The sequence below is a fragment of the Rana temporaria genome, chromosome 8, assembly GCF_905171775.1.
Source record: "Rana temporaria chromosome 8, aRanTem1.1, whole genome shotgun sequence".
Lineage (NCBI taxonomy): Eukaryota > Metazoa > Chordata > Amphibia > Anura > Ranidae > Rana > Rana temporaria.
Window position 1 is genome coordinate 16236323 of NC_053496.1, and position 72089 is coordinate 16308411.

The window sequence follows — 72089 nt, forward strand, 5'->3', positions numbered from 1 at the left end:
TATAGCGTTTACAAAATAGGGGATCGTTTTATTATTTTTTTATTTTTTTACTACTAATGGCGGCGATCAGCGTTTTTTTTTCGTGACTGCGACATTATGGCGGACACTTCGGACAATTTTGACACATTTTTGGGACCATTGTCATTTTCACAGCAAAAAATGCATTTAAATTGCATTGTTTACTGTGAAAATGACAGTTGCAGTTTGGGAGTTAACCACAGGGGGCGCTGTAGGAGTTAGGGTTCACCTAGTGTGTGTTTACAACTGTAGGGGGGTGTGGCTGTAGGTCTGACGTCATCGATTGTGTCTCCCTATAAAAGGGATCACACGATCGATGCAGCCGCCACAGTGAAGCACGTTGAAGCCGTGTTTACATACGGCTCTCCCCGTTCTTCAGCTCCGGGGAGCGATCGCAAGGGGGCGGCTAGAAACGAATAGCCGCGCCCTCATCCCGGATCGCTCCCCGCGGGTTACCGACCGCCGCATGTACCGGGGGGGTCCCGATCGGACCCCCGACCCACGTCTAGGCAGGGACGTACAGGTACGCCAATGTGCCTGTCCGTGCCATTCTGCCGACGTATATGTACATGCGGCGGTCCGGAAGTGGTTAAAGGCTAAATTCACCTTTTGTAAAAATAGTGAATGAAATGCTGGTATAAAAAATGTGCATTTATTATTTTTTACAATGGAGCCAGAAAAGCATTTCATCCGCAATCAGTATGTGAGCAGGGGCTTCATCACATTCTCCATGTTTCCCTCGTTGGGTGCCAAGCAAGGGTCACATGAGAGGCCTATCCTGGGGTGGGTTCTTCCAGGCTTTGCTAGGCACTAGGGACGGGTGAACGGTTTGGCCCGAGCATAAGTTTGGGACGAACATTTGCCTGTACAGTCATTCGCCAAACACCCGAATTTGCAGGGTGTTTCAACCCGAGGAACACCCTGCAATACGCTGAGCGCTACACAGTGCATTCTGCGCCCTGATTGGGCAAAACTTTGCCCAATCAGGGTGCAGTGTAAGCTGGTTGTTAAGGAGCGGGGCCAGGTAGCTGGCCACAGCGTCCTTAGCAACCAATGACTCATCGACTGTGAGGTTTCCCTGTAACAGGCGCCGTCGCGCCGTTTCTTGCCTGTAATAACAGGCGCTTTCAGCACCGTAGTGCGTTCCATGCTGGAACGCATACGGCGCTGATGCGATGACGTCATCGCCCGGCGCCGCGTGCGTAACCGGGGTGTAGCAAGATGTCCGCATTCCTCCTTCTCAGAGTATCCTTACTATGGAGGAGTGCGGGGTGTAGCAAGATGTCCGCTTTACTCCTTCTCAGAGTATTCTTACTATGGAGGAGTGCGGGGTGTAGTAAGATGTCCGCTTTCCTCCTTCTCAGAGTATCCTTACTATGGAGGAGTGCGGGGCTTTACTCCTTCTCAGAGAATCCTTACTATGGAGGAGTGCGGGGTGTAGTAAGATGTCCGCTTCACTCCTTCTCAGAGTATTCTTACTATGGAGGAGTGCGGGGTGTAGCAAGATGTCCGCTTTCCTCCTTCTCAGAGAATCCTTACTATGGAGGAGTGCGGGGTGTAGCAAGATGTCCGCTTTCCTCCTTCTCAGAGTATCCTTACTATGGAGGAGTGCGGGGTGTAGCAAGATGTCCGCTTTCCTCCTTCTCAGAGAAACCTTACTATGGAGGAGTGCGGGGTGTAGCAAGATGTCCGCTTTACTCCTTCTCAGAGAATCCTTACTATGGAGGAGTGCGGGTGTAGTAAGATGTCCGCTTCACTCCTTCTCAGAGTATTCTTACTATGGAGGAGTGCGGGGTGTAGCAAGATGTCCGCTTTCCTCCTTCTCAGAGAATCCTTACTATGGAGGAGTGCGGGGTGTAGCAAGATGTCCGCTTTCCTCCTTCTCAGAGTATCCTTACTATGGAGGAGTGCGGGGTGTAGCAAATGTCCGCTTTCCTCCATCTCAGAGAATCCTTACTATGGAGGAGTGCGGGGTGTAGCAAGATGTCCGCTTTACTCCTTCTCAGAGAATCCTTACTATGGAGGAGTGCGGGGTGTAGCAAGATGTCCACTTTCCTCCTTCTCAGAGAATCCTTACTATGGAGGAGTGCGGGGTGTAGCAAGATGTCCGCTTTCCTCCTTCTCAGAGAATCCTTACTATGGAGGAGTGCGGGGTGTAGCAAGATGTCCGCTTTCCTCCTTCTCAGAGAATCCTTACTATGGAGGAGTGCAGGGTGTAGCAAGATGTCCGCTTTACTCCTTCTCAGAGTATTCTTACTATGGAGGAGTGCGGGGTGTAGTAAGATGTCCGCTTTCCTCCTTCTCAGAGAATCCTTACTATGGAGGAGTGCGGGGTGTAGCAAGATGTCCGCTTTACTCCTTCTCAGAGTATCCTTACTATGGAGGAGTGCAGGGTGTAGCAAGATGTCCGCTTTACTCCTTCTCAGAGTATCCTTACTATGGAGGAGTGCAGGGTGTAGCAAGATGTCCGCTTTACTCCTTCTCAGAGTATCCTTACTATGGAGTAGTGCAGGGTGTAGCAAGATGGCAGTGACGGAACTTCAATCCCATTACCATAGCTGACGGGTCGCCAAATCTGACGAAACACCTGAAAAAAATTTGGCAGTGCCCCTCTCGAGACTAGACTCTGGATCCGCCCCTTCAGCTATAGCACGGTCGACAGGTGGCTAAAGATTTACTGCTGCTCAAGACCTCTGGGCTACAGCAAAATGGCGGTCTCCAGCAAGAAAAAAAGGGACAATGCTGGAGGCATTTTACAGCACAGACTCAAGTACAGAACATTTTATTTATCAAGTTTATGTGGGTAAAGTTTTTTATTGTGGGTTTGAAAAGTAGGAAGCTGACAGAAGATGATCAGTTTCTGGAAATTGTGTGTGTAGAAACATTTCCACAATCACAGCCTGAACATTACTTTTCCCTCCTGTGACAAACACACAGCGCCATCCACAACATGGCCGCCTCCTAGCTCTTCCCTGTACGCAACGCCAACCAACCAGCTGCGCAGCCACACTTCCGGCCTGTTAGATCCGCCTTTTCCTGGCTGAAGCCGCTCGGCCACCAATAGGGGAGAAGATAACTTTTCAAACTGTCCTGTCAGGAAGCCGCTTGTTGGAAGGTTCCCGGCTGCGGCGAATGGTGGCGGTTTGAAGTTGGAGGAAAGGGAGAGAGATATAAGCGGCATGGTGAGTGAGGTGCGGGGTGGAGGAGGAGGAGAACGGGGGTATTGTCCTGGACGAGCGCTCCGCAATGACCTGGCTTGATTCCATGGCTGCCTATAGGCACACTGTACGTTCACATATCTATGGTAGGAGGTGAGAGGTGACCCTTCTAGTCTGAGGCCTCTATGGTCACCTGCCTGCCTCTTTATTCAGGTGTGATCAGTGAGCCCTCCTCTATGGTGTGTTCTATGATGAGGAGACCTGTCCATCACTGGATCCTTCATACAGCACACCCCTTATATTCATAACAATGGACTATTCCTCCATGGTAACGTGTTAGCGCACTATTAGGGTCAGATCACACCATGAATTGCATGGGGGAGCGCGCTGTGTATTCCTCTGCGATTCACATGCAACCTGGGTACAGTGCGATTTCAGCCCATTCATCGCTTATGGTTCACGTTAGAATGCGGTCTGCGTGTCTCCTGCACTTTGTTCAAATCGCACAGCGCTTGTGACCTGTGGGGGGGGGGGGGCGTTCACTGCAACATTAACATCTTCAGCCCCGGAAGGATTACCTCCCCCCCCTAATGACCAGGCCATTTTTTTGTGATATGGCACTGCGTCGCTTTAATCGACAATTGCGCGGTCGTGCGACACTGTACACAAACACAATTTATGTCCATTTTTTTCCCACAAGTAGAGCTTTCTTTTGGTGGTATTTGATCAAATCTGCGGTATTTATTTTTTGCGCTATAAACAAAAAAAGTGGAGGGGCAGGTGTACGTTCTTCACCTTCTCTCTCTCCTTTTTATTTATTTATATATATATATATATATATATATATATATATATATATATATATATATATATATATATATATATATAAAAAATATATATATATAAAAAATATAATGCTTCCTTGGCATTTGCGAGTTCCCAGGATGCATGTTTCTAGAACTTGCAAAAAAAAAATAAAAAATGCATGCTGTGCTTGCAGAGCCATTATTGAAGAGAAGTCTGGCCAAAAGCTACTTCTCTTCTGGGTCACAGGAGTGTTCCAGGTTTGCCCTCCTGTGACACTGAATCAGAGCCATTGCCAGACTCCAGGAGGATCCCGTCCATATTGTCAGGATACACTCAGCTGCCTGATTGACAGCTGGTTTCAGCATGTGGCTGAAAGCTGAAGCTAGCTGCACCAGCCCCGTTTCCAGGAGAGGACGAACGAGAGGGAGGGCGGGCGAGAGGACGAACGAGAGGGAGGGAGGGCGGGCGAGAGGACGAACAAGAGGGAGGGAGGGCGGGCGAGAGGACGAACAAGAGGGAGGGAGGGCGGGCGAGAGGACGAACAAGAGGGAGGGCGGGCGAGAGGACGAACAAGAGGGAGGGCGAGAGGACGAACAAGAGGGAGGGCGGGCGAGAGGACGGGAGGGAGGGAGGGTGGGCGAGAGGACGGACAAGCGGGAGGGCGGGCGAGAGGACGGACAAGAGGGAGGGCGAGAGGACGAACGGGAGGGAGGGAGGGTGGGCGAGAGGACGGACAAGCGGGAGGGCGGGCGAGAGGACGGACAAGCGAGAGGGAGGGAGGACCGGCGGGAGGAAGAAAGGGAGGGAGGACGGACGAAAAGAAACTCACATAGTGTGATACATTATGAGGAGTAGTATTTATTATGGAAAAACTCACATTTACGATGGTCATCATAAGCTTATCGTAAAGCGCAGGTACATGAGCGATGTATATAGATGGGTCTCACTGACGCGTTTCAACTAAAAAGTTGTGATCTGGGACACCCCAGATGATGACTTAAGTTGAAGCGCATCGTTGGACCCATCTATATACATCGCTCATGTACCTGCGCTTTACGATAAGCTTATGATGACCATCGTAAATGTGAGTTTTTCCATAATAAATACTACTCCTCATAATGTATCACACTATGTGAGTTTCTTTTCATTACATGCATGGCAAGTCGATACCGAGCCTCTGCCCCCAATAAAGGGTCACTAAAGGAATTTTTTTTTTTTAGCTAAATAGCTTCCTTTACCTTACTGCAGTCCTGGTTTCATGTCCTTATTGTTCGTTTTTGCTTTGAAGTAGCTGTAATTCTGCTCTGATCTCCACACTTTCTGGTTGTCTGTTTCCTTATAACCACAGTACTGGGAGCTTTTCACGATGGTCTAAGCTGTCATTACTGTGTGTCTAAAACTTAACAGAACCAATCAGATTCATTTTAAAAACAAAACACTGCCCTGGATTTGTTTTGTTTTTTTTTGTTCTGTGTGTCTCTCTAGTTCACAGGAACATGAAACCAGTTTAAAAGTGAAACTAACCTGCAGGCACATTATATGATTGATTTTTATCCATTTGTAATCATTTTTAAAAGGAATCAGTTAACTTGTCTCTATACCCTGTAAACAGTCATTTCAGCAAAAAAAAATGTTTTCCTTTAGTGACCCTTTAAGAATATACATTGTATACCTTCTACTATATATTGACGTTTGGATTGCTGGCGTCGAGTTGCTGATTGGATTCAGAACCAACTGTACCCACTGAGGTGTCCGACCACATAAGCCTTTGTGACTTGGGTGGCATATGCCTTTCCAAGTCATCGCTATCTGGTAAGCCTTCTTCTTCTATCGGTGGTGGTGCTCCTGAAGTTCGTCTCTTTCCTCTAGAGCAGGGGTCTCCATACTTTTTAAGCAAAGGGCCAGTTTACGGTCTTTCAGACTGCAGGGGGGCCAGATTCTGACCAGTTGGGGTAGAAAATGCCCCAGGGCCGAGCATCAGTGAGAATAAACATGGCCCCAGTGTTGGTGGGCAGTAGGGAGGAGGAATAGTGCTCCATCATTGCCATTTGTCTAAGAAATAGTGCCCCATTGTTGGTGTCATTGGGAGGAATAGTGCCTCATATCATTGGGAGCAATACTGCCCCAAGGGCCGGATGAAGGCTAGCAAAGGGCCACATCCGGCCCTCGGGCCGCAGTTTTGGAGTCCCCCTGCTCTAGAGGTCGGCACCTGGGTTGGAGTTTCCATCTGTCAGATTACTTCCTCATAATTGGACTTTTGTCACTTCTTACCACTTATGTTCACAATATTGGAATCAACCGCTTTCTATTTGTAAAGAGAAGGGATCACCGCTCCAGGTGGGTCACTATGTAGAGATGGACTGACTCAGGATACCGTGGGTGCTGGCGATGCACTGACCATGCATAAGATACGAAGAAAGAGGATGGATAGCCGCACTCCAATGACCAAACGGTTGTCTTTTATTCAATAAAACACAGCAAGTACATCACTTCACAGGTGTAACAAAGGAACAGGTAGATAGCCGACGCGTTTCGCACTGAGCTAGTGCTTAATCATGTTTACACGTGACAGGTCCCAGGCGATCGCCTTTCCAATCAGACAGCGCCGCTCGCGCATGCGCAGTGAGTGCCCGGCCGTGAAGCCGAAAGCTGTCACGGCCAGGTGCCCACAGTAGCAATGAGCTCCTCTCCGGCCGGCGCTTCGCTGGAACGTGGAGCAGGTGAGTGTATGTTTATTCAAAGCCAGCAGCTACACTTTTTGTAGCTGCTGACTTTTAATAAACATGAAAAATGCCTGGAGCTTCCCTTTTAAGCACCCTGTCCCCGTTGGCTCGCGCACACAAGCAAACACATAGGTAAGTCGTGCCAATGCATGTAAACGACATTCAAATCGCACATGTGAGGTATCGCCGCATACGTTGGAGCAAGAGCAGCGATTCTAGACCTCTGTTACTCTAAACTGGTAACCTGTAAAAAAAAAAAAAAAAAATGAAATCGTTGCCTACGGTGATTTTTTTTTTTTTTTTTAAAAGTACCAAAGTTTGGCACCATTCCACGAGTGTGCGCCTTTTTAAAGCGTGACATGTTGGGTACTCGGCATAATATATTTCACATTATACAAGAAATTGGGCTAACTTTACTGTTTTTTTTTTTTTATTGTTATTCATGAAACTTTTTTTTCTCTCGAAAAAACACGTTTGAAAAATTCCTGCGCAAATTCTGTGTAGGGCTGGGAAAAAAATGGATTCAGATTTTAAATCGAGTTTTTAAAGGGCAAATCGATCTAGATTTCGACCGAATCCTGCTCGCCGCGATCCTGGGAAAAGGCCTAGGCCAAAGTCGCGGCCTTTCCTGCGGGCAGGATTTTTTAGGCGCGGTGTCCTTCAGGGGAAAAAAAAAAAAAAAACTATTCGAATCGTGAATTGATTTTTTATTTTTTTTGCCCAAAATCGCCCAGCCCTAAGACCCCTTTCACACTGAGGAGTTTTTCAGGCGGTACAGCGCTAAAAATAGCGCTGCTATACTGCCTTAAAAACTCCTGCCCAGCAACCTCAATATGAAAGCCGGAGGGCTTTCACACTGAGGCGATGCGCTGGCAGGAGAGAAAAAAATCTCCTGCCAGCAGCATCTTTGGAGCGGTGAGAGGAGCGGCGTGTATACCGCTCCTTCCCTTTTAAAACAATGGGAAACCGCGGCAATACCGCCCGCAATGCGCCTCTGCAGAGGCGCACTGCGGTCGGTATTAACTAGGGTTATCCCGATACCGATACTAGTATCAGTATTGGTACCAATACTGATACATTTGCCTGAGTACTTGTACTCAGGCAAATGCTCCCGATACTTGTACTGTCGGCGGGGATCAGTGGTGGGGAAGTTACAAGCACCGATCACCGCTGTATAGATCTAAAAGTAAATCTGGCTCCTTACTGCTCCGAATGGACAGGGTCGGTGATCACTGACTCTGTCCATTCACATAACTGAAACATCGTAAACTGTGATTACAATGTTTCAGTTTATGAATGAAGAGAAGCCGCTGTCTTCTCTCCTTTCATTTTCAGCGCTGCTGAGAAAGGGACTGGGGAATCTGTGTCCCTTTCCCTGTCTCAAAGGGGAGATGTCGGAGGTATGTTAAAACCCCCGGATATCTCACCAAAGCCCCCCCAACAGGGCTGAAAAAATAAATAATAAAAAAAACAAAACAATTTAAAAAAAATGATTGTAGAAAATAAAAGAAAAAACAAACTGACACACCCCCCCCCTTAAAAAAAATAAAAGAAAGCATTATAAATAAATAAAAATATTGTAAAAAAAAATTAACAAATTGTTAAAGATAAAAAAACAAAAACAAACAACTACTGACACATGTGCCGCTGTCACATGAGATTAAAAAAAAGTATCGGTATTCGGTATCAGTGAGTACTTGGGGGGGGGGGGGGGGGGGGAAGTATCGGTACTTGTACTCGGTCTTAGGCTCCATTCACACCTAGGCGTACAGGCGATTTTTACCGACGTTTTTGTCGCGCGTATGCGCGCAGTGGCGTTCGACGTTTTTGTACTTTGTCTTTTTCCATATTAGCCAATAAGAAAAATGATCATCCCTGACATCACTTGTTGCTCTCCTAGGAATTTTTTATTCCTCTTCCTGTGATTTCAGCAACACAGGCGTCAAAACGCTTGTACAAGCGCGTGTTTACGTGCAATACGCGCGTATCAGGCGTTTTACATTGACTTCAATGTAAAAAAAAACGCTCAAATACGCGCATATCGCGCGCTAGGAGCGACAAAAAAGGGTCCGGAACTTTTTTGAGCTACAGGCGTTCAGATGTGAACCATCCCCATTGCCTTTCATTACTTTTCGTCCCTCTGGCGTTTGTGCGCGTCGCGCTACAGGCGTAAAAACGCCTAGGTGTGAATGGAGCCTAAAAGTGGTATCTGGACAACTCTAGTATTAACCCTTTATCGGCCGCTAGCGGGGGTTAATACCGCACCGCTAGTGGGCAAATCCGGCGGTATAGCGCCGCTATTTTTTGCGGCGCTATTCAGCCACCGCGCGGCTCCCGCCCCAGTGTGAAAGGGGCCTTAAATATAACCTAACTGTGACATCAAAATCTGCAATGATTGCCATTTTATTTCCTAGAGTTTCTGCTAAAAAATGTTTGGGGGTTTCTGAGTAATTTTCTAGCAAACAAAGGATTTTTACATGTAGGAGAGAAGGCCTGGTATGGAAGGGGTCAATTAAAGAGAGAACCAAAAAAAAATTACATTTTATAAAAAAAAAGGGGGGGGGGGGATTTACTGACATGTTGACTCCATAGAAAAGAATAAAGTCGCTCCTTGTGTGGTGGGGTGGTTGTCAGTAACGGGTCCATTGTTCCACCAATAATCTATAAATAGTGGAATTTGCTGACAAGATGCTCCTGTGTATTTATGGTAACTGCCCCCCCAACCCTTTGATATAATGAGGCCGGGGGGCTGCTGTACAATTAGCAGCAGATCTCTGGAACCGGGCGGGGTTAATTGACATGGGCCTGTTTATCCAGGCTGTTTTCTAGAAGAGAATCTGTGAAATTAAATTTGCTTGAAGCCACTGGCATATTTTTATTTAAACGTCTGTAGTATATAATTACTTTATTGATCTGAGAGGAAATGAGCTGCTGCTGCGTTAGTGGGCCTTTTTTTATTTCATTAGTGGCTTCATAGAGGCCTGAGCTTATTAAAGACATATGTCTTGTTTAAACCAATCTTAGTTTCTCGTAATTTAGGAGGTTAAAATACTTAGTAATTAGTGACAGATCTTGTTACAGGGAAGACATTCCTTGCTCATTTATTAATATAGTTGCCACCAGAACAGGCCTCATTATGAAGATTCACTACGATAGCTTACATCTTTCAGGAAAAAAGAAACCCGCCGATCCCGGAGCCGATCATTTGTCTGTCTTTAGGCCTCATTCACACCGACACTCCTCCGTTTAGCTTTTCTAAATGCTGGAAGAGTGATTAGCGAACTTTTAACCACTTCAGCCCCCGGACCATTTTGTTGCTAAATGACCTGGCCACTTTTTGCGTTTCGGCACTGCGTCGCTTTAACCACTTAACCCCCGAGCCATATTGCTGGTCAGACCAGAGCACTTTTTGCGATTCTGCACTGCGTCGATTTAACTGACAATTGCGCGGTCGTGCGACGTGGCTCCCAAACAAAATTGACGTCTCTCTCCCCCCCCCCCCCAACAAATAGAGCTTTCTTTTGGTGGTATTTGCTCTGCTCTGCGGTTTTTATTTTTTGTGCTATAAACAAAAATAGAGCGACAATTTTGAAAAAAATTCAATATTTTTTACTTTTTGCTATAATATCCCCCAAAAAGATGTAAAAACATTTTTTTCCTCTGTTTTTAGGCCGATACGTATTCTTCTACCTATTTTTGGTAAAAAAAAAATCGCAATATCCGTTTATTGATCGGTTTGCGCAAAAGTTATAGCCTCTACAAAATAGGGGATAGTTTTATAGCATTTTTATTAATATTTTTTTTTTACTAGTAAATGCGCCGATCTGCTTTTTTTTTTTTTTTTTTGGTACTGCGACATTATGGCGGACACTTGACACATTTTTGGGACCATTGTCATTTTTTACAGCGATCAGTGCTATAAAATAAAAATGCACTGATTACTGCGAAAATTACGCTGGCAGTGAAGGGGTTAACCTCTAGGTGGCGCTGTAGGGGGTTATGTGTGACCCAAGGCGTGATTCTTGCTGTAGGGGGGCGTGGCTTGCTGTGACACGTCACTGATCGTGTTTTCCGATGACAGGGAACAGACGATCGGTGACAGTGTCAACTAGGCAGAACGGGGAGATGTTGTGTTTACACTAACATCTCTCCGTTCTATCCCTCTGTGAGACGATCGCGGGTATGCCCGCGGCGATCGAGTCCGCGGGCGTGCTCATGGAGATCTCGGCGGGTGTGTGCCTGCAACCACCGCTTCTTAAAGGGGACGTACAGGTACGTCCTTCTGCCTGCCCGTGCCATGCTGCAGACGTATATCTGCGGGCGGAAAGCGGTAAACAACTTGTTTGCCTTTTTTTTTTAAGATGTTCCTGCATTAGAAGCAATTGCTGTATTTATTGGCGTATAACACTCACTTTTTCACCCTGCAAATCGGTTGCAAATGGTGTGTTCCCTGCTGTGTTCTGTTATACGCCGATACTTCAGTTTGGGCTGCCTCGGAGAGAACGGGGAGGGGGGCGGGACAGATTGCATACAGCGAGAATCTCCCATTTACTCAGCAGTCTCTATAATGGGAAATCCCGTCTCCTGGGCCGGTGTCTTGTCGAGCTAGTTCCCCTATCAATATGGTGTCGTCCCCCCCCCCCTCCCTGGTTCCACAGGTTAGGAAATCTCCGAACCTGATCAGCTGTTCTTCAGGTGTACACGGCGCATGCTCGGCGGCGTTCAGGCTCATTCCTTACTATCCCCTTGGACTTGGAGGATGTTGGAAAAAAAAAGAGCCGTGAGGCCGACTGGCCACTTACAGCGAGGTCCACGTCACCCTGGACCTGTTGCATTAACAACTGAGGGGCGGGTATACCTGAGAACGGCTGATCAGGTTCAGTGATTTCCATCGGCTCGGATTGTGCCTGCGCAGTCTAGGGGGGAACCATATCGATAGGAGGAACCATATCGGCAGGTCACCGATGTTCTGTCATAGAAGCCGGTCCAGGAGGCGGGACTTTGTATTAAAGAGGCTGCTGAGGAAACGGGGGGATTCCCGCTGTATGTAATCTGACAACGCTCATCCCACCCCTCTCCCTGAGATGGACATTGATCAGGCTGAAGCTACAGGTGAGCGTTGCTCAGGCTGCTTTGATGGGCAATGGTGAGGCTGCAGATGGGCATTGATCAGGCTGCTTTGGTGGGCACTGACCCTTATTTTAGTTCTAAGTTCTTTATTTAAAATGTACATTTTTCTTTTTTTTTTTTCCTGAAACTTCCCTCTTAAAATTAAGGTGGGTGTTTAATATGCCGATGGATACGGTGCATTTAGACATATTTGGCATGTCTGATTGGATCTTGGATGCACAGAAACTTCTAAAATGACTACCTAAACGCGGGGAAACGCAGTATTGGTGGTACCTTTTTAAAAATCCAATGCATGCATTTAGAAATTTCCTCTAAAGTCATGAAAGCGCAGGTCTTAATGCAGAGTTCTGCCGGGATAAAGTCAGCAGCTACAAATACTGCAGCTGCTGACTTTTTAATATATGGACACTTACCTGTCCAGGGCGCCTGTGATGTCTGGTCCCGAAGCCAACTTGTCCCTCGGCTCTCGGGTGCTGCCGCCGCCATCTTCGATAAGGGAATCGGGAAGTGAAGCCTTGTGGCTTCACTTCCTTGTTTTCCTACTGCGCATGCGCGATCCCACTGATCCCTGCTGTCTTCTGGGACCTGTGTGTCACACAGGGGGGACGGAGTAGGTGCCGGACATAGCGTAGTTTGCCGCGGTGATCTATGCCCGGAAGTGTGAGCAAATGCCTGGATTACACAGGTATTTGCTCCCTCCTCCCCCTGAAAGGTACCAAATGGGGCACCGGAGGGGGGGGGGGTTACAAAAAGGAAGTTCCATTTTTTTGGGTGGAACTCCACTTTAAGCCGGATACAACTTTTTGTTTTGATTTGCTTTAGATTTACCCAGGGTGGATTTGATTTATATCGCTAGTAAAGACTTGATTTAAATCATAATTTTTAAACAACTGTCATCTCTGTCCCGCTGTGGCTCCTCCTCTGTCCCGCTGTGGCTCCTCCTCTGTCCCGCTGTGGCTCCTCCTCTGTCCCGCTGTGGCTCCTCCTCTGTCCCGCTGGAGTAGGATTAGAACCCACGACGGGCTTTTATTTCTCTCTGCCCTCAGTGGCGAGGCTCATTGTCTCTATTTGTCGCCATGTTTAGGGTCCAATCCCTCAATAACTCGCATGTGGTGGAAGCCTTGTTTACATATACAGCTGTGGCCTGTCTGTGTGAGCGTTCGCAACGGGGCGGGGGCGCTTTATTTATTGTTTTACACTGTACCCCCCTTTTTTTTTTTAACACTCTTTGCAATAGGAATAAGGCATGACTGGTCCTCTTTTTGGAGACATCTGGGGTCAATTAGACCCCAGATGTCTCCTTTACCGTCATTCGTTCAGGAAGTGGTTAAAGAGATAATTTTTTTTTTTTATTCTTCCAAAAGCAATCGCTGGGTTGGCAGGATCTTAATTGTAGATTTTTATTCATTTTCTATTGATCCGCTTTGTCTGGAGACACAAGTCCCTCTGTCTTTGCTCAGGGAGCAGATTAGCATTGAACGTTGTAATTCATGTGTCCCAAGTTTAATGCTAAACTCCAGGCAAGCAGCATAAAGCGCAACTGAAATGCGTATCTAAGTGCGATCTTACCTGCAAAAGGATTTGTATATCTGTCCATCCAGTCTTGAGATTTGCACAGCTCTGCTGCACAGCTCAGCCCAATCTAGCAAGGCGTAAAACCTGATTTCTCTCTTCTGCAGTTTAACCGCTTTCCCACCGAGGACGTTGTGTGACGTCCTCGGCTTTGTGCAGTGATATCTGAATGATGGGGGTGGCTACAGGCATCATTCAGATATCACTGTCTTATGCCAGGGATTCTGCGCACAATAATAACGACTGCTTGATCGTTCTTATAGGCAGCGCCTCCTGCCGCCAATTGGTGCGTCTCCAGGCTCTCCCGTTCCATCGGGGGCCCGGAGAACAAACCGCCCGGCGCCGGCTCACTATGATAGGGTTTCCCATTGAAGAATATGGCTAGGACTCGGAGCTAGGAATTGGAACAGGGACTTCCCCCAAAGGGTGGGTTCCCAGAGGTCAAAGGTCACAGGGCGTGGCTGACCCACCCCCACCAAAGTGTACCGCCTACCACAACTAAGTTCGGGAATTAACAAGTCGGGGAAAGCGTTGACGTCACGCCCAGGTACCCGGAAGTAAACAAAGCCGCAATCGCAGCTGTCGGCATGACATTTTGTTCACGTTCTTATGATTTCCAGCCTGGAGGAGAGATGTGGGGTCTGTTGACCTCGCGTCTCTCCATAAAGAGGACCTGTCACAATAGATTCCTATTACAAGGGATGTTTACATTCCTTGTAATGGGAATAAAAGTGATAAAAAATTAAAATAAGTGTAAAAAGAAAAAAATTAAGTAAAATAATAAAATGAAGATTTTTTTTTTTAAAAAGCCCCTGTCCCCGGTAGCTTGCGCTCAGAAGCGAACACGCATGCAAGTCCCGCCCACATATGTAAACGCCGTTCAACCCCCACATGTGAGGTATCGTCGCGTGCGTTAGAGCGTGTGCAAAAATTCTAGCACTAGACCTACTCTGTAACTCGAAAATGGTAACCGGTAAAATTGGCTCAGCAGTATGTAGGCACCATCAAACAGCCACAGCTCAAGGAACCCCGAACCACCTCTGGAGGAACCCTGGTTGAGAATGGCTGCCCTAGGGTGTCTGCTAAAAAATATATATATATATATTAGGGCTGCGCATCTTCACCGGTCTCACGATTCGATGCGATTACGATTATCAAGTCCACGATTCGATTCGATTCCGCGATGCATCACGATGCATCAAGATTACTGCGCACGGTTTTCTTCTGTTCTTAAATAAAAATCTCTGCATGTAGAAAACTGTATACATAGCAGCCAACTTAAAGAGGAGCTCCAGACTGACCCCAAAATACTACAAGAGATGGACAGAGACGGCAGACATGATACTAGAAAGGATCAGAGACTGCAGACATGATACTAGAAAGGATCAGAGACTGCAGACATGATACTAGAAAGGATCAGAGACTGCAGACATGATATTAGAGAGGATCAGAGACTGCGGACAATGATACTAGAGAGGATCAGAGACTGCGGACATTGTCCCCATAACGACAATGTATTGCCAAACGACAATGTATGCCATGTCATAAATTATGGTTTATGTATGTCTTATTGTCTTAGTGATTGATTCACATCAAAACTTCATTGATACCTTTTTTTTGTATGATTTTTGCTTTTGCTCATTACTGCCACACACGTGCAATGCATGGCTGCATGTGTGTGGCAGTGATGAGCAAAAGCAAAAATCATACGAAAAAAAAGGGTATCAATTTCAAATCAATGAAGTTGTGATGTTAATCAATCACTAAGACAATAAGACATACATAAACCAGTGTGCCATCAATTGCTGCCAGTGTGCCAATGCCATCAATTGCTTCCAGTATGCCACCAATTGCTGCCAGTGTGCCCAAATTGCCCATCAGTGTTCCACCAATTGCCGCCAGTGTGCCACCAATTGCCGCCAATCAGTGTGCCACCAATTGCTGCCAATCAGTGTGCCATCAATTGCTGCCAATCAGTGTGCCACCAATTGCTGCCAATCAGTGTGCCACCAATTGCTGCCAATCAGTGTGCCATCAATTGCTGCCAATCAGTGTGCCACCAATTGCTGCCAATCAGTGTGCCACCAATTGCTGCCAATCAGTGTGCCACCAATTGCTGCCAATCAGTGTCCCATCAATTGCTGCCAATCAGTGTGCCATCAATTGTCGCCAATCAGTGTGCCACCAATTGCTGCCAATCAGTGTGCCATCAATTGCTGCGAATCAGTGTGCCATCAATTGCTGCGAATCAGTGTGCCACCAATTGCTGCCAATCAGTGTGCCATCAATTGCTGCCAATCAGTGTGCCCATAAATTGCCGCCAGTGTGCATCCCCCCAAGTACCTGATGATGATGGTCTCCGACTCCTGTCACTGTTCTGCTGCCTGAAGTACTCGGCCGTGTCGGGTCTCCCACAGCAGCCTGTGCAGTGTGCACAGCGTGAGGTGAGCCAAGGAGGAAGGCTCCGGGGGTCGGGACCGGAACCGGGACCGGGGACACTCGCTCCACGTGTCTCTCGCATGCCGTCAGCGGGGGGCGGGAAAGGAGGCGCGGCGTCTTCGGCTGCATCAGCAGGGGGGCGGGAAAAGAGGCGCAGCTTAAGCCCACGGCTCCCTTAGCTGCATTGGCGGGGGCGGGAAAAGAGGCGCGGCTTAAGCCCACAGCTCCCTTAGCTGCATTGGCGGGGGCGGGAATAGAGGCGCGGCTAACGCCCGCAGCTGACGCCCACGGCTTCCCTCGGCTTCTGCTTTGAGACTCGAAAGGCCTTTAAAGCGGCGCGCAGGTGACGTCATCAAACATCGATTAATGCAAGTCGTAGCATCGATGCAGCATCGTGGGTGGTCGAATCTCGATGCATCGATGCTACGATTATTTTCAACACCCCTAATATATATATATATATATATATATATATATATATATATATATATATATATATATATATATATATATATATATATATATATATATATATATATATATATATATATATATATATATATATATATATATATATATATGTGTGTGTGTTTGGGGGTTCTGATTAATTTTTTTGCAAAAAAATTGTGATTTTTACATGGAGAGAAGTGCCAGAATAGTCCCGGTCGGCAAGTGGTTAATAAAACTGTCCGCAGGTTTGACGCTGTGCTGAGCTGCCTGGGTGACGGGCCCGTGTCTACACCACTTATGAAGAATTTACACCGCCTACTCTTTCTGCAATGTGTCAGTAAATCTGCTAGTTCTTCTATTACCCCCTCCAAACTGGCAATATTGCTGGCATAAGGTACCCCCTGTGCTCCTTCATCCAGAATGGGGACTATAATTTTAGGGGGTGTGTTACTGGCTAGGTCACCAGGTGAAACCAGAGGGAAAAAACCCTAAAAAAACGGATACTAATGCAGCTGCCACTGCTAATGATTGGTAACCTGCAATATATAACATTTATGGCTTTGAATTTAATATCGCTTTAACTACTTGCCGACCAGCTGCAGCAGTTCTACGGCGGCAGGTCGGCTCCCCTGCGTGAGAGCCGGTAGTATAACATCACCTCGTGAAGCGGCCACTAGGGGGCGCTCCCTCCCTGATCCCGACGCGCGTGCGATCACCGCCGGGCACCCGCGATCGCTCGTTACAGAGCGAGGACCGGGAGCTGTGTGTGTAAACACACAGCTCCCGGTCCTGTCGGGGAGAAATGCTGATCTTCTGTTCATACAATGTATAAACAGCGATCAGTCATTTCCCCTAGTGAGGCCACCCCCCTAAAGTTAGAACACACCCAGGGAACATACTTAACCCCTTCACTGCCAGTGGCATTTTTATAGTAATCCAATGCATTTTTATAGCACTGATCGCTATAAAAATGCCAATGGTCCCAAAAATGTGTCAAGTGTCCGAAGTGTCCGCCATAATGTCGCAGTACCGAAAATAAAATCACTGATCGCCTCCATTACTAGTAAAAATAAATATTATTAATAAAAATGCCAGAAAACTACCCCCTATTTGTAAACACTATAACTTTTGCGTTAACCAATTAATAAACGCTTATTGCGATATTTTTCGTAAAAAAAAATAGGTAGAAGAATACATATCGGCCTAAACTGAGGAAAAAAACATTTTTTATATTTTTGGGGATATTTATTGTAGCAAAAAGTAAAAAATATTCCATTTTTTTTTTCAAAATTGTCGCTCTATTTTTGTTTATAGCGCAAAAACTAAAAAGCGCAGAGGTGATCAAATACCACCAAAAGAAAGCTCTATTTGTGGGAAAAAAAGGACGTCAGTTTTGTTTGGGAGCCGCGTCGCACGACCGCGCAATTGTCAGTTAAACCGACGCAGTGCCGAATTCGCAAAAAGGTGCTCTGGTCTTTGACCAGCAATATGGTCCGGGGGTTAAAGATAACGGTTTAAGAATTTTGGTGGATTCTGAAGTACCATATTTTCAGGGAATAAGTAAGAGCTTTAAATATTTCAAGGAACAGTTTGTATGTGTATAAAAAAAATAAATAAATATATATATATATATATAATAGTTATAGCAGGGGTCTTCAAACTATGGCCCTCCAGTTCAGGAACTACAATTCCCATCATGTCTGTGAATGTCAGAGTTTTACAATGCCTCATGGGATGTGTAGTTCCGCAACAGCTGGAGAGCCGTAGTCGGAGGATCCCTGAGTTGTAGTATACATTTTCTTTAGTTTGCAATCCATATTGTTCATTTTGAGCCTATTATTCTTACAATTCCCCCCCCCCCCCCTTTTTTATATTTTTTTGCAGATGACTGGTTCCAATGAGTTTAAGCTCAGCCAAGCCCCTGAAGATGGGATATCCGCTGTTAAGTTCAGCCCAAACACCTCCCAATTCTTATTGGTCTCTTCTTGGGATTCCTCCGTCCGCCTCTATGATGTTCCTGCCAACACTATGAGGCTGAAATACCAGCATGCCGGTCCTGTCCTAGACTGTGCTTTCTATGTAAGTATTTCATCAGATCTTGTTCATATAGTTCAGCTTGATTCGGTTTCCTTCAACACCAACTCATTCAAAGTCTCACCAGTGAAGAAACCATTGAATATCCCTTTTGTGTATTGCAGGATCCTACTCATGCTTGGAGTGGAGGTCTGGATCATCAGCTAAAGATGCATGACTTGAATACTGATGGAGGTAAGTGTACCATGGATGGTGGTATCCCCCACATAATACCCAACTCTATGGTATTATTAGCATTGTACTTTGCCCTGCGAATGGCTTTCCCCTTATAACCTGTGGACCGTTCACTCCACCGAGGGAATCTGAGAAGACTGGTCCAATCATACTGGTCATTAACATGAGAAGAAAAGAGGTTTAACCTTAAAGGGGCGGTTCACCCTAAAAACGACTCTATTATTACACTGGCCCCCCACATTACAATACAATTATGCCTATTATGTTTTTTTTTATGCTGTACATACCTTGGTACAGCTAATTCACCCGTGGCTTCCCGGTTGCGAGTCCCGCGGGAGTGGGCGTTCCTAACATGCTGGTGATTGACCAAAAACGAGCTCCCCCCACCGTCGCGTAAGCTGCGTCACGATTGCCGAAAGGAGCCGAACGGCGGTGAGCAGGCGCAGTATAGCGCCCACTCGCCGTTCGGCTCCTTTCGCCAATCGTGACGCAGCTTACGCGACGAAGGGAGCTCGTTTTTTGTCAGCAAGTTAGGAACGCCCACTCCCGCGGGACTCGCAACCCGGAAGCCACGGTTGAATTGGCTGTACCAAGGTATGTACAGCATAAAAAATAACATAATAGGCATAATTGTATTGTAATGTGGGGGGCCAATGTAATACTAGAAAGTCGTTTTTAGGGTGAACCTCCCCTTTAAACTACGTAGAGGGTTCTGGGGGGGGGGGGGGGGGGGGGGCGGGCAATGGCTTGCAGCTAATTAAGCCGACCGACTTTTGCTGTAATCAGAAGCTGGTGTGCAATGGCTGCATACAGTATGATCCTTGGCTGTGTATGCACTTTGCTGCCTATGCATAGTGCTTTAAGGGGCCTTGGAGACATCGCTTTGCCAACTTCCTCAGGTTCTAACCTATTTAAAGGAAAAAAAAGGGGGCAATGAGAGCTGAGGTGTGCGTCTGTGTAAATCCAGGAATTGAACAGGCAGCAGCTTCAGCTGCCCACAGTTAAAATGGCTGCAGCCAGACTCGGTGGAGGGAGATTTCTGCAGCATAAATTTGACTTAAAATCGCAGTATATATATAAAATAATATGCAAAGTGGTTGGAGGGAAGCTTCAGAATGGCACATCAGAACATCCCTTCCGGCTGCTTGTAAGTGACTACTGCGCCGCATCGGCTGTTACAGTAAAGCTGACCGTCCACTCTAAAGAACGGTACTGGGGTGATGGCTGCGGCTGCAGGCATCACCCCGGTAAAACCCCCTTGAAGATATCGGTCAGTTGTTTTTTTTTTTTTTTTTTTTTTTTTTGACCGATACTTCTAAAGTGAATATCGGCCGCACCAATAATCAGTTGATCCCTAATTAATGCTACTTTAGTCAGGATAATTTGTCTACATATTTGGCTCTTGGCTATAGAAAGTTTTGTTTTATGCATGTGTTTTTGCTGTGCTTCGAGTGTTTGTTACATATCTTACCACGTGGAAGCTGGTGCTTTAAAAATTTTGGGGGGGCGCAAGCAAACTGGAAAAAAAAATAAAATAAATGAAACGGAGCTGCCGTGCCCCCATGAAACGGAGCCGCCGTGCCCCCCCACCTGTCTCGGTGGGGCAGCGGGTCACAGTGGAGTCCTCCATGCTCCTCGATGTCTTCTCCCGTCCTCTCTTCCTGTCCTCTGTTATGATTGGACGCCTGATGGGTGTCCAATCACAGTGCCTGTCATTTCAGTCAATCAGGTGATGGGTAACAGACCCCCGAGCACCTGATTGGCTGAGAGGCAGTTCAGTGTTAGGAAAGCGAATATTCATTTGCTTTCCTGACACAAAGCTGAGTGAACTGTGCGCACCTAGAATGGCGCCCACTGTTCACCTTTTTGGACCTGTCGGAGCCTATGGCTCTAATCGGGTGGTTACAAAAAATACTCCACTGTAATTCAGGTGCCCAGCGCTCAAAAAGGGGTTGGGCACCTGAATAGGGGATGGCAGCGGCGAGCATGAATCTCTATCTATGGTGATAGAAAGGTGGCAGGAGAGAGGGGGCGGCGCCTGTGCGCCTTTTACGGATGCACCGCCATGTGGGTTTTTTTATTCAGAACACCGTTCCTCCACGTGCAGCATGATTTTCCACAATATATTTGTTGTCTCTGGTGCCTTTTGTATAGACTTTATTATTTGAAGCCCAGAAAAAAAAAACAATCTAGTAAGTTGAAAATAAGTAGATGTGTCTTAGGCCTCGTAAACACGATAGGTTAACCAGAGGACAACGGTCTGAAGGACCGTTTTCATCGGTCAAAACTGATTGTGTGTGGGCCCCATAGGTTATTTAATCATAGGTTAAAAAAAGCCAACTTGCTTTAAAATTAACCTATGGATTCCTAACCGATAGGTCAAAACCGATCGTTGGTAGGCACAACCATCGGTTAAAAATCCACGCATGCTCAGAATCAAGTCGACGCATGCTTGGAAGTAGGGTTGTCCCGATACCAGTATCGGGACCGATACCGAGTATTTGCAGGAGTACTTGTACTCGCGCAAATACCCCCGATACCTAAATAGAATACTTTTCCCGCCGCTGCATCGCGCCGCCGCATCGAAAGCCGCCGCATGGGTTAAACGGCGTGCGGGAACATCACAGCTTTCATTTGAATAGCTGTAGTGTTCCCGCACGTATAGACACTCCCCCTTGCTTGGGATTGGATGAGTGATCGTGATCTGTCCAATCCCGAGCAAGGGGGAGTGTCTATACGCACGGGCAAAACAGCTATTCAAATGAATGCTGTGATTTTTCTCCATGCGGTGGCTTTCGGCGGCAAAGGTATGGGGGAAATGGCTGGAGGGACATGGCTGCATATGTGAGGGACATGACTGGAGGGACATGGCTGCATATGTGAGGGACATGGCTGCATATGTGAGGGACATGGCTAGAGGGACATGGCTGCATATGTGAGGGACATGGCTAGAGGGACATGGCTGCATATGTGAGGGACATGGCTAGAGGGACATGGCTGCATATGTGGGGGACATGGCTGCATTTGGGGACACATTTTAAAAAAGTATCGGCGACTACTTGAAAAAAAGTATCGGTACTTGTACTCGGTCCTAAAAAAGTGGTATCGGGACAACCCTACTTGGAAGCATTGAACTTCGTTTTTTTCAGCACGTCGTTGTGTTTTACGTCACCGCGTTCTGACACGATCGGTTATTTAACCTATGGTGTGTAGGTGTGACGGACCATCAGTCAGCTTTATCGGTTAACCTAAGACAACTGTCCTTCAGACCGTTGTCCTCTGGTTAACCTATCGTGTGTACGAGGCTTTATGGACATAAATGGACCCAACGAAAAGCATTATAAGTGTCTTAATATTGTTCAGTTTCTCATTTGTTACAACAACTGCAGCAGTGCGAATCGTCTGCGTCCCTCTGGGCTCTTTATTGATTTGTCTTTTTGTTATGACTTTTTGTTTTCTCAGAGAATGTGGTTGGGAACCATGACGCCCCCATTCGTTGTGTTGAGTTCTGCCCCGAGGTAAACGTTATGGTTACCGGGAGTTGGGACCAGACGGTAAAATTATGGGACCCGCGGACTCCATGTAATGCCGGAACCTTCTCTCAGCCTGATAAGGTGTGTACCAATTGTATGTAACCATAAGAAGTTGGCAGCATTGCGTCGCCCTACGCTAGTGATGGTGAACCTTGGCACCCCAGATGTTTTGGAACTATCTTTCCCATGATGCTCCACTACACTGCAGCGTGCATGAGCATCATGGGAAATGTAGTTCCAAAACATCTGGAGTTGCCAAGGTTCGCCATCACTGCCCTTCGCCAACCTTGTCTGTGAAGTTGTTCTGCACAGCGGCGGCGTCCCCCCTCCAAGTTTTTATGAAGTGCAGTTCAGAACACGGCTAAAAGCAATTGTTTCTTGTGCGGACCTCACCTAAGATTATAGTGCTCGGCATTTAAGTTATTACATCCTTTTTTCTCCTTCATATTTTCCACTAAGTTCCCGTGTCAAGATGAAGCAGGAAAGCTTTTCCTTCCAGTAAATCAACACAGCACTTCTGTGCCTGTGCTTCCCCTTAAATATACCGGCCAGTTTGGAGGCATCATTACCGGCCTGGCACTCCATCTAAATGGCCGTCATTTTTACCCCATCACGACTGAATCTACTTCTGGCGAGACCTTTGTGCGGAGCAGAATAATTGCATTGTTTCTCGGGTTTGATTTATGGGTGTATGTGGCCAGTAAAAAGCCTGTGATGAATAGCTGACAGGACAGCACATAATAGACAGCCACTGGGAAGCCGCCTACCTATTGGCGCGGACAGCTTGGCATGTCAGAGTTTTTCATAGGGAATTTTTTTTTTTCTTTTTCTCTATACTGATAAATGTGTCCACCCACTCGGTTGCTTGACATGCCGTTTTGGGGTGATTGATGAGCCCGCTGGCCAGAAAGACTACTTCCAATCCAGGTGTGACACCAGTTTGTAAAGAAGATTTAGGATTCTCAGCAAGATTGTTTCATTAGGCCTGCTTTTTTTTTTTTTTTTTTCTCTCTCCATGCGTGCTTTAGCTGCAGTATGTCTTGGTAATGGTAGCCAAAGTCGTACCTGTAGCATTAGTGTAAAGTGGCTGCCGCAGCTGCCCTCATTTATAATTTTACAGCAATTCTCTGTGGTGTTGGGCCAGCGGAACCTTTATCTTTTCTTTCCGCAGTTTGTATACGAGACTCGGTACAAGTATTCTGCGTTCCTTCATTTGCTCAGCAGCGCCAGCCTCGTCCGATATGCTGGGCAGTTTAGGAAAATAAAAGTAAACCTGTCTTCACTTTAAAGCGGAGTTCCGCCAATTTTTTATACTGCAGCTGCTGACTTTTAAAATAAGGACACTTACCTGTCCAGGGTTGCCCGCGATGTCCTCACCCGAGGCTGATCTGTCCCTCGGCTCTCGGGTGCTGCCCCCGCCATCATCTTCGGTATGGGAATCAGGAAGTGAAGCCTTGAGGCTTCACTTCCTGGTTCCCTACTGAGCATGCGCGAGTCGCGCTGCGCAATTCCACTGGTCCCTGCTGTCTTCTGTGGTGTGTGTGTGTGTGTGTGTGTGTTTTTTTTATTTTTTTTAACTAACACATACAACCCCCCCCCCCCCCCTTTTTTTTTTTTTTTTAAAGTGCAAAAAAAGTGTATTTAATTCTACAACAAACATAATATTGTCGTTTCCTGCAGTGTTTTATTTTCCAACAGGCTGGTTGTACAGAAGTCGATTAGGAGATCGGATTCTCTACAACCAGCCTGCTCGTAGATGGATCCAAATTCGGTAATTTCCTGCCAAACCAGCTGAATTTCGATCCACCTATGGCTGACTTAACATGGTAAAAAAGGCAGAGTGTGTGTGTGTGTGTGTTTTTTTTATTTATATTATTAATATATTATTATTTTTTATATATAGAGAGATTAATAAAATATATATTAGAGAGCGATTAATAAAATATATATTAGAGAGCGATTAATAAAATATAGAAAAGATAGATAGAGGTGTGTGTGTGTGTGTGTGAATATATATATATATATATATATATATATATATATATATATATATATATATATATATATATATATATATATATATATATATATATATATAAAATCACACACAATTGTATATATTTTAATAATATATAAAATGTATATAGCAAAAAGTAAAAAATATTTCAATATTTTTTTTTTTCAAAATTGTCGCTCAATTTTTGTTTATAGCGTAAAAAATTTAAACCGCAGAGGTGATCAAATACCACCAAAAGAAAGCTCTATTTGTGGGGGGAAAAAGAACGCCAATTTTGTTTGGGAGCCTCGTTGCACGACCGCGCAATTGTCAGTGTAAGCGACGCAGTGCCGAATCACAAAAAGGGGCCTGGTCCTTTTTAGCAACAAAATGGTCCAGGGCTTAAGTGGTAGTAAACAGCGGAAATTAATATACAAATTCAATTTTGTGAATCCCCCTTCAACAAAAAATTACATTTTTGGTTACATACTCCCATTAGGAAATCGCACCTAAAAGGATGCAGAACCTGCAATTTTCCTCATTAGAGCCCTGCAGGTGCAGCAGCTGATTAATAATTACAAAACCTCTCCCATGCATATTAACAAAGCCCATGGACACAGGCAAACGGCTATTTCTCCATAATAAAAAAAAGGGTAGGACTCTGCAACAAAGTTTGTTACAGTCCTTTCAGTGTACAGAGATGACAAGAAGGGAATATTTTATTTGTTTATTTTTTCCTCAACAAAAGTGGAGTTATTTCAATTGCTTGTATCACAGTTTGTGTACAGAGAGGTGTGTGTGTATGTCTATCTAATAGAGAGATGTGTGTGTGTGTGTATGTATATATAATAGAGAGGTGTATATAGATATATATCTCTAATAGTGAAGTGTGTATGTATGTAGATATATATATATATATAAAAATTTTATTTTTTTTCTCTAATAGAGAGATCTATATATAAATAAGACAGAGATAAAAATGTAACTTTTTTTTTTTTCTTTTTCTCCCCTCGCCTAGGTGTATACATTGTCTGTGTCTGGGGACAGGCTGATTGTGGGCACAGCTGGTCGAAGGGTGCTGGTGTGGGATCTGAGGAACATGGGCTACGTACAACAGAGGCGTGAATCAAGTCTTAAGTACCAAACGCGCTGTATCAGAGCTTTCCCAAATAAACAGGTAATTCAGACCCTTCTCTAACCATTCAGGTACAGCACTTGTATCATGGTCAAGATGCAGGCAAGTGAAAAGGATTTTGTGACCCGCCAGCTTAAGCGGCTCGCTGATAACGGGTTGCTTTTACCAAACCAAGGCTGTCTTTGTTTCACAATAGAACTTTTCTCTAAACATCCAGCACAGGGTTCCCCCCCACCCCCCTCCCTGCATGTAAGACTTTTTGTTCTTTATCATTGCCCCAGGCAGGGAAAACAGATCGATGTGGTCACCTCACTGATTTGGCTTTTGTGCAGTGAGATTCTTCTTTTCATTACAACTTGTTAATTAAATGGCTCAAACATGAAAGTGAATACAACTGTGGCTTTATTATTAAGCAAATCCTTGAAGACAGTTTAGCGGGGATCACTTCCTGAGTGAAATTACCGCTGATGGGTCTAATTGCCACCTTGTCTCACACTAGGGCTATGTGCTGAGCTCCATTGAAGGAAGAGTCGCCGTCGAATATTTGGACCCGAGCTTGGAAGTTCAGAAGAAGAAATACGCCTTCAAATGTCACCGGCTGAAAGAGAACAACATTGAGCAGATCTATCCCGTCAATGCCGTGTCCTTCCATAATTTACACAACACCTTTGCCACAGGTTAGTAGATCGCCTCTGGCATAAACCATGTGCTTCAAGCGGAATACAGTTGTGTATTCCGTGTTCACTGGAAGTATGTTTGTATATCTGTGCTTCAGTGAATCATTTTACGAATGTAAACGATTTTTTTATGGTGTATTCCTACTTTTGCGTTGGTCCCTGTCATTCTAATGCTTTCTGAGTTCAATTTCTAGTTAAAGTAGTTGTAAAGGTTCAGGTATTTAAAAAAAGAACAAACAAACATGTCATACTTGCCTCCACTGTTCAGTTCGTTTTTCAGAGTGGCCCCGATCGTCCTCTTCTGGGGTCCCACGGTGGCTCCTCCCCATAATACATAACCCACTTTGGGAAGCGCTCTTGAATTTTATTTATTTTGTTTTTAAAGAGTCGGCAGCTACAAATCCTGCAGCTGCTAACTTTTCAAATAAGGACACTTATCTGTCCAGGGCGCCACCGATGGCGGCACCCAAAGCCTCTCTCGGGTGGAGGCGCCGCCATCTTCAGTAAGGGAATTGAAGCCTTGCGACTTCACTTCCTGGTTCCCTGCTGTGCATGTGCGATCCCACAGGTCCCTGCTGTCTTCTGGGACCTGTGTGTCTCTAAGAAGACAGTGAGGGTGGGTTGTGGCATAGATACCCGTGAGGTGGCTTGGGTGTCTATGCCCAGAAGTGGGAGCAAAATACCTTGGTTTCACAGGTATCTGCCCCACCCTAAAAGGTGTCAAATGTGACACCGGAGTGGGAAAAGGTTCCTAAAAGCGGAAGTTTTATTTTTGGGTGGAACTCTGCTTTAAAGGGGTTGTAAAGGTAAAAAAAAAATCCCTAAATAGCTTCCTTTACCTTAGTGCAGTCCTCCTTCACTTACCTCATCCTTCCATTTTGTTTTTAAATGTCCGTATTTCTTCTGAGAAATCCTCACTTCCTGTTCTTCTGTCTGTAACTCCACACAGTAATGCGAGGCTTTCTCCCTGGTGTGGAGAAAGCCTCTTGAGGGGGCGAGCAGGCAAGTCGGGACACTCTCTACTTTGCAGATAGAGAAAGGAGCTGAGTGTTAGTGGGCGTCCTGACATTCCTGCTAGCCTCTTGAGGGAGGAGGGGGCGAGCAGGAATGTCAGGACGCCCACTAACACACAGCTCCTTTCTCTATCTGCAAAGTAGAGAGTGTCCCGACTTGCCTGCTCGCCCCCTCAAGAGGCTTTCTCCACACCAGGGAGAAAGCCTTGCATTACTGTGTGGAGTTACAGACAGAAGAACAGGAAGTGAGGATTTCTCAGAAGAAATAAGGACATTTAAAAACAAAATGGAAGGATGAGGTAAGTGAAGGAGGACTGTACTAAGGTAAAGGAAGCTATTTAGGGATTTTTTTATTTTACCTTTACAACCCCTTTAAGGTAAAAAGCCTTCTGTGTGTGGCAGCCCCCCTTACATGTACCTGCGATGTTGCAGGCGCGTCTCAGTTGCCCCTGACCTCCCTCTTCATTGGGTGAGACAACAGCATGGTGCCATTGACTCCTGCTGCAGTCAGCCAGCCAATATTGAGAGAAAGGGGGTGGGACCATGGACACAGGGAGCTGTGGCTCGGCTCTGGTGCCCCCATAGCAAGCTGCTTCATGTGGGGGCACTTAACAGGAGGGAAGGGCCAGTAGAGGGATCTTGAGAAGAGGAGGATCTGGGCTTCTCTGTGCAAATCCACTGCACCGAGCAGGTAAGTATAACATGTTTGTAATTTTTTTTTACTTAAAAAAAAAAAAAAAAAAGACTTATCACTTTAAGTAGAAGCTGATGGTCTCGTTTGTCCCATATGGGACTTCTTGTCAGAGATTGTGGATTGGAGATTATTAGCCAGATTCAGGTAGAGTCGTAACTCCGAATCTGCGCCGTCGTATATTTAAGCGTATTCCGGCGCCGTCGTATCTTAGCTTTCTATTTACGCTGGCCGCTAGGGGCGTGTACGCTGATTTACGCCTAGAATACGTAAATCAGCAAGATACGCCTATTCACGAACGTACGCTTGCCCGTCGCAGTAAAGATACGCCGTTTACGTAAGGTGTTCTCAGGCGTAAAGATAATCCACCAAAAAGATGGCGCAGCCAATGTTAAGTATGGACGTCGGAACCGCGTCGAATTTTAAAATTTTTACGTCGTTTGCGTAAGTCGTCCGTGAATGGGGCTGGGCGTAATTTACGTTCACGTCGAAACCAATGAGTCTTTGCGGCGTAATTTGGAGCATGCGCACTGGGATACGTCCACGGACGGCGCATGCGCCGTTCGTTCAAAACGTCTTTTACGTGGGGTCATGCTTTATTTACATAAAACACGCCCACCTCTTCACAATTTTGAATTGGGTGCGCTTACGCCGGGACATTTACGCTACGCCGTTGTAACTTAGGACGCAAGTGCTTTGTGAATACAGCACTTGCCTCTCTAACTTGCGGCGGTGTAACGTAAATGACATACGCTACGCCTGCATAACTTTAAGTCGCCGTACGTGAATCTGGCTATATAGTTATAAATATAATGCTGGCAGAATGTGCGAGTGAAGAATCCATAGCTCTTTGATATCTTTTTCACTCCGGTACGTCCAGTTTTTTAAAAGCCTTTGCTACAAGTTTAGTGATTTGCGTTTTTTTTTTTTCTTTTCTCTTCACCCTGCAGGTGGCTCCGACGGCTTTGTCAATATTTGGGATCCTTTCAACAAAAAGCGCCTGTGCCAATTCCACCGCTACCCGACCAGCATCGCTTCCCTGGCCTTCAGCAACGACGGCAGCACTCTGGCAATTGCCGCCTCCTACATGTACGAAATGGATGACATTGAACACCCTGAAGATGCTATCTTCATACGGCAAGTGACAGACGCTGAGACAAAGCCCAAGTGAGGCAGCGTCACCTGCCTTCCCCTCCCCCCCTCCCCAACCAAGATTTTTTTTTTTTATTAATTTTCCTTTGCCTCATGAATAGCGTTATTGATGGTAAGAGAAGATAAGTATGGCTGACTGTAGGGCTGGGGGAGATTTTATCACATCCTCCCAAGCTTTCAATATCCGTCAGTTGATAGACGTCTGACAGATAAAATTATTCTCAGTTGTTTTATACAGAAGCGTGTCGACCTTCTCCTGCATTTCTTGCCCTTCATTATCGGAGAGGACTTCTTACTGTTGACTTTGCTTCAAATGTATTGAGGAGGAGGAGGCGGCTGCTGGTTAGTCCTTTATACTGCCTTGTGTCTTGTCCCTTTCTTTGTTCCTATATTTTTTTATATTTGTACATGAAGTTACTTTTCCCTGTTGGGATTGTATATGTTTTTTTTATGTAAATAAGCATTTTCACCCAAATAATAAATACACAAGTCGGAAACCTTTGTGCTGAATTTATAATGTGAGTGTGCGTGTATATAGCGTGATCTTCTGCACTGCGATCATCTCCTCCGTGTCTAATGTTCTATTTGGAATCAAGTAGTGTTGGTTTACAGATGCTAAAGTGGGGAAAAAATGGATGAACTGTAGCGGGCAATATTACAGGGGGCATATGGCTCCAACCAGCTGCTGTATTGCAGAGGGCTTCACACTGGGAGCCCTACTGCACACGTGCGAGGCTCTGCTCCTCTCTCCCACTGGCCCTCGACAGGGGGAGCCCGAGCGGTGACGCCAATACCCGCGGCTGAGGCTCCTGTCTGTAACTCCTCACAGTAATGCGAGGCTTTCTCCCTGGTATGGAGAGAGCCTCTTGAGGGGGGGGAGGGGGCGAGCAGGAGTGTCAAGATGCTCACTAACACACACACACACTCCATCTGCAAAGTAGAGTGTCCTGACTTGCCTGCTTAGCCTGCCCCCTCCCATAGTAGCCAACTGTGCCACCGAGGGGGGGTGGGGGGTGATGTGGTGAGTACAATGAGCGGAAGTTCCACTTTTGGGTGGAACTCTGCTTTAACCCAGGGCTCGACAAATCCCGGTCGCCATGGCGACTAGAAATAGCATCCTGGCGACTTGGCTTGGAAGGTGGGCAAAAAAAAAAGACAACAGTAAAGTTATCCTTTTTTTTTTTTTTTTTTTTTATATTATGAAAGATAATGTTACGCTGAGTAAATTCATACCCAACATGTCACGCTTCAAAATTGCGTCCGCTCGTGGAATGCCGACAAACTTTTACCCTTTAAAATCTTCATAGGCGACGTTTAAAAAAATTCTACAGGTTGCATGTTTTGAGTTAGAGGAGGTCTAGGGCTAGAATTATTGCTCTCGCTCTACCAATCGCGGCGATACCTCGCATGTGTGGTTTGAACACAGTTTACATATGCGGGCGCTGCTCACGTATGTGTTCATTTCTGCGCGCAAGCTCGTCGGGACGGGGGTGCGTTTTCCGGCTCCTAACTTTTTTAGCTGGCTCCTAGATTCCAAGCAAATTTGTCAAACCCTGCTTTAACCACTCGAGGAACGCCTAACGCCGATATACGTCGGCAGAATGACACGGCTGGGCAAAGGCACGTACAGGTACGTTGCCCTTTAAGTGCCCAGCCGTGGGTTGCGCGTGCCACCAGCCCGAAGCTCCGCGGACCCGATCACTACCAGTGTCCCGCGATCGGGTCACAGGGGTTGAAGAACGGGGAGAGGTGAGTGTAATCAAACTTTGCCCGTTCTTCTCTGTGGCAATGTCAGTGATCCTCTGTTCCCTGATATAGGGAACAGCGATGGTGACATCACACGTCCAGCCCCGCCACCCCCTACAGTAAGAATCACTTCCTTAGGACACACTTAACCCCTTAGCGCCCCCCTAGTGGTTAACCCCTTCACTGCCATTGTCATTTTCACAGTAATCGGTGCATTTTTATAGCACTTTTCGCTGTGAAAATGACAATGGTCCCAAAAATGTGTCAAAAGTGTCCGTTGTGTCCGCCATAATGTCGCAGCCACCAAAAAAATCGCTGATTGCCGCCACTACTAGTAAAAAATAAAATATGCCATAAATCTATCCCCTATTTTGTAGACGCTAGAACTTTTGCACAAGCCAATCAATAAATGCTTATTACAATTTATTTATTTTACCAAAAATATGTAGAATAATACATATCGGCCTAAACTGAGGATTTTTTTTTTAATTATTATTTTTAATAAATCAAAGTAAAAAATATTGTGTTTTTTTTTCCAAAATTGTCGCTCTATTTTTGTTTATAGTAATAAAAGCAGCAGGGATGATCAAATGCCACCAAAAGAAAGCTCTATTTGTGGGTGGGGGGGGGGGGGGGGACATAAAGATTTCATTTGGATACAGTTTTGCATGACCGCGCAATTGTCATTCGAAGTGCAACAGCGCTGAAAACTAAAAATTGGTCTGGGCAGGAAGGGGGTGAAAATGCCCTGGTATTGAATCGGTTAACTTAAAGCGGAGGTTCCGTGGGTTCTGCAATTTTTTTTAAATCTGCAAAACTTTGTAATATATATTGCAAGGTACCACTCACTTGCTAGCCGCTCGTACGTCCATCTGTTTGGTTTTTGTCCTAAAGAACAAGTTTTAAAAAAAATAGTCCTGGGCTTTTTCCATCTTGCTTGTGGGCATTGTGAAGCCCACAAGCAAACACTTCCTGGATTCCGTGATGCCCCCATCATGCAACGCAGGATCTTGCACATGCGCTGTATTGACGGTGAGCAGCGCGAGCCTCGCCGTCAACACTTCCTGATTACAATCGTTACCATGACAGCGGGTGACGTCAGTTAGGATACACGCCCCTTGTCTCCTGTGAGTGTTGAAGCGACACTCCCAGGAGACATTGCACACGGCTCCCATAACGCCTTGAGGCATCGGGGAAAAGGAGCGACACGCCCACTCCCGCAGGGAACAAGACCCGGAAGTGAGGCCAAATCCATCTGAATAAAGGCAAGCGTACAGATCTGGAAAAAAAGACAGCAGTTTGTATTTATCATTCCTGCAGCCTTAATAAATGCCTAAAGTTCAGTTTGAGGGTGAACCTCCGCTTTAAGGCTGCATTCACACCTGAGCGTAGGTCGTTCAGTCGTTTTTTCCGCCGTTTTCATGCTTATTTGCGCGTTTGCATACAGCGTCGTCCGACGTTTTTGTACTTTGACGTTTTTTATTTTAGCCAATAGGAAAAATGATCATCTTTTCATCACTTGTTGCTATGTTGGTAGATTTATTTTATCTTCTGCCTGGGTGAAATGTTCTATTGATTAAAGCGACAAAACGCCCGTAGCAAGCGCTAGTCGCTTGAATCGAGCGTTTCCATTACTTTCTATGGGAAATAGAAACGCCCAAACCGCCCGACAAAAAAGGGTCCGGAACTTGTTTGAGCTTCAGTCGTTCAGCGTCAGGCGTTTTGTAGTGGAGATGTGAACCATCTCCATAGGGAATAATGTATTTTTTCCCCTCTAGCGTTTTTTAAGCGTCGCGATTCAGGCGACAAAACGCTCAGGTGTGAATGCAGCCTAAGAATTTAAAAAAAAATTGCCCTAGTAGGCGAACGATTAAACCTGAAGCTTCAATTGGACTCTATTGTAATCTCTGGACTAACGTTGGAACTGTCCCCATTAGTGTGCCGCCCATAAAACCAAGATCCAATGTTCAATTTGCTAAAGCAATCTCTGCTATGTAGACTAGTCTATGTAAATAAATACAAGTACGTACATTTTTTTTTTTTTGGTGCATGAGACATTTTTTTATTTATTTCTTCTGAACTTGACTGGTTATCTAATGAGAATAATCATATTCTGTTGCTATACTGTATATCTGACCTTTTTCAACCAGGTTGCCTTCTGGGTTCGTCACGGGTGCCCTGGCAAAATGCCTACAAATTGTCAACAAGCCAGCATGTGGATCAAGCCTGACTTCTTTTTACACAAAGCCACACTTTTTTTTTTATTATTATTGTACTTATTACAACCTTGGGCACTGTGCAGGTCGGCCGCCGGCATGCCAACAATTCATGATGTCATCGGGTGATAAGGAAGATGTTGGGCGCCGGCACAGTGTCCTTGTTTGCCCATCCCTGCCCCTCTCTGCCAGCACACTGGGGGTCACCTTAGCAGAGAGGGAGAGAAACTGAGGGGAGAGGAGAAGCTCTAGTATACCAATCGGTACCAGTTTGCAAAGGTGGAGAGTAAAATCGCCTGCGATGTTGGGTGGCCCGTGTGTGTGGAGGCTGCTGATCCTTTATACAACTATTTATTTTAGAATGGGGTGCCTTGACTGCATAAAGGGGTAAGAAACCCTGATGTGTGTGTATATACACACCATAGAGCTAAGACACTACTTAAAGCCGACCTTCGGTCTTTTTTTTTTTTCATCTTTCCATCTATTAAATCTTCTGCCCTTGTTGTTTTAACCACTTAAGCCCCGGACCTTTAGGCAGCTAAATGCCCAGGCCAGGTTTTGCGATTCGGCACTGCGTTGCTTTAACAGACAATTGCGCGGTCGTGCGACGTGGCTCCCAAACAAAATTGGCGTCCCTTTTTCCCCACAAATAGAGCTTTCTTTTGGTGGTATTTGATCACCTCTGCGGTTTTTATTTTTTGCGCTATAAACAAAAATAGAGCGACAATTATGAAAAAAATGCAATATTTACTTTTTGCTATAATAAATATCCCCCAAAAACATATAACCATTTTTTTTCTCTCAGTTTAGGCCGATACGTATTCTTCTACCTATTTTTGGTAAAAAAAAATCGCAATAAGCATTTATCGATTGGTTGGTTTGCGCAAAATGTATAGCGTTTACAAAATAGGGGATAGTTTTTTTTTTTTTTTTTTTTTTTAAACTACTAATGGCGGCGATCAGCTTTTTTTTTCTTTTTTTTTTGTGACTGCGACATTATGGCGGACACTTCGGACAATTGACACATTTTTGGGACCATTGTCATTTTCACAGCAAAAAATGCATTTATATTGAATTATTTATTGTGAAAATGACAGTTGCAGTTTGGGAGTTAACCACAGGGGGCGCTGTAGGAGTTAGGGTTCACCTAGTGTGTGTTTACAACTGTAGGGGGGTGTGGCTGTAGGTTCTGACGTCATTGATCGAGTGATCCCTTTTATAGGGAGACTCGATCGATGCAGCCGCCACAGTGAAGCACGGGGAAGCCGTGTTTACATACGGCTCTCCCCGTTCTTCAGCTCCGGGGAGCGATCGCGAGGGGGCGGTGTGACGGTATCGGTATGATATCCCCGTCAAAGATTCCCTTCTTCCATAAGAACGTCACCCAATATTCCACTAGGAGGAATATTCCTGAGATCGCCCATTAAGCCACACATTAGTCCAGGCTTACTGCTAGAACAAGACAGGCTTTAATGTTATAACACACAGCTTATATGTCATTTCCAAAACTGTTACAATGACAAATCTCCGCCCCCCCTCACACTGGGGCTTCCATACAGATGATTAGGCAGACACGACGGAGCCGATGCTGAAAACACATTTTCTTTAGACAATGACATCAAGGACGCTGATTACTAGTTGTACTAAATACATTAACTAGACCGCTCGACCCCGCATAGAGAGAGATAATTACCACACTGGAGCAATCAGAATAATTAACACAAGCCACTTAAACACAGATCTCCTTCACACAACACAATAGATCAATTAACCTTTAGAAATAGTGAGGGGACATTAGCACGTCAATAACCTGCTAGCCGAGGACAGAATCACACAGGGCAAGCAGGGAGAATTAGACTGAGACATATTGGCAAATGCATCACAGGCGGCTAGAAACGAATAGCCGCGCCCTCGTCCCGGATCGCTCCCCGCGGGTTACCGACCGCCGCATGTACCGGGGGGGGGGGGTCCCGATCAGACCCGCGACCTCCGGAAAGGCAGGGACGTACATGTACGCCCATATGCCTGTACGTGCCATTCTGTGGACGTATATGTACATGCGGCGGTCGTTAATTTTGGATAGTAATTTTTTTATTTCATTTTTTCTGCCAGCAAATACCTTTTTATACAGCCCACTTCTTGTTTCTTGTCTGGTCATTAGCCTAGGCTTATGACATCATGCACAGCTCTCTTTCTTCCCTTGCCAGGGAGCGGGGGGAAGTCATAAGGGTGCCAATGAGAGCTGCGGAGCTGGAGGTGTGCCTCTGTGTAAATCCAGGAAGTAGCTTCAGCTGCCCACGGTTAAAATGGCTGCAGCCAGACTCGGCGGAGGGAGATTTCTGCAGCATATTTGGCAAGTACAGAATCACAGTGTATATATAAAATATACAAAGTGGTTGGAGGGAAGCTTCAGAATGGAAAATTTCAACCGCCCTATAGCAAAAGTACGGCTACAGGGCGGTTGCTTAACTCTGGGAGGCCGTTAATTAACGTCCTCCCAGAGAATCGTTCCCGCGCGCGCACACAGGAACATCCGTGTGCGCCGGGTCCACGGGACCCGTAGCAACACGGATCTCGGTAAACGGCCAATGACAGCGGTCCTTTACCACGTGATCGCTCCGTCCAATGACGGAGGAGCGATCACAAATGTAAACAGACAGCAGGGTCATTACAAGTTCATCACTCTCCTCTCACACCAATCCAGCGTGAGAGGAGAGTGATTTGTGACCCAAACATTACGTTTTTTTTTCTATTGAGCAGTGCCACATCTGTGCCACCAAACCAACACCAGTGTCACTACAGTCCACACCTGTGCCCACCAGTGCTTATCTGCGCCAAATCAGTGCCCACTGGTGCTGCCTGTCCCTTTTGATAATGTGATGTGTTACCAGTGCCACTACAGCCTGTGCACACCAGTGCCACGTCAGTGCTGCCAGTGCCACCTGTGTGCTAATCAGAGCCACCCCAGTGCCATCAAAATTCTTTTTTTTTTTTTTCAAAATTTTTGTTCTTTTTTCATTTATAGCGGAAAAAATAAAAACCGCAGAGGTGATCAAATACCACCAAAAGAAAGCTCTATTTGTGGGGAAAAAAAGGACGAAAATTTCATATGGATACAGTGTTGTATGACTGAGTAATTGTCATTCAAAATGTGAGAGCACCGAAAGCTGAAAATTGGTCTGGTTATTAAGGGTGTTTAAGTGCCAAGTGGTTAATGAAGCGCCCATAAAATGCAGCCTTACCAGTGCCCATCAATGCAGCCTATCGTTGCATTCTACCAGTGCACATCAATGTAGCCTACCAAGGAGGCAGCAAGAGGGGAGAGTAGCAACACCAGCGGCTGGGCGCCCTAGGCAGCAGTTTGCCTAGCGGTAGCACCGGCCCTGCCACTGGTACTCCTCACACATTAGGGATAGTAGACCGTTTACCCCTACAAAATAGTCACATCTATTCAACTACTGGTATATAGAAACTGTAACTCCTTTTTGGTATCTTAAATATTCCTTTTTGAAAGAGATTTGTAATAGATGCAAAAATTAGTTGATCCTGTCCGACCTCTAGTGAGCTGATAACTTCCTGAACTTGTTATCATTAAGCATAGTTCCCAGCGAGATCTTTGAACTTCAGAACACCTCCCCTACAATATGGAGAGGACCCAACTTCACTTGTGTGACAACTCTGCCCCTCAGATACAGGACCGTGAATGAGCGTTTACCGGATGAGGTGGGGACACATGTACCATACAGTACATGGGGCAAACGGGCATAATGAGGGCTTCGCCTCAATGGAGCAATGAGCAAAACATAGACCTCAGGGGTAGACGGTGGATGGTCGCACTTCAGACCGGCAAACTCCAATGCATATAGCAAATGCAGTGTCATCTTAAGAGCATTATAGGCACCCGGGCAATACAGTGCACTGGGGCCCTGTCTACACAATCACGCACAAGAATTTACTGACAAAAATCATAAAATTTACTGGCAGAACCACGTCTTTTACTGCCAGTGCAAAAAAAGTACCTAAAATTACAGTTTTCAGTGCCGAACAATGCAAATGTCAGTATTTAAACTATAAATATATACAGTAGCTAGTGCCATTAGCAATGTGTTTAAGTTAAACAAAAGTAAAATAAAAATAAAAAAATTTCTTCATTGACATGAAGGTCAGGTTACTATAACCCAGCCAGCACAGAGTTTCCTCTAACATCAGAGTCTGCAGGATTCCCCCTTATAGTGAAAGGGAACTCTTATGTAAAGGGGAACGCTGCAGATCATGATCTAAGGAGGGAACTCTGATGTGGAGGGGGGCTCTGGTGACCAGAGACCACCTTATATAAGAGTCCACTGCTTTCTCTTTCCCACTTACATCAGGGTCCGCAGACTGAGTTCCCCCTTGCATTGTAAGGGGGAATCCTGCAGACTCTGATGTAAAGGGGAACTCTGATGTGGGGGGCACTCTGGTGACCAGAGACCACCTTCCGTAGAGTAAATACACTAAGGTAAGAGGGGGTCACTAATAAAGGAGGGGGAACCTTTATATCAGTGCCCCCTTACATTTTTGCATTCACTCCCCCCTTACATCAGCAACCCCCTGCACTTGTGGAGGATCGGATCTTCTCTGTGATTTCCGCAAACTGGGCATGGGCAGTTCTAACCCGTCACTCTCCACAATTTTTTACTTGCTGGGCAGCTGGTGGGGCCCCCCAGGCAAGCAGGGCCCCCGGGCAACTGCCCAGCGTGCCCAATGGAAAAGATGGCCCTGAGCAAATGTTATAAAACGTTTCATTGGCATTGAACACGAAAAACAAATGGATCCACATAGTGTAATACCGTAAGGTCTTTTAGTTAAAAAAAATAGAGGAGTTCACACTTACAGAATTGCAGGTAAAATACCAGCTTGTTTACGGGTAAAAATCGATTGCCAAGAACGTCACTTAATACGTTTCGTTCGCACTGACATCATCTGGGGTCTGAACCCCAGATGATGTCCATGCGGACGAAACGTGTTGGTTGACGTTCGTGGCACTTTTACCTGCAATTCTGTAAGTGTGAGCCCCTCTTTTTTTTTTTATAAAAGACCTTATGGTATTACACTTTGTGGATCTATTTGTTTTTAATGTTCCATGCCAATGGAACGCTCTAAAATTTGCTATATGCATTGGAGTTTGCCGGTCTGAAGTGCAACTATCCACCATCTACCCCTGAGGTCTACTTTCTGCTCAATGCTCCATTGAAGCAAAGTCCTCATTTTGCCTGTGTGACCCATGTACTGTATGATACATGTGTCCACCTCATCCATTCACGATACATCATTTGTCTGTGTTAATGCACTTTATACCATGATGGTATCTCCTAATAAGATGGACTAATACGTTGTGTTATTATCCCTTCTATTTGCATATGTGTTTTTTTTTTTCATTTCAATATTTATTACCATTTATACTCGAGTATAAGCCGAGGCACATCATTTTACCACAAAAACGTATTGACTCAAGTATAAACCTAGGGTGGGAAATGCAGCAGCTACTGTAAGTGGAAAAGAGGGTCAACAATGCCCATCTGCAGCCCTCACTGTGCCCATCTGCAGCCCTCACTGTGCCCATCTGCAGGCCTCACTGTGCCCATCTGCAGGCCTCACTGTGCCCATCTGCATGCCTCATGTACCTGATCTCCCGGCGCTGTATCGTGCAGTCGGCGGCCGTCCAGTGTAACAAAGCCACGCCTCCTCGTCCTTGTCCGTGATAGACGGAACACTGATTCAGTTTCCCAGCAGTGAGCCAGTGTTCCATCTATTATGGACGACTACGAGGCGGAGGCAGGGCTTTGTTACAGTGGACGGCCGCCAACTGACTGCAGCCGGGTGCCCCCGGCTTTGAGAAATAGGTGCTCCCTGGCCATAGGTCCCCCAGTCAACAAACTTTGCACACTTGTAGAGGAAGAGTGGGGCTACATGTGTACCGGGTCCCCAAAGCCTGGAAGATCAGGTGCAAAAAAGGTGACTCAAGTATAGGTACAAGTCAAGGAGAGCATTTTCAGCACCAAAAAAACGTGCTGAAAAAGTCGGCTTATACTTGAGTATATACGGTATATTCATTTTATTTATTCACTGTCTGAGCGCTACACTATTGTTTTGTTACTATTGTTTTACTTTGTGTCTGGTGGAGTGTTGGCTGCTCACCCAATTTTTTTCCTTTTGCGCAGTTTTTCCTACACACTAGACATGTGCATTTGTTTTCGTCCAAATGCTTTTTCGTCCTAATTTCAGGTGTTTTCGTTATCGTTTTAACAAACGATAACGAAAGCACAGAAGACGAAAACCGAAAGATCCGACATAAACAAATGCTTTAATTTCGTTTTCGTTGCGGTCGAATGTGCCTAACCTTAACTCTATTAGTCCAATATTATTCTACATAAAGAGAAAAGATTCGATATAGAGAGAATAGATTCAATATAGAGAGAATAGATTCGATATAGAGAGAATAGATTCGACATAGAGAGAGACATGAAGATTCGACAGAGAGAGACATGAAGATTCGACAGAGAGAGACATGAAGATTCGACATTCAATTTTTTTTATTTTTTTTTAAAGATTCTGTCGAATCTTCTTTTTTTTTCTTCTTAGAACATTCGACAGACACCATAAGCCTTCAGTGACAGATTCGACCTTAATTGTGCCTAACCTTAACTCTATTAGTCCAATATTATTCGACATAGAGAGACATGAAGATTCGACATAGAGAGACATGAAGATTCGACATGGAGAGACATGAAGAGTCAAATTATTATTATTTTTCTTTTTTTTTTAAAGATTCTGTCGAATCTTCTTTTTTTTTCTTCTTCTTCTTCTTCTTCTTCTTCTTAGAACATTCGACAGACACCATAAGCCTTCACTGACAGATTCGACCTTAATTGTGCCTAACCTTAACTCTATTAGTCCAATATTATTCTACATAAAGTGAAAAGATTCGACATTATAGAGACATGAAGAAGAGTCGACATAGAGAGAAAAGATTCGACAGGGAGAAAAGATTCGACATAGAGAGACATGAAGATTCGACATAGAGAGACATGAAGTTTCGGCATAGAGAGACATGAAGTTTCGACATAGAGAGACATGAAGATTCGACATAGAGAGACATGAAGTTTCGACATAGAGAGACATGAAGATTCGACAGAGAGAGACATGAAGATTCGACAGAGAGAGACATGAAGATTCGACAGAGAGAGACATGAAGATTCGACAGAGAGAGACATGAAGATTCGACAGAGAGAGACATGAAGATTCGACATAAAGAGACATGAAGATTCGACAGAGAGAGACATGAAGATTCGACAGAGAGAGACATGAAGATTCGACATAGAGAGACACGAAGATTCGACATAGAGAGATTATTATTTTTTTTTTGTTAAAGATTCTGTCTAATCTTCTTTTTTATTTTTTTTATACTTCTTAGAACATTCGACAGACACCATAAGCCTTCAATGACAGATTCTACCTTAATTTGGATTTTCGGACGAATGTATTTTTTTTTAACGAAAACGAAATAAATCAAAATGAATTTCGGGAGTAACTAAATAAATACATTTTTTGGACGAAAACGAAACTACGAAACAAAATATTTCAGTGTGCACATGTCTAACTAACACACACACACACACACAATATCAATGTTTGTTCTTGGGTTTCGTTCCCTTTTGATCCCGTGCTTTGGGTACCCCCGGTAGTTTGAGAAGTAAAGCCCATTGTACTTGGTAGGTATGTAGACTACTATCAGTAACCTTCAGTGGAATTCCAGTGTTCTGATGAGCTTCCTCTCCCCATGTCCAAGACTGAAAATGCCGGTTGCCTTTTGTTAGGAAGGTGATTAAGGAAATGTCCATTTCTACTCCATTACCCCACCAAGAAGCCTCGATCCGCTTAGCTGCGCAGCAGTGCGATTTCACCCTTTGCCCTTTTGATCCTTGGGGGCGATAATCATCACAAGGACATCAGAGAATCAGAGGGAACATCGGAAGTGCCGATAAAGGTGAGGATATGGCCAGGTAATTACCTCATGAGCATGGACCATGGCCATGAGACCTCAAACAAGCTGCCATTGTCCTGAAGACCTCTGGAACAGAGAAATATCAGGGAATTGTATTTGGTCAGGTTAAAGGATCGAGTTGCATGGAAACATTTTGTGGCTGCTGATGTGGAGCAGCTCTGTCTGATGCTCTCAAGAGCTCCATTGTAGGGGTTTAAAGAGCTGCTGACAGGTCACAGTGGGGGGAAGTCCGCTCCGGCAAGATTTGGGATTTTCTGCATTTCTGACATAGCTGCAATCATAACTTTGTATAATACGGCGCAAACATTACACACCGGCTCTATGGGTGATCCATGCAGTCATATGCCACGTACACACAATCGTTTTTCGGCATAAAAAAAACACAACGTTTTTAACCACTTAAGCCCCGGACCTTTAGGCAGCTAAATGCTCAGGCCAGGTTTTGCGATTCGGCACTGCGTCGCTTTAACAGACAATTGCGCGGTCGTGCGACGTGGCTCCCAAACAAAATTAGCGTCCTTTTTTCCCCACAAGTAGAGCTTTCTTTTGGTGGTATTTGATCACCTCTGCGGTTTTTATTTTTTGCGCTATAAACAAAAATAGAGCGACAATTTTGAAAAAAATTCAATATTTTTTACTTTTTGTTATAATAAATATCCCCCAAAAACATATATAAAACATTTTTTTCCCTCTGTTTAGGCCGATACGTATTCTTCTACCTATTTTTAGTAAAAACAATCGCAATAAGCGTTTATCGATTGGTTTGCGCAAAATTTATAGCGTTTACAAAATAGGGGATAGTTTTATTGCATTTTTATTAATTTTTTTTTTTTTTACTACTATTGGCGGCAATCAGCGATTTTTTTTCGTGACTGCGACATTATGGCGGACACTTCGGACAATTTTGACACGTTTTTGGGACCATTGTCATTTTCACAGCAAAAAATGCATTTAAATTGCATTCGTTATTGTGAAAATGACAGTTGCAGTTTGGGAGTTAACCACAGGGGGCGCTGTAGGAGTTAGTGTTCACCTAGTGTGTGTTTACAACTGTAGGGGGGTGTGGCTGTAGGTCTGATGTCATTGATTGTGTCTCCCTATAAAAGGGATCACTCGATCGATGCAGCCGCCACAGTGAAACACGGGGAAGCCATGTTTACATACAGCTCTCCCCGTTCTTCAGCTTTGGGGAGCGATTGCGACGGAGCGGCTATAAACGAATAGCCGCGCCGTCGTCCCGGATCGCTCCCCGAGGGAATCCGCCTGCCGCATGCAGCGCGGGGGGGGGGGTCACAATCGGACCCCCCACCCGCTAGAAGGCGGGGACGTATATATACGCCCATCTGCCTGTCCGTGCCATTTTGCGGACGTATATAGTCGTGCGGCGGGCGTTAAGTGGTTAAAAAAACGTCATTTTTAAATGATGGTGTGTGGGCTTCACATCGTTTTACGGCTTCTGAAAAACCACAAAAAAAAAATTGAACATGCTGCATTTTTTAATGTCGTTTTAAAAAAAAATCGTTTTTCGGGTTGTAAAAAATGATCGTGAGTGGGCTAAAACGACGTTTTAAACCCGCGCATGCTCAGAAGCGAGTTATGAGACGGGAGCGCTCGTTCTGGTAAAACTACCGTTCATAATGGAGTAAGCACATTCATCACGCTGTAACAGACAGAAAAGCGCGAATCGTCTTTTACTAACACGGAATCAGCTAAAAGCAGCCCCAAGGCGAATAGAACTTCCCCTTTAGAGTGCCGTTGTAGGTCACCGCGCTTTGTTCATCGTTTTTAAAAATGAAGTTGGGAAAAACAATGTTTTTTTTAATGCCGAAAAACGATCGTGTGTACGCGGCAATAGAAGCAGAAGTAAAAGAGGAGTTTTTCTTAAAAAATAAATAAAATAAAAATGTGTAGCTGCTGACTTTAAAGTGGAGTTCCACCCATAAATATAACATTACATCAGTAGTTTTAAAAAAATGTCATTAGTCCTTTAAGAATTTTTTTTTTTTTTTTTAGATGCCTTCAAAGTGTTGTTGCTAGGCAGAATAGTTAATCTTCCCACTTCCTGCACCTAGGTGCTTAAGCTTCCTAACCTACACCGCACAGACTCCTGGGAATGTAGTGGGTGTAACTTTCCAGGAGTCTGTGCACTCCCCAGTCTCGAAGAATCATGTGACTTGGACAGTACAGGTGCTGAAACCTGATCTGAAACCTATTACACTGCTTGTGCAGCACTGAGCATGTGCGAGATCTGCAAGGCTGAAATCCAGGAAGTCATACAGTCTGGCTTCATGATGCCCACACTTAAGATGGCCCCAGTCAATTTCTATTTTATAAAGTCTCTAAATGCTGTAACAACCTAACAAAACGGACCTTAGTTTACAGACTAACTTTACTAGAATACATTAAGCTTGTGTATTACAGGGGTATTTATATATAGAAAGTGAAATTGTGGCCGGAACTCCGCTTTAACCACTTCAGCCCCTGAAGAATTAGCTGCCCAATGACCAGGCCATTTTTTGCGATTCCCCACTGCGTCACTTTAACTGACAATTGCGCAGTCATGCAACGCTGTACCCAAACAAAACTGACGTCCTTTTTTTCCCACAAATAGAGCTTTCTTTTGGTGACATTTGATCACCTCTGCAATTTTTTTTTTTTTTTTTTTTTTTTGCGCTATAAACAAAAAAAAAGCGACAATTTTGAAAAAAAACCCACAATATTTTGTACATTTTGCTATAATAAATATTCTAAATTTTTTTAAAAAGTGAAATTTTTCTCAGTTTAGGCCGATGCGTATTTTACATATTGTTGGTAAAAAAAAAATCGCAATAAGCGTATATTGATTGGTTTGCGCGAAAGTTATAGCAGCTACAAAATAGGGGATAGATTTATGGTATTTTTATTCGTTTTTTTTTTTACTAGTAATGGCGGCGATCTGCGATTTTTCACAAAGCTTGTAGATTTTTACTCCATATCTGGCCCTTTTGCTTGGAATGTGTTGTTTCATTACCAGCCGGCCAGTGAAGTGGACAAGGGACTCGCCCACACATATATTTTGGTCAGGGACATAAAGTTCAGCAAATGTTTGGGAAATAAAATTAATAAGTGGGTGAATTTTGTATAATTTGTCATAGTTGGTATGATCTTGGGGAAGGCACTGGGTATTGTCACTGAAATTGAGGAAGCACATACCGTATTTATCGCGGTATAACGCGCTCCCGCGTATACCGCGCACCCCTAAATTTGCCCCGAATCCTGTGGAAAAAAAGTTTTTTTTGTACTTACAGTTTTGGTGTCTTGCACGGCATCCATCGGCGGCCTCGTCGGGTCCGGCATCCGTCTGCGGCTTCGGGTGTCCTCTTCGTCGGGTCCAGCGTCCGTCTGCGGCTTCGGGTGTCCTCTTCGTCGGGTCCGGCGTCCTTCTGCGGCTTCGGGTGTCCTCTTCGTCGGGTCCGGCGTCCTGCGGCTTCGGGTGTTCTCTTCGTCGGGTCCGGCGTCCATCTGCGGCTTCGGGTGCCCTCTTCGTCGGGTCCGGCGTTCTCGCGTCCTCCCCGCTCGTTTACCGTGCCGAGTTTGAATACTGCGCCGACATATACCGAGCGCAGTACACTCGTGTATCGTCGGGCAGGCTCGGCAACTCTCGCGCTGACGTCCTGTACGCTCAGGACGTCAGCGCGAGAGGCGCCGAGACTGCCCGAAGATACACGAGTGTACTGCGCTCGGTATATGCCGGCGCAGTATTCAAACTCGTGGCGGGAAAGCGGGTATCGGCGTATACCGCGCACCCACAATTTTGCCCTGATTTTCAGGGCAAAATAGTGCGCGGTATACGCCGATAAATATGGTAATCATATCATAGCGGGACCTGAACATTACAGAAGAACATATGGGCATGTGATGGGTGGGGTGGGTGGACCGGTAGACATGTCCTTCATTTTTTTTGTAAGCCCCATGTTAAGAATGAGGCCCATAAACAACTTGAACTCCTCCAATGTCAGACGTTTCCACTCATACGGACGGGCAAAGAATGAACTGGGATTGCTATCAATATGCTGTTGGGCAAAAAGATTTGTCTGGTCCACAATAAAGTGCAGTAAGTGGCAAGAGCATCTGGGAGGTATGTATGGGCCCTGATTCTTGGGGGGTGTGATACTTCAGTGCTGGGACTGCGCCTGGGCCTTTCATCCTGGGGTCTAGCGCTGTTGACGTTTGCCGATTGACCATTGGGGTGTTTGGTGCTACTGGTGGCTGCCTGGTTTTCAGAGCGCTGTATCCTTTTAGGAGGGATCCTTTCTTCCTCAGATTCGTTTCGCCAATCCACTGCTTTCATCGGGTTCATACACCGAATAAGAATCGGACTGTGAGACCTCACCGCTGCTCTCATCAGTCATGCTAAACTTTTTTTGGACATGGCTGGGTCTTGTAGACTGCTCATGGTGGCTGTGTAATGGGTATTCTGCTAATGGGCAGCTGTAGGACAGGTATTCTGCTGATGGTGGCTGTGTGACCAGTACTCTGGTGATGGGCGACTGTAGGACAGGTATTCTGCTGATGGTGGCTGTGTGACCGGTACTCTGGTGATGGGCAACTGTAGGACAGGTACTCTGGTGATGGGCTACTGTAGGACACTACTGTCACCCATTAGTGCCCATAAGGGCACCTGTCACCCATCCGCAGTGTTACTGTAACTCATTAGTGCCCATAAGAGCACCCATCAGCAGTGTTACTGTAACTCATCAGTGCCCATAAGAGCACCTGTCGCCCATCAGTAGTGTTACTGTAACTCATCAGTGCCCATAAGAGCGCCTGTCACCCATCCGCAGTGTTACTGTACCCGTCGCCAGCTGAGTTACAGTACAGTGCCCATCATCAGTGTTACTATTGCCCACCTGTGCACCTGTCTCCCATCCGCAGTGTTACTGTCACCCATTAGTGCCCATAAGTGCACCCATCAGCAGTGTTACTGTCACTCATCAGTGCCCATAAGAGCACCTGTCGCCCATCCGCAGTGTTACTGTCACTCATCAGCACTTAGGCGCAGTTCTTGAACTGTATTTGGCGCTTTACAAATAATAAAATCAAATCAAATCAGTGCCCATAAGTGCACCTGTCGCCCATCCGCAGTGTTACGGTCACTCATTAGTGCCCATAAGTGCACCTGTCACCCATCCGCAGTGTTACTGCACCCGTCGCCCATCAGTGACCATCAGCAGTGCTCCAATCAATACCTGTCGCACATTGCCTATCAGTGCCGCCGTCCGCAGTATACCCATCACACATCCGCCCATCACCAGAGTACATGTTCCTTGTTAGGCTGTCGAAGATCTCGGCAAGCCAAATTTCTCCATTGCCATCGAGGAAAAAGAAGACATGCTCTCTTTTTGGCTCGACGAGATCCTCGACAGTTTCCTCGTCGAAAAATGTACACACGACCGGTTTCCTCTGCAAAAAAAACCAGCAAGTTTCTTGCTGGTTTTTGTCGAGAAACTCGGTCGTGTGTTTACGAGGCTTAAAGCGGAGGTTCACCCAAAAACGAAATTTTTCACATTAGATTGATGCTCATTTTGTGAAGGGGAATCGGGTGTTTTTTTTTAAATCGAAGCAGTACTTACCGTTTTAGAGAGCGATCTTCTCCGCCGCTTCCGGGTATGGGCTGCGGGACTGGGCGTTCCAATTTGATTGACAGGCTTCCGACGGTCGCATACATCGCGTCACGATTTTCCGAAAGTAGCCGAACGTCGGTGCGCAGGCGCCGTATTTAGCCGCACCGACTTTCGGCTACTCGTGACGCGATGTATGCGACCGTCGGAAGCCTGTCAATCAAATAGGAACGCCCAGTCCCGAAGACCATACCCGGAAGCGGCGGAGAAGATCGCTCTCTAAAGCCCCGTACACACGGTCGGATTTTCGGCCAACCAACTTCAAAATCCGGCACTTTTCTAATTTCTCCGACCGTGTGTACGTTCCATCGGACCAACTTTTTAGGCTTCAATCGGACAAAAAGTTGGGTCTGTGAACGGACCAACTTTCTGTTCTGAAAAGTCCGATTGTGCAAAGTGCGACCGTGTGTACAGAAAACCATCGGATTTTTCAAAAAAAGCTAAATGCGCATGCCCCGAAATAAAGAGCACCCGGAAGCCAGCTGTCTAGTAAAACTAGCGTTCGTATTTGAAAATGCTCATTCGTCACGCGGCAAGTTTCGAAATCTCAAATAGCAGCGCATATTCTATTTTTCTTTAGAATGTCATAATATGTACATCTGCTCAACTGGTGATACGGACGGATTAAAAACAAATGTATTTACTTTGGATTAGTGTATTTTCTGGATATGAATCCAGCCTTTTTTTTTTTATTTATTTGAAATGCAAAACCAATAAATATCCCCAATTCTTTATGCTGGGCAAAGTAATAACTACCCTATTTTATGTCCCTTCAATTTTAGCAAAGGGCCTGCCTACTCACAAACTTACATTTGACTTTCCACACATAATCCACAAGTTTTTAGCATCATCATTTTATTTAGCAAAAAATGGGAAAAATAATAACAGATCCAAATACAAAACAACAGGAAGGCAGCAATTGAAGAACTGGTTGAGTTGGCAAAGCCTCTGTACCCCAGGGCATACATAAATTAGGTTATAATCTCCAAACTTGGGGACCTAAGCATTAACTAAAATATAAGGAGCCCAAGAAGATTGTGGTCTCCAAAAGATGGGGAGCAGCAGCAGCAGACATATTTGTGCCCAGGCTGTGGTACTTCAACAGGCTGATATTTCAGCATACCAAACTGGCCAACACTCTCCACACTTCACACCTCATCAGCTGAAGCGTTATAATTTTTAACACTCACACCACAATACCAAAAACAATAATATCTAAAAAATAAAGATTTTATGCCATAATTCGAGCATTTTTTCTTAAGCCAAACCAAACAAAACATACTCAACTACAAATAATAGCAAAAATATGTTCAAAATCATAGATATTTAAAGATAAATTAGTATCCCCTAAAATCGGGGCTCTGAGTTGGCCACTGACCCCCATGCTGCTGTGGTGGGTTGGCTTGCTGGGGTGGGTTGGCTTGCTGGGGTGGGTGGGCTTGCTGGGGTGGGTAGGTTGGCTGGGGTGGGTAGTTTGGCTGGTGTGGCTCGGCTTGCTGGGGTGGGTGGGCTTGCTGGGGTGGGTAGGTTGGCTGGGGTGGGTAGTTTGGCTGGTGTGGCTCGGCTTGCTGGGGTGGGTGGGATTGCTGGGGTGGGTAGGTTGGCTGGGGTGGGTAGGTTGGCTGGGGTGGGTAGGTTGGCTGGTGTGGCTCGGCTTGCTGGGGTGGGTGGGATTGCTGGGGTGGGTAGGTTGGCTGGTGTGGCTCGGCTTGCTGGGGTGGGTAGGTTGGCTGGTGTGGGTAGGTTGGCTGGGGTGGGTAGGTTGGCTGGTGTGGGTAGGCAGGCTGGTGTGGGTAGGTTGGCTGGTGTGGGTAGGCTGGGTGTGCTTGGAAGCTTGTCTGTTGTTGGTAGGCCTGTTGTACATTGGCTGGAGGTGTGTGATCTATATCACAGACATGTGAAATAGGGGTTAGCTCCCGTTTCCTGGCCTTGCTAAGGAGCTGGACCATGATCCCCTCACATAGCTCCCTTTGATCGGCATCAATCTCCCGTAGTTTGTTTGCTATAAAACAGCCAAACCCTTCTGCACTATCGGGTGCTGTGGTGATGACCGATGTGGCCCTACTTAGAAAATCAGCCGTGGCATCATCCAGATGTTGCCTCTTCTTGGCCCTTTTCCTAGGAGGGTTCAGTGTAGGGATTCTACATTGTGTGGACTGTCTGCTGGGCCCAGCCTCTTCTTGGCTGGCAACGTCCTGTGTCTGAAAAAGGAGCATCATTTTATTTTCTTGCCATCATAACAACACATTAACATCATAGTCAGGGGCGTACCTAGAGCATTTTGCACCCGGGGCAGATCCAATATCTGGCCCCCCCCCCCCCCCCCACACGTTAAAATGTACAAACACCCCACTGTGCCCCCTGCATACCTCTGCATCCTTCAATATCATTTTGTTACTACTGTGTACCCCTCTCCACAACTGCACGTCTGGACCCCTTTACATTACCCAGCACCCTACACCTCTGGTCATGTCACCCCCCTAGCAACGCCACTGATCATAGTATATCTGAATGCACATATTTTCAGGAATACTATACCTGTGTCAAGCTGAGCTCCTCCTCCTCCTCCTCCTCCTCCTCCTCCTCCTCCTCATCCTGAGTTGGTTCAGCCTCAGTATCTGTGGCCTCTGCTGATGCGGATGCAAGTGTGGACAGATGTTTTCTTGGCTCTGTTTGGTCCTTTAAAAACATCAGGCTGCTGAAGTACCATAGCTTGGGCACATAAACATCATCTGCTGCCGCTCCCGATCTTTTTGAACACTCAATCTTCTTGAGCTCCCTCTTAAAAGTGCTCCTCAGGCCCCCAATTTTTGCTTTTATTTGGGTCTCGTTGGCCCTGGGGTACACAGTCTTTGCTTCTGCCACCAGTTCATCAATTGCTGCCTGCCTTTTATTTTTATTGGAGTAGTCTTTATTGGTGACCTGCCACAGACATGTGTGTGATCTATAGAGATCAATAAAAGCAGTGATGAATGCTTTGGAATTAAGCTTTCCACCCTTTGCTTTCGGCATTATTTGGATGAGATATCTGCAATAAAGGATACAATACGACCAATAAGTGCTTGCTGTAACTTCCTAACCTGCTTATACAATCTCTGTTTGCTCTAAGCTAAATCATGCAGTAACCACTAGTGTCCCAATGTATTCACCTACCTTCGTTCCGCGTAGACCTTCGGCTGCACGTAGAGTCGTTCCGTTAGGTTCGTGCATGCGTCCGTGACATCGAGCGCTCGTTCTTGATTTATATAGCCTACGCATGCGTGAAGCTTCGCTCTACGTGCGTCATGACGCTGGGGCGGGACCACAATCCTTTTTCTTCATGCGACATTCTGGGATGTGTGAGGGAGAATGTGATGGCGGAACCCACGAAAACGAATAGGCCCCGCAGTGGAGGCGTTTATAGAAAACACAAGGCCACCCCCATGAGCAAGGGGGAGATGGTGGAGATGGTTCGCATCTTTGAGAAGTACGATTACGATTGTAAACTTGAAAATTATGATAGGCCCAACAGCCATAAAGACTGGGTTCTGGAGAAGGTCCTCGCGGTATTGGAAGGAGATTATGGTATCCAACGAACGAAAGACCAAATCCGCAAACGATGGTCAGATTTGAAGCACAGAGAGCAAGAAAATTTAGAAGCCATTCACCGCACCATTATCAAAAGAAGTAAGTAAATGTAATTTGAGAATTATTTGTCTGTACATTATAGATGGATGAAATTTAATGATTTAGTTTTCTGGTGGGGCCTACAGAAGAAGTTAATGGAAGTTTAAAAGCAGTTCATTAAAATTGTAAAGTTTTTATTATGTCTTGGCTACTTTTGGCAAATCCTTAATATACTGTATTCTAATTTTTTCAACAGGACAAAGGCACAGAGAAAGACACCACAGGGGACAAAGGGAGGCTTCCCTTGGCCGGGCTCCAACAGGGGAGAGAACAGGGGAGACAACAGGCCCCAAATCTGCCCCAAAACGTAAGTTAATAAAAATGCTTATGTGCTTTTGCCAGTGACAGGGGTGTTTAGAGATAGGACAAACGCCATGGTGTCAGGACTGAACTTAAGGGGTACATTACACTTTATGTTAGATGCGTGGCTCATCACTGACCATTAATGACGCATTTACAGGGTAGAGATGGGTAGAGGAGAGTCCCTGGGGATCAGAGTCACACAGAGTCACGCCTGCTAGATTTCACATCATATAAACCATATTGCCATAACAAACAAGAGTGATGGGTGCCATCTGCCTGAGTTGTTTAATGTGGCCTAGATATAGACATGTCTTCATAGATTTTATATGACATCATACTCCTGTTCCCTAGCATAGCGTTTATTGTAATAATGCATAGTGTAGTACACTAGTGTGGCGCAAACTGGTTCACCAGGGCAAGGTTGGTGGACTTTAAAAGCAGCACATGTGATTATGTTAATATAATGTAATTTTGGCAACGATTCATAGATGATTTATTCTTTCATTTTAGAGGATTGTGAGTGTGCTCAACACCAACCTTTGCAGGATTTGGAGGATAGTGCCGGACCCAGCAAAGAGCCACCAGTCGACAGCACATCCCCAGACACCAGATATGCTGAGGGTGAAGGAGTGCAAGAAATGCAAGATGAGCCTTCGGAGGTTGTTGTTTGCCCCAGTAAGTTTTTGGAACATGTGCCTTGCAAAATCAACACCTGTTTTTTTTTTCTAGGTCCACACCACACACGCCTACACCACAATAGCAAATTATTGAGTGTATTCAAAATTTGAGCATGTAGAAGGGAGAGGTGGCAGTGGTGTTTAGGTAGATGCATTTGAAGACACATGGATATGCACCTGGCCCAAGATTTACAGAGTATTATCTGTAGTGTGTACATTCACTAGTAGTGTAGGTGTATTATGAAGATGAAAAAGGTTGTTAGGACTAATTGAGTGTCTAGGTTTAGGTAAGTATTTCAAGAAAATAGACCCCATTGTAACATTTTGGTTTATTTTGGGATTGCCTCAGTCACTTCACCATCAAACACATACTAAATTTTTGTCTTTTTCCAAGGCCACCAACTACCAGGATGCACTATTGGTCGGATCAGTGCTGATATGCTGCAGGCAATGACAGAGCTGGAAAATCTCAAGGAGGCTGCCACTGGTGTTCAGAGACGAATCCGGGATTATTACGACCTGTTAGCAAAATTTTAGTTTTTTTCTATCGTTGTTTTATAATTACAAATGTTCCCTCGTGTTCAAGGTTTTATCATGGAAATATTTGTAATTAGCCTTGTTTGCACATGCTCAGTTTGTGATAAATGAAAGAATTTGCACTAATTCTATTTGCACTACGCACATTTTGTAAAATCTGAGTTTTTTCTCCAAAAAAAAGTGTTAATGGTAGGTCATTACCACAAAATGACTATCTTTATGTGTGATTTCAGGGTCTCAGCTGAGTGTTTATCCACTCTTCTTCTCCTGGTGCCTACAAATGTCATTTTGTTATATTTTAAGGGCTTGACCTTAAAATCATACAAAAATGCACATATAGAAATGCCCAATGTATCGAGGCCAAAAGTGGAAAAACTTGTCATTCTGACCCTGGGATTGCACCAGGAGAATGAGAGTTGGTAAAGACTGTGCTAAGGGTCAGTTCACATCAGACGCAGTTCCATTCATTTTGGTGTGCATTTTTGTATGCGACAAAGATGCAGGCACAGGGTTTGACATGCACTCCATTATGGTTCCGGTTGGCTCTAGCTCACAACATGGTAGTCCGTTTCCGGTGATAAGGCTAACTACATGTTGTGAGCTACAGCCAACCACAACCCACGGGGCGCATGGAGACCACTGTGCATGCATTTTTGCCACACCCAAAAATGGAACACAGAATGAACAAAAGTGCATCTGGACAGACATTTACATTGCTAATTTTTTATTTGTTGCGTGAAGAAAGCTGAAAAAGGAAAAATTTTGATGTAAAAAAGTTTGCTATGTCTAGGGCTGAGTTTGAAAAGATGCATGTTTAGCATTTTACCCAAATAATACACAATTGTGTTATTCCTGAACTAACAATGTTTTTTGATTTTGTAAACTGCCAAAAAGTGACATTGGATTGTGCAGGATTGAACAAATATATTTTTTGAAACATTTTGTGGATTATTATTTATCTGATCACTACTACCAGTATATTTGCATATGGAAAAGGTGTGTATCAGAAACAAAAAGGCATAATAATAATACACATAGCTGTTTGTAACTTTAGAAAGGCTAATTAAACATTTGGTTGTTCTAAAATATTTAATGGTAATCACAGCAACATTTCATTAATCAGTAAAATAATAGTAATAAACAAACATAACAGCATCTTGTAAACAAATTTAATGTTTTCAAAAGGAACATCCTAAAGGTTCACAAAAAACTAAAGGACATCTTGCTGCCAAGGCACTGCCCCTCTACCCACAAAATACTCCATATATTGCTCCCGCACCAGACGGGCATTCTGGGAGGAGACAGCAGGTCGAGTTTGTTGCAGGGCTGGCATCACTGCATCTTCAGCTGGACGTCCACCTGAGGGGTCATCAGTATGCCCGGAACCTATGTAGTTAGCAGCATTCCTCCGTAGAAAATTATGGAGGATGCAGCAGCACAAAACAACATGATTTAGTTTGTATTCCGCCAAGTGAATGGCAGTCAGAAAAAGCCTAAAACGACATGACAAAATGCCAAAGGCGTTTTCAACCACCCTTCTGGCACGAGATAGTCTGTAGTTATATATCCGTTGCTCACGAGTGAGGTTCCTCATTGGAAAGGGCTTCAAAAGATGTTCCCCAAGAGCAAACGCCTCATCTGCCACAAATACAAAGTTGAGGCCCTCCACGTTGTCCTGCGCAGGTGGCAAATGTAAGGTGCCAGACGTAAGACGCTGATAAAATTCGGTATGAGCCATGACACCTCCATCAGAATGACGACCATTCATACCGACATCAACATATAAAAACTCATAATTTGCTGAAACAATAGCAAGCAGAACTATGCTGTTAAAGCCCTTATAATTATAAAAAAAAGAGCCTGAGGCCGGTGGAGGAACAATTCGGACATGTTTGCCATCAATGGCACCCCCACAGTTGGGAAAATTCCACTGATTGGCAAACTGGGCTGCAACATCCTGCCATTCCTCACGGTTTGAAGGAAACTGTGGAGTGAAGCAAAGAAAAATTAGTTAAGACTTGAGCAGAAAATATTATCAGCATTTTGAAAACATACATTATAGGGGCAAGAGAACACTAAAATATATCAAAACATTTGTGGAATAACAATTAAGAAGCAGAGCAAATAATATGCTTCATGACTCCCTCTGGTGGCAGATTAAATACATTTTGTGTAGATAATGTTAAATGCTTAAAGCTTGGCAAGTGGTAAGAACTCTCTCCTTTGCCATGGGACCAATATGGTGAACCAAGGAAGGATCAGGTTGCAACCGACTTGGGGTTTTGTGACTGTCACACCAGAGGGTAGACAATAACATAATATATACAAATAAGACAAAGTACTAATAAAATATTTTGGAGAAATCATGAAGTGTATCAAATGTGAAAACAAAGAAAAAAACTTACCCGAATATAGTCCTTCTGCAGGACTTGAATAATGGCACAGCAAGTGTCCGGAATTATGTGTCCCAGAGCCTGGGGAGAGATCCCAGTAGTAAACTTTATGTCCTGTAGATTTCTCCCTGTCGCCAAATATCGCAAAGTGGCTATGAGCCGTTGCTCTGCAGGAATAGCAGGCCTCATACAGGTGTCCTTCTTGCTAATATATGGGGACAGCAAGTTTAGAAGACGCTGGAAGCAGGCATCGGACATCCGAAGATAGTTCCGAAAATCATTCGGATTATTTTCCTGCAGCTCCCTCAGCAATGCCATATGTGAAAATTGGTCCCGATGAAGCAACCAATTTTTGGTCCAAACAGTCCTCCTCTTCCTGGTCCTGGTCCGGGCTTGAGCAATAGCCAGAACTCCAAGACCATAAATAGCCCGTTCTCTCGCTGGATTCCGCAACATCTCGTTATCGAGCGAACGCACGCAAAGTAACGAGCAAAAAGGCACGAAAATGGAAATCGGGAAAGCACTCACACGAAACGTAAACTAACTATATAGTAGCTGATGGAACGCAACGCGGGACGTACGAAACTTGAACTTCCTCTTTGAATCGCGTGGCCGTACGTTAAAACGTCACTACGTTCGTGTTGGTTGAGGAAAAAGTCCGAGTGTGTGTATGCTATGGGTGTGATCGGACAAATCAATTAAGTCAAAAATCCAAGGGAAATTTTGTTGGATGTCCGACCGTGTGTACGAGCCTTAAGGCCTCGTACACACGACCGAACATGTCTGCTGAAACTGGTCTGCGGACCAGTTTCCGCGGACATGTTCGGTTGTCTGTACGGCCGACCGGACCGGATTCCCGGCCTAGCGCACAGGTTTCCAGCGGACAAATGTTTCTTAGCATCCTAAGAAACATGTCCGCTGGAAGCCTGTCCGTCAGACATGTTCGGTTGTCTGTACGGCCGACCGGACCGGATTCCCAGCCGAGCGGACAGGTTTCCAGCGGACAAATGTTTCTTAGCATCCTAAGAAACATGTCCGCTGGAAGCCTGTCCGTCAGACATGTTCGGTCGTCTGTACGACTCACCGGACATGTCCGCTCGGCCGAAAGCCCTCGCATGCGTCGAAGTGATTCGACGCATGCGTGGAAGCATTGACCTTCCGGGGTCGCGCACGTCGCCGCGTCATCGGCGTGGCCACGTCACCGCGTTCGCTGTCCGCGGGAAATTTGGTCTGATGGTGTGTACATCACCATCAGACCAAAATCCGCCAGCGGACATGTCCGATGAAAACGGTCCGCGGACCGTTTTCATCGGACATGTCCCGTCGTGTGTACGAGGCCTAAAACGGTAAGTACTGCTTCGATTTTACACCCGATTCCCCTTGACAAAATGAGCCTCAATCTAATGTTAAAAAATGTTTTTCGGGTGAACTCCCGCTTTAAGCCCTGGTTCACACTGATGCTACTTAGAAATCGCGCTACTTTACTTGAAGTAGCGTGATTTCAAAGTAGCAAGGTCAGCGCGATTTCAGGTGCTACTTGATAGACATTTGTGTGGCTTCATACACAGATGTCTATAGAAATCGCACCTGAAATCGACAAAAGTAGTGCAGGAACTACTTTTGCAAATCAGTGCGACGCCGCAAAATCGGTGTCGCACCGATTGGAACAGTGCCATTGCCGCCAATAGGCTGCGACTTGTCATGCGATTTGATCTCTCAAATCGCATGACAAATCGCTCCAATGTGAACCTAGGCTAAGACTTCAAGTGAGAAAAAGTAGAACAATGTCAAGGTGGACCCGTGCGGCGAGTGGCGACGACTAACATCGCACAAGCCCCATCCGCGCTCCCTGCATCGCACACGGAGATGCCGGCCGCGCTCCCATCTTGATTTATGAGGCCGATACAACCTCTGGCTCCCAGCTTCATCTTCCTGACCGGCTCCTATCTGGCCGCTGGAGTACCTCTTCATTGAACAAGCCCCGATATTCATAATAATAATAATAATAATGATAATAAAAAAGTGCTTGCGTTTTTCCCTTTTTTCCCTCTTGCAGCCCTTAGCTTAATTTGGCTCATTATGCTGTCTGAGAAGCTCTTTATAATCCCACTCTCCTGCAGAGATGGCTTTTTACATGTCAGCTCCTTTTAGTCCCTCTCCGGCTGCAGTCTCTCTCTCCTGAAAGCCGCTCAGACGAGGAAAAAAAAAAAAAAAAAGGAATTATTCCATTAAAGAGGAACAATTTTTGTAATGCGACTTAGAGTGTTCTGCAGAAGTGTACCAAGTTTCCCTCAATCTCCGCGGTATTATTCGCTCATTTCGTTAAATGATGTTTCTAATTCCTGCGTAATTACCTGTAATGAGGCCCCTTTTTCTCTTCTGATGAGATTTCAGCTTAATATGAGATGGCGTTTTTTTTTTTTTTTTTTTAAGGGGCTAATTACCTTTTCAGAAGAAAAGCGGAGTTTGTTGTCCAGAGGCTACAAATGATTATTATTTTATTTCTCTTCCAGCCCCGGCTGCTGCCAGTAAATTATAAAATTAGGTTTCAGGAGCGCATTAGAGCCATTTGGAAAAAAGGACTTGAAGAACGGGGGTAACTCCCATCGCGGCTTCCTACTTCTCGTCTTACCGCTCTGCGTCTTTGCCTAACCCGAGAAACGCAATTTGGTAAGAGGGTGATTGAGTAGAAGATAGATATTGCCTCCGTCAAAATGATTGCTAAAATGAAGAATGATGTCATTGTTTAGGATTTGTATATTAACATAAACCTGGAACATTTAAAACGAAACTAAATTTATGAAAACATTTTGCTTGTCTTGCAAAACGCTCTCAAACCAGGGTTTACTGTATATTATTGTACATGCTCTGTTAATGGAATTTTGTTGATAATTATAAAATTCAATAAAATATTTGAATTGAAAAAAAAAAAAAAATGTCTTATTCCGCGTACACACAACCGTTTTTCGGGTTCTAAAAAATTACGTTTTTTTTTTTAATGTCATTAAAAACGATGGTGTGTGGGCTCCAGAGCATTTCTCACGATCTAAAAAATAGCCATTAAAAATTTCGAACATGCTCTAATTTTTCACAACGTTTTTAACGTTGTCGTTTTTAACCGCTTGCCGACCAGCCGCCGCAGTTTTACGGCAGCAGGTTGGCTCTGCAGGGCGAGAGCACGTAGCTATACGTCACCTCGTCCAGCAGCCAATAGGAGCGCGCGCCCCCCGTTCGTCCCTGACTCACGTGCGCGTGCCCGGCGGGCGCGATCGCCGCCGGGCACCCACGATTGCTCGTTTTAGAGCGAGGACCGGGAGCTGTGTGTGTAAACAAAATACAAAGTAGGCCCCCGACTCCCGTGCGCGTGCCCGGCGGGCGCGATCGCCGCCGGGCACACGCGATCGCTCGTTACAGAGCGGTTACCGGGAGCTGTGTGTGTAAACACACAGCTCCCGGTCCTGTCAGGGAGAGAAACGCTGATCAATGTATGAACAGCGATCAGTCATTTCCCCTAGTAAGGCCACCCCCCTACGGTTAGAACACACCCAGGGAACATACTTAACCCCTTCCCCGCCCCCTAGTGTTAACCCCTTCCCTGCCAGTAGCATTTTTATAGTAATCAATGCATTTTTATAGCACTGAGCGCTATAAAAATGCCAATGGTCCCAAAAATGTGTCAAAAGTGTCCGAAGTGTTCGCCATAATGTCGCAGTACCGAAAAAAAATCGCTGATCGCCGCCATTACTAGTAAAAAAAATATATTTATAAAAATGCCATAAAACTATCCCCTATTTTGTAAACGCTATAACTTTTGCTCAAACCAATCAATAAACGCTTATTGTGATTTTTTTTTTTACGGAAAATAGGTAGAGGAATACGTTTCGTCTTAAACTGAGGAAAAAAAATGTTTTTTAATATATTTTTGGGGGATATTTATTATAGCAAAAAGTAAAAAATATTCATTTTTTCAAAATTGTCGCTCTATTTTTGTTTATAGCGCAAAAACTAAAAACCGCAGAGGTGATCAAATACCACTAAAAAAAAGCTCTATTTGTGGGGAAAAAAGGACGCTAATTTTGTTTGGGAGCCACGTCGCACGACCGCGCAATTGTCTGTTAAAGCGACGCAGTGCCGAATCGCAAAACCTGGCCTGGGCATTTAGCAACAAAATGGTCCGGGGCTTAAGTGGTTAAAAACGATGGTGTGTGGGCTCCAGAGCATTTTTCACGATCTAAAAAATAGCCATTAAAAATTTCGAACATGCTCTAATTTTTCACAACGTTTTTAACGTTGTCGTTTTTAACTGCTTGCCGACCAGCCGCCGCAGTTTTACGGCAGCAGGTCGGCTCTGCAGGGCGAGAGCACGGCTAAACGTCACCTCGTCCAGCAGCCAATAGGGGCGATCGCCGCCGGGCACCCACGATTGCTCGTTGTAGAGCAAGGACCGGGAGCTGTGTGTGTAAACAAAATACAAAGTAGGCCCCCGACTCCCGTGCGCGTGCCCGGCGGGCGCGATCGCCGCCGGGCACACGCGATCGCTCGTTACAGAGCGGTTACCGGGAGCTGTGTGTGAAACACACAGCTCCCGGTCCTGTCAGGGAGAGAAACGCTGATCAATGTATGAACAGCGATCAGTCATTTCCCCTAGTAAGGCCACCCCCCTACAGTTAGAACACACCCAGGGAACATACTTGACCCCTTCCCCGCCCCCTAGTGTTAACCCCTTCCCTGCCAGTAGCATTTTTATAGTAATCCAATGCATTTTTATAGCACTGAGCGCTATAAAAATGCCAATGGTCCCAAAAATGTGTCAAAAGTGTCCGAAGTGTTCGCCATAATGTCGCAGTACCGAAAAAAAAACGCTGATCGCCGCCATTACTAGTAAAAAAAATATATTTATAAAAATGCCATAAAACTATCCCCTATTTTGTAAACGCTATAACTTTTGCTCAAACCAATCAATAAACGCTTATTGTGATTTTTTTTTTTTACGGAAAATAGGTAGAGGAATACGTTTCGTCCTAAACTGAGCAAAAAAAAATGTTTTTTAATATATTTTTGGGGGATATTTATTATAGCAAAATGTAAAAAATATTAATTTTTTTCAAAATTGTCGCTTTATTTTTGTTTATAGTGCAAAAACTAAAAACCGCAGAGGTGATCAAATACCACTAAAAGAAAGCTCTATTTGTGGGGAAAAAAGGACGCCAATTTTGTTTGGGAGCCACGTTGCACGGCCGCGCAATTGTCAGTTAAAGTGACGCAGTGCCGAATCGCAAAAAGTGCTCTGGTCTTTTACCAGCAATATGGTCCGGGGGTTAAGTGGTTAAGTGTGTGGGCTCCAGAGCATTTTTCACGATCTAAAAAATGGGCATTAAAAATTTTGAACATGCTCTAATTTTTCACGACATTTTTAACGTTGTCGTTTTTCGGGTTGTAAAAAATGATCGTGTGTGGGCTTTAACGACATGAAAAACCTGCGCATGCTCAGAAGCAAGTTATGAGACGGGAGCGCTCGTTCTGGTAAAACTACCGTTTATAATGGAGTAAGCACATTCATCACGCTGTAATAGACAGAAATGCGCGAATCGTCTTTTACTAACACAAAATCAGCTAAAGCAGCCCAAAGTGCCGTCGTACGTGTTGTACGTCACCGCGCTTTGCTAGAGCATTTTTTTTTTTTTTCACGATCGTGTGTAGGCAAGGCCGTTTTAATGATCAGGTTGATAAAAATTCGTTTTTTCTAGACCCTTAAAAACGTCATTTTTTAGAACCCGAAAAACGCTGGTGTGTACGTGGAATAAGACTTTTTTTTTGTTGTTTCAAATATTTTATTGAATTTTATAATTATCAACAAAATTCCATTAACAGAGCATGTACAATAATATACAGTAAAACCTTGGTTTGAGAGTAACTTGTTTTGCAAGACAGGCAAAATGTTTTAATAAATTTTGCCTTGATATACAAGCGATGTCTATATATACGAAGTAGCGTCATGTCACACGCACGACCGCGCAGTTGTCAGTTAAAGCGACGCAGTGCCGAATCGCAAAAAGTGCTCTGGTCTTTGACCAGCAATATGGTCCGGGGGTTAAGTGGTTAAAGAAGCAGGAATCTGCGAAAAACTTTCTGCATATACAAAGCATCTTTGGAACTTCATGTATTAAGTATCAATTCATGGTCAATTCCAACATGTTTTTTTGGACTATGTGATTTTTTTTTTTTTGATATTTTGTAATAAAATTCTTAAATTCTTAAATTGTTGTATGTGTGCTCACCTTGGTGCTCACCTTGGTGACGGACTTAAACACAACCCCAAAAATCCCATCACCTCGAGTTGGGAACGGTGTCTCTCTCCAATCTCTTTTTAATTCTTTCAAACAGGGATTTGGTTGTCTTGGTCTGCCTCTAGAAAGTATCCAACAACATATATATAGATTGATGGTTCCATGTTTCTTAAACCTTTAAGCAGTGCCGATCCTGACCTCCCTGGGGCCCTAAGCAAAATGACGTCACATTAAAGTTGGGGGGAGAGGGGGGCCTGCCGAAAAATGACTGTCACATTAAAGTTGAGAGGGGGGGGGGGGGGGTGCTGACTTCTTACCTCTTCTCCCATGCAGCCAGTGAGTTGAGGGGCCGCGAAAATGACTTCTCACCAGGCGGAGCCTCTAGTAATTTGGGGGGCCCTCTGCAGCTTTGCGGGGCCCTAAGCGGCTTGGGCGGATTGGCCCTGCCTTTAAGGGCCTTCTTATTTTCTGATTCCTCTCAACACCCATTGCACCCCTTTGCCCCTAAAGTTCTATTGCTGACTAAACCCACTAATGTCCAAAGGTGAACATAAAATTCAAATAAAAATTTGGGAAAAAGTTATCCAGAATGTGTACAATTTAAGGCTTCATGTTGCCTCATTTCCCTGCTACCTGTCACAAACTATAAGGAACGGGAGTGAACCACAACTGCGGTTAGCAAAAGATTTCAATGCACCTCTCTATGTTATGTGAGATTTCAGTATTGGACCCCAGGCATCACTCCAATCTGAGAACAGGAGTTTGGGGGTTCTCTACATCAGGGGTCTCCAAACTACGGCCCGCGGGCCACATCCGGCCCGCTAGGACGTTTTGTCCGGCCCGCAGCTTCAGTGATCAGACTCACTGCAGGGACGGCTTGCTTTGCCTTCTGACATGCATTGAGGGATTTCAGCGCAGACCTGCTGCACTTCCCAGCTCCTCCACCAGAGTTAGTTAATTTTAGCTGTAACAGCTTGTCTGTGTAAAAGGGGCGGGAGCCGGGAAGTACAGCGTGTCTGCTCTAATGCTGGCTCTTCAGAAGCAGGCAAGCAGCACAGAACACACTGATATACGGGGAAACTTGCAGACAGACAGTGATGAGGAAAATACTGTGCTGGGGGGGCACACAAGTATAGAGGGGGGACAAAACTGTGTGTGGTGGGAGATCTGATGGGGATGTGGATGTGGTGATGGCTCTGATGGGGATGTGGTGGGGGCTCTGATGGGGATGTAGTTATGGCTCTGATGGGGATGTAGTGATGGCTCTGATGGGGATGTAATTATGGCTCTGATGGGGATGTAGTGGTGGCTCTGATGGGGATGTAGTGATGGCTCTGATGGGGATGTAGTTATGGCTCTGATGGGGATGTAGTGATGGCTCTGATGGGGATGTAGTTGTGGCTCTGATGGGGATGTAGTGGTGGCTCTGATGGGGATGTAGTGATGGCTCTGATGGGGATGTAGTGATGGCTCTGATGGGGATGTAGTGATGGCTCTGATGGGGATGTAGTGATGGCTCTGATGGGGATGTGGTGGGGGCTCTGATAGGGATGTAGTGATGGCTCTGATGGGGATGTGGTGGGGGCTCTGATGGGGATGTGGTGGGGGCTCTGATAGGGATGTAGTGATGGCTCTGATGGGGATGTGGTGGGGGCTCTGATGGGGATGTAGTGGTGGCTCTGATGGGGATGTAGTGATGGCTCTGATGGGGATGTAGTGATGGCTCTGATGGGGATGTAGTGATGGCTCTGATGGGGATGTGGTGGGGGCTCTGATAGGGATGTAGTGATGGCTCTGATGGGGATGTGGTGATGGCTCTGATGGGGATGTGGTGGGGGCTCTGATGGGGATGTGGTGGGGGCTCTGATGGGGATGTAGTGATGTGGATGTAGTAATGGCTCTGGTGGGGATGTGGTGGGGGCTCTGGTGGGGATGTGGATGTAGTGATGGCTCTGATGGGGATGTGGTGATGGCTCTGGTGGGGATGTAGATGTGGAGGGGGCTCTGATGGGGAACACTGATGTAAGGCCTCGTGCACACTTAATATTTGGCCCTAGTGCACGAGGCTCTGGCATTTAGGTGCGGGCAGAGGATACAGGTGCACCATCCAGCCCTGCTAATGGCAGCTTTTTTTTAAATTCTGCTCTATTCCATAGCTGAGGAGTAATTTATAAATGGCTTCTTTTTTTTTCGGCCCGCGAATATCTGTAAAATATACAATGTGGCCCTCGAAGTCAAAAGTTTGGAGACCCCTGCTCTACATCATCTCTCTCACCAGGTCCGATCCTAGGGTCACAGGCGCCTGGGTGCAAAAATATTTCTGGCGCCCCCACATGGGCGTGGTCATCTTACTAACTCTTCCCCTTTACAAATGTTTCTATGGCAATGATTCAACCACAGAAATGCTCCCCCACAAAGTCTTCGTTACCCTGGGATCCTTACATGATCTCTTAACAATAAACAAAATACAGGAAGAGAAGCAGAGTACTTTCTTGGGACCTTGAGTGGGGCACAGAGGGGGCTTCTGTTAGAGAGTCTGTTAGAAAGACCCCCAGACATACTACAGACATGATACAGGAGACGGTCAGAGACTGCAGACATAGTACAGGAGACGGTCAGAGACTGCAGACATAGTACAGGAGACGGTCAGAGACTGCAGACATAGTACAGGAGACGGTCAGAGACTGCAGACATAGTACAGGAGACGGTCAGAGACTGCAGACATAGTACAGGAGACGGTCAGAGACTGCAGACTTAGTACAGGAGATGGTCAGAGACTGCAGACTTAGAACAGGAGATGGTCAGAGACTACAGACATAGTACAGGAGATGGTCAGAGACGGCAGACATAGTACAGGAGATGGTCAGAGACGGCAGACATAGTACAGGAGATGGTCAGAGACTACAGACATAGTACAGGAGATGGTCAGAGACACATCATTTCTGGACGGACGCACACCTATGCTCAGAACACTAGTTTTGGACGGACACGAACAAGAAAAGAAGGAGGGAGGGGAGAACTCTGCCACTTCGGCGCCCCCACCTCTGCAGGCGCCTGGGTGCAAAGCACCCTGTGCACCCTGCATAGGATTGGCCCTGTCTCTCACATATAGCAATGCGTTGAGCTACTAAGGGTGGAGGCATTACAACATGCCTCCAACCCCTAGCATGAAAAAGATTCCAATGCACTTCTCTATGTAGGTGATTATCAGTACGGGACCCCAGGCGTCACTCCAATCTGAGAACAGGAGTTTGGGGGTTCTCTATATCATATCACCTTACATAAAGGAATGCATTGGGCCACTAAGGGAGCAGGTATATAAAATACCTTCTACCCTTAGCAAAGAAAAGTTAAAGCGAACATGTTCAATAATTTCATGTAACAACGTATGTCAAGCACGTAGTAAATAAGAATAACGTAAGTGAGTAATATTGCATAAGAGAGGCAAGTATAGCTCAGCTGAATTGAGAGTGTATGTCCCTTTAAAATATTCTACAGCGGACAGCTGAAGACACACTAAGTAAACCCTGGCAGCAAGATCAAGATTTAAATACAGTACTTGATAAGGACAATATGTGAAGCAGGTAATTCTATAAAGATGTTACTTATCCATTTGCAGTGGATCAGTTGTTGTAGTATCATAGCAGCAATGGAATTTCTGTAGTGCAGGGTCTTGTTGAGGAAGATATCTTTAGGGTGTCCTCAGCATAGGCACTATGTATAGCAGCGTGGATCAAGTGTAGGCATTAGCTAGATGCAGAGCAGTTTGAAGGAATTTGGGGGCCCCAAGCAAAATGGACATGGAGGCCCCCCAATGCCTCCCCCCCGCACGCACACACACACGCAAAGCCCCCCTCCTCATGTTTTTTTTACTCCCCCCCTATGTTTTTTTTACTCCCCCATGTTCTTTTTACTCCCCCCGACCCCCCTCCCTATGTTCTTTTTACCCCCCCCCCTCTACCTGGTCCGTACAGTGCGGCAGGAGATTCGGTTTCCTGTTCCCAGCCGGATTAAAAGGAAGGAAGCACTCAGTGTGCACTTCCTGTCAGTCCGGCCGGGAACAGGAAACTGAATCTCCTGTACCGCATGGTACCCAGCTGGAGTCCGAACTGACAAGAGGAAGGAAGAGGAGCTCAGCCTCACTACAGAGAAGGGGAAGTGACGACTCGAGGCACCAGTGCTGCAGGCTCTCTATAGAGCGCTCAGGCGGCTGCAGCATATAGGAAGCTTAGCGTGGCAAGGGCCCTGCTTGGGGCCCCAGGACAGCTCGGGGCCCAAAGCAATTGCTTGGTTTGCTTGCCTTGTAGCGACCGGCCTGACTAGATGTTAGTATGGGTCCAGCGTGGCGTGGTCTGCAGCTTGGGGAACGATGGTACCTGTAGTTTGTAGCGTGGCCGGCTACGGCTGACAATAATAGAACAGTGTGTATACTACACGCTGTTCTATTTATAGTGCAGAGACATGTGTGCCGAATAGAGCGTAATTACGCTCGGCACTTCCGCGTTCCAGGCTGCAACGCACGCGGCGCCGGGCGATGACGTCATTGCACGGTCGCCGTTTGCGCTCCAGCGTGGAACGCAGTACGGCGAAAAGGCGCTGATTTACACTAACCCTAGTCACAGGCCCACAAGTGCCAATATGGTAAATGCAGCTCGGTAATTTATTTATTTTTCAAATAGTCCACCTGGAAACAAAAATCAGATCCAGATAAATACCATATTTATTGGGGTATAGCGCGCTCCCGCGTATAGCGCGCACCCCTAAAGTTGGCCCGGAATTCCTGTGGAAAAAAGGATTTTGTACTTACAGTTTTGGTGTCTTGCGCGGCGTCCATCGGCGGCCTCATCGGGTCCGGCGTCTGTCTGCGGCTTCGGGTCTCCTTTTCGTCGGGTCCGGCGTCCTTCTGCGGCGTCCTCCTCGCTTGTTTCCCGCTTTCCCGCGCAGAGTTTGAATACTGCGCCGGCAAATACCGAGTGCAGTACACTCGGGCAGGTTCGGCTAGTGTCGCGCTCACATCCTGTACGTCCAGGACGTGAGCACTCACGTCCTGTATGTCCAGGACGTGAGCGCGGGAGGAGCCGAGACTGCCCGACTATACACGAGTATACTGCGCTCGGTATATGTCGGCGCAGTATTCAAACTCGGCGCGGGAAAGCGGGTATCGGCGTATATCGCGCACCCACGATTTTGCCCTGATTTTCAGGGCAAAAAAGTGCGCGGTATACGCCGATAAATACGGTAGATTTAATTTTGCATCGACATTAGAGAACGGTGTTTCTGTTCCTGGAGTCTTCCTTTAACGTGGCATTTTCTGTGGAAGGTCCGCTTGTACAAGTTCAGCTCCTTCCAATGAAAGCCGTGGAAAATGCGGTGAAGCGGATCCCCAACTACCGAGCAGACAAAAAGCCGTCATTGTGGAAAGGATTGAAACGCTTAAACAAAGTAAGTTTATGAACGTAATTATCTCCCTTTTAGCTCTACCTAATGAGTATTTGTTTGAGTTTTCAAAGCAGAAGTAGGAGCGATTAACATGCGAATCACGCCATAATTCTAAGTTAATGCAGCTGGATCTGTGAAATAATGTTTGTGTTACTAATAATTATGTGCAATTCCTGAATGATTAATGAAGGTAAATGATGTCGGAAAATGACAGGACAAAACAGTTTTCTAATTAAGAGGCTGAGAATTGCTAATGAAGCCGTAGCCAAAGTTAATTGTCAGTTTTGGTTTGCCACAGAAAACATTGTGTAAGTAGAGCTCCCTCATCAATACAGATGCAGCACTTGAGGATTGCACTTGTGTATGGAGCCAACGCCGGCGAGCAGACGCCTTCAGCAAAACAGTGTAATGGAGGTGTACAAAGGGCACCGAACCCCTTCTGCCAATCAGAAATCAGCTTTTATTTAATCTCGCTACAGCAACGTAAAATCAGATTTATGGTTACCAGCTAATATATTTCACATATTCTTCTGCTCTTTGAGAAGTTAAAGCGGAGTTCCACCTAAAAATGGAACTTCCACTCCTCACTGTGCCCATTTGCAGCCTCACTGTGCCCATCTGCATGCGTCCCTGTGCCCATCTCCCTGCCTCATGTACTTGATCTCCTGGCGCTGTGCCCATCTGCAGCCTTATGATCTCCCGGCGCTGTGCTCATCTGCAGCCTTATGATATCTCCCAGCCTAGTAGGCAGCCATCCAGTGTAACAAAGCCCCGCCTCCTCCTCGTCCGTGAGGGAAAACTGACTCGGTTTCCCAGCATCGAGTCAGTGTTCAGCCTATCATGGACAAGGATGAGGAAAAGGCGGGGCTTTGTTACACTGGACGGCCGCCGACTAGACTGTCACAGCACCGGGAGATCATAAGGCTGCAGATGGGCACAGTGAGGCAGGGAGACTCGAGTATAAGCCGAAGGGGGCTTTTTCAGGAGAAAAAAATGTGCTGAAAAACTTGGCTTATACTTGAGTATATACGGTATGTTTTTTTTTTAACCCATCATACTTATCTAGGTGGATGCCTCAGACTGATGCTGCATCTGTCCACCACTGCGTCTGCACTGAGAACCGAGCCATCGATCACTGCCAATGGCTCGGTTCTCTGAGCAGAGAGCCGCTGATTTCAGTGGTGTCAACTCTGCGAAAACTTACTTTCGCCCCCTTACATGCCACATTTGGCATGTCATTTTTTTTGGGGGGGAGTGGGGGCTTCAGGAGAAGGGGACTTCCTGTCCCACTTCCTCCTTCCGCCGAGAGGCTGGAAAGGCGATTAGCTTAATCGCCTTCTTGCAGCCCCTCCCTGTAGGCGAGCGCCTGTCCAATCGGACGGCGCTCGCGCATGCGCAGTGCCGCTCGCGCATGCGCAGTGGATGCCTGGCTGTGAACCCGAAAGCTGTCACTGCCGGGTGCCCACACTAGGAATGAAGAGGGGGGGGGTAAAGAGTGGAGCCCCGGCCGGCGCGTCGCTGGAACCGTGGAGCAGGTAAGTGTCTGTTTAGTAAAAGCCAGCAGCTACACTTTTTGTAGCTGCTGACTTTTAATAAACTTAAAAAAAGGCTGGAACACCCCTTTAAGGTGAAAAACTTTGAGGGTTTACAACCCCTTTAACCACTTAAGGACCGCCTCTTGCACATATACGTCCGCAGAAGAATGGCACGGCTGGGCACATGCACGTACCTGTACGTCCTGTGCTAGTACCCAGCCGTGGGTCGCGGGTGTGCGCCCCGGTCCAAAGCTCCGTGACCGGGACTCGCGGACCCGATCGCCGCTGGAGTCCCGCGATCGTTCCCCGGAGCTGAAGAACGGGGAGAGCCGTGTGTAAACACAGCTTCCCCGTTATTCACTGTGGCGGCGGCATCGATTGTGTGTTCCCTTTTATAGGGATACATAATCGATGACGTCACACCTACAGCCAAACCCCCTACAGTTGTAAACACACATGAGGTCACACATAACCCCATCAGCGCCCCTTTGTGGTTAACTCCCAAACTGCAACTGTCATTTTCACAGTAAACAATGCATTTTAAATGCATTTTTTGCTGTGAAAATGACAATGGTCCCAAAAATGTGTCAAAATTGGCCGAAGTGTCCGCCATAATATCGCAGTCACGAAAAAATTGCCGCCATTAGTAGTAAAAAAAAAAAAAAATTATAAAAATGCAATAAAACTATCCCCTATTTTGTAAACGCTACACATTTTGCGCAAACCAACCGATAAATGCTTATTGCAATTTTTTTTTTACCAAAAATATGTAGAAGAATACGTATCGGCCTAAACTGAGGAAAAAAAATAATGTTTTATATATTTTTGGGGGATATTTATTATAACAAAAAGTAAAAAATATTGCATTGTTTTCAAAATTGTCGCTCTATTTTTGTTTATAGCGCAAAAAATAAAAACCGCAGAGGTGATCAAATACCACCAAAAGAAAGCTCTAATTGTGGGGAAAAAAAGGACGCCAATTTTGTTTGGGAGCCACGTCGCACGACCGCGCAATTGTCTGTTAAAGCAGTGCCGAATCGCAAAACCTGTCCGGGTCCTTTAGCTGCATTTTGGTCCAGGTCTTAAGTGGTTAAGCAAAAGCACAATTTTCACATGAATACAGGGGGTTTCTAATGACTGTAGCCGCCCATATCACTAAATCTATTGATCATTTTCACAAATGCGAATTTCATTGGAAGTAACCATTGTTAATGCTTTTCTTCATCATAAGGTCAACTTGTCCTGACTGATCATTAGGTTTATTTATAAAAATAAATAAAAATAAATATTAATAAAGCTAACTAAAAATTATCGGCTAAAATAATAGTTCTTCCATTTTAATATGTTCATAAATGTGAATCAAAAGGAAAGAATTCAAGTGGTGTCTGCTTTCTGTTTATAACCCACTCATGAATGCTACGACTAGACTCATCCACCTTGCCAACTGTTTGTCCCGCCTTCCTTGCCAATCCATCCATTAGCCTTCATTAACCCAACACATATCATTCAAAATACTAACAACAGGAAAAAATAAAAATTAAAAAACAGGGAAGTGCATGATCTTGTGCAATTTTATCACTTTATTGAATTGAATATAACAGAAATAGATTGCACTCACATCAGTAGATAGGGTGGCCATTGTACACAGACTCATAGCAGGGGAAAACATAAGCTGGCACCATGGCAAAGTGGTGCTGTGAGAACAGCTTCAGGTGGAGTCCTTACTTGCAGAACTGACAGGCTGGGAATGAGGAGACACCCACCCCCCCACTTTCAGGACTGTGCTCCACTCTGAAGCCAACAGCATACAGACAGGGCAGAGGGAGGGGCCAAGATCCCCAATGACGTCAGCCCCACTCTGAGTACTGCAGTGGGTAGGGGCTTAATAAAAAAAACAGCTGACATCAGCCGGGAGGAGAGGAGAAGAGCTCCGGCGGGTCACGTGAGCACCCAGCAGTGCTGTAAATAAGGTATTTTCCACAATAAAGTTACAAAAGGGAGACACACTGCACATTATATAATCTTTTTACAGAACGGATTACATGTTTTTACAAGGACTTTAACTAGGGCTTATTTTTGGGGTAGGGCTTATATTGCAGCCATCCCAGAAACTCACGCTAGGTCTTATTTTCGGGGTAGGGCTTATTTTCGGAGAAACAGGGTACTCTAGCTGCCTGTAGGCGATCCCTGAAAACCCATCTCTTTCAAGAGGCCTATCCTGCCTCTAACTAATAAACTAATAAACCATACCTTTACTTTCTCTGTCAACTCACCCCTAAGGCCCCGTTCAGACGACCGGATCTGTCCGTTGGGATTTATCCGCGGATCAGTTCCAGCAGACAAATCCGGTCGTGTGTACGGCCTAGCGGACATTTTTCGGCGGAGATTTCTCCAGCCGACGGTTTTCAAGCGGATAAAAATTTCTTAGCATGCTAAGAAATCTATCCGCTGGAAACCTGTCCGTTGGACTTATCCGGTCGTCTGTACAGACTCAACGGATAAGTCCAAGCGATCCCCATCCCTCGCATGCGTCAAAGTGATTCGACGCATGCGTGGAAGTACTTACCTTCCAGGGTCGCGCACGTCGCCATGTCATCGTCACGGCAATGGCGCGGCACGTCACCGCGTATGTTTTCCGAGCCATTGGCGGTGTTCGATGGCTCGGTTCTCAGTGCAGACGCAGTGGTGGACAGATGCAGCATCAGTCTGATGCATCCACCTAGGTATTTCACTCCTTTTTACCCATTTTAAGCAGAGTTGACACCACTGAAATCAGTCCAGGCACCACGTCATCTCGGCAATAAAGTCTGGATCCACCAGGTGGCTGGACTGATGGCCATCTCAGCCTCTTAACGAGCCACTGAGAGACTGGGACGGCCGCTTCCTGCCCCTCCACAGCATGGGGAGGGGTAGAGCGGAGAGCCGCTGACTGAAGTCAGCGGCTCTCTGCTCAGGAAACTCAGAGAACCGAGCCATTGGCGGTGTTCAATGGCTCAGTTCTCAGTGCAGATCTCAGTCTGATGCATCCACCTAGGTAAGTATGATGGGTTAAAAAAAAAAACATACCGTATATACTTGAGTATAAGCCAAGTTTTTCAGCACATTTTTTTCTCCTGAAAAAGCCCCCCTCGGCTTATACTCGAGTCTCCCTGTCTCACTGTGCCCATCTGCAGCCTTATGATCTCCCGGTGCAGTGACAGTCTAGTCGGCGGCCGTCCAGTGTAACAAAGCCCCGCTTTTTCCTCATCCTGGTCCATGATAGGCTGAACACTGACTCGATGCTGGGGAACCGAGTCAGTTTTCCCTCACGGACGAGGAGGAGGCGGGGCTTTGTTACACTGGATGGCTCCCGACTAGACTGGGAGATCAAGTAAAAGAAAATACCGCTCTGAAAACTGCTGATCCCTCTGCTATGCTTCCGTCCCTCTGAACCAAAAAGGGTGCTGGCTGTGCACAGGTGCATTAGATAGAGAAAATTCCTGGACTGCCGCACTCCTTGAAACGATGTCTTTATTCAGCAAAAACACAAAACAACCAAAAACAGTGCAGTCAAAAAGGAGAGGTGGACAAAAGGAAAAGGGTGGCTGACACGTTTCACATCTTTCGATGCTTAGTCGTAGACTGGGAGATCATAAGGCTGCAGATGAGCACAGCGCCGGGAGATGATAAGGCTGCAGATGAGCATAGCGCCGGGAGATCATAAGGCTACAGATGAGCATAGCGCCAGGAGATCATAAGGCTGCAGATGAGCATAGCACCGGGTGATCTTAAGGCTGCAGATGAATATAGCGCCGGGAGATCATAAGGCTGCAGATGAGCATAGCGCCGGGAGATCATAAGGCTGCAGATGAATATAGCGCCGGGAGATCATAAGGCTGCAGATGGGCACAGCGCCAGGAGATCATAAGGCTGCAGATGAGCATAGCGCCGGGAGATCATAAGGCTGCAGATGGGCACAGCGCCAGGAGATCATAAGGCTGCAGATGAACATAGCGCCGGGAGATCATAAGGCTGCAGATGGGCACAGCGCCGGGAGATCATAAGGCTGCAGATGAGCACAGCCCCGGGAGATCATAAGGCTGCAGATGAGCACAGCCCTGGGAGATCATAAGGCTGCAGATGAGCACAGCCCCGGGAGATCATAAGGCTGCAGATGAGCACAGCCCCGGGAGATCATAAGGCTGCAGATGAGCACAGCGCCGGGAGATTATAAGGCTGCAGATGAGCACAGCGCCGGGAGATCATATGGCTGCAGATGAGCATAGCGCCGGGAGATTATAAGGCTGCAGATGAGCACAGCCCCGGGAGATCATAAGGCTGCAGATGAGCACAGCGCCGGGAGATTATAAGGCTGCAGATGAGCACAGCGCTGGGAGATCATATGGCTGCAGATGAGCATAGCCCCGGGAGATCATAAGGCTGCAGATGAGCACAGCCCCGGGAGATCATAAGGCTGCAGATGAGCATAGCGCCGGGAGATTATAAGGCTGCAGATGGGCACAGCCCCGGGAGATCATAAGGCTGCAGATGAGCATAGCGCCGGGAGATCATAAGGCTGCAGATGAGCACAGCGCCGGGAGATCATAAGGCTGCAGATGAGCACAGCCCCGGGAGATCATAAGGCTGCAGATGAGCACAGCCCCGGGAGATCATAAGGGTGCAGATGGGAACAGCGCCGGGAGATCAAGTACATGACGCATGTAGATGGGCACAGTGAGGCTGAGGCATGCAGGTGGGCACAGTGAAGCTGCAAATTTACAAAGTGAGGCTGCAAATGGGCATTGTTGACCCTCTTTTCCACTTACAGTAGTTGCTGCATTTCTC

At 45.8% G+C, this 72089-nt stretch overlaps 1 protein-coding gene and 1 non-coding gene across 3 annotated transcripts; both read left to right on the forward strand.

The window, feature by feature from the left end:
- Positions 1-3087: 3087 nt before the first annotated feature.
- On the forward strand, positions 3088-29276 carry BUB3 (BUB3 mitotic checkpoint protein). Of its 2 annotated transcripts, none has more exons than XM_040361341.1 (7): positions 3088-3200; positions 18182-18376; positions 18496-18565; positions 22028-22179; positions 25113-25271; positions 25729-25906; positions 28561-29276. In XM_040361341.1, the coding sequence occupies exons 1-7, from the start codon at positions 3198-3200 to the stop codon at positions 28779-28781; spliced, it is 978 nt and encodes a 325-aa protein (XP_040217275.1). In that variant the 5' UTR covers positions 3088-3197; the 3' UTR covers positions 28782-29276. The 2 variants fall into 2 exon arrangements, with proteins under 2 accessions (XP_040217275.1, XP_040217274.1); XM_040361340.1 differs by lacking the exon at positions 3088-3200 and adding an exon at positions 3217-3303.
- Positions 19313-19446, forward strand: LOC120912621. Its single transcript, XR_005743151.1, has one exon. It is a non-coding gene; the product is annotated as a small nucleolar RNA SNORA70 (small nucleolar RNA).
- Positions 29277-72089: the final 42813 nt, after the last annotated feature.

Bases quoted from the DNA above. Each gene is read 5' to 3' on its own strand.
- BUB3 (XM_040361340.1), top strand. From the start codon at position 3,265: ATGACCTGGCTTGATTCCATGGCTGCCTATAGGCACACT. The intron at 18,377-18,495 runs GTAAGTATTTCA...TGTGTATTGCAG, and splicing joins TCCTAGACTGTGCTTTCTAT to GATCCTACTCATGCTTGGAG. The intron at 18,566-22,027 runs GTAAGTGTACCA...TTGTTTTCTCAG, and splicing joins TGACTTGAATACTGATGGAG to AGAATGTGGTTGGGAACCAT.